Here is a 58,987-nt window from a genome sequence, read left to right as displayed (position 1 = left end):
TACTGATCTAACTGGGCTGTATCTTTTCACTCCTACACCCCGGCCAATTGACAGCTCTGTCATTAAGAGGAGAAAGGTGTTGGGGAGGGGAGGGTGGAAGAGAAGAATTGCTCACCTTCTAAATCCCCCCATCCCTGTGCACATTGAAAGACAAACCACTTCAGATTCCCCACCCCAACCTCTTTAGCTTCACAGCTGGATTATTTGGAAATGTTGTATTTCTGCATGGTTGAGTGTTTTTTAACAAATGGTTAAATATTTGCTGTGTTGAATAATGATATAAATATCTCTTTTCATCTGTAAAGAAAATACTTAAAAAAACAGCTTAAGGCGAAGGACATGAGAACTGAATGCATGCACTTCTAGATAGGAAATGGAGATCCCCCCCCAAAAAAACCTAGTGTTCCCCTTCCTAGCAATGGGTTATCAGCCAGAGTCTTTGGAATCGCATTCTGAGGCCATCATAAGAACATAAGAAAGGCCTGCCAGATCAGGCCACTTGTGACCCCTAGCAACTAGTATTCACCTTCATGAATGAAGCTAAAAATGCCTTTTGGTGCATCCTGTCTATGCAATTCTGAATGGGACAGAAATTGCTGGAGAAGCTGGTTATACTAAATCAAAAGTGTTTCCCCTGCCCCTAGCCAGCATATGTTGAAAGTTGAGGAATGCAGAAACTGGTTTTAAAAGCGTCACTGGGGTGGTGGTGGGATTGGCCTAAGAGGAACATGATGGATTCTTTGACTTGCATCTTACTGTTTGAAGCTTTCCAGCCGTCTTACAGCGAGTATTTTTTTTCCACCCTACAAGACATAAAAGTACTCTTCCCACATCCCCCTCCTGCAACACCCTACCCCCAAATCCCTGGTTACAACTGGCGACGGTTTTAATTTGCAACTTTTTCTGTTGGAATTTGGTGGTGGCAGCGGTGGTGGTGACTGTGGTGAGAGACAATGAAATGTTGCAAGGTTTTGCCTTCCTATCTTTGTTGTTGTGGTTATTATCTTTGTTTTGTTTTATGTATGAGATCTAAAAGTTCCATGGAGATGCACACTTAACAGCTACACCAAGCTGGGCCTCTGCTACAAATATTTGTGTAACATATGGTGCATGAACTTGTATAATGTATGGCTGGGAACACTCTGTCTCTCTAGCGATTCATCCAAATCTAGGGGGAAAGTGTGTGCATTGGGGGGGGGAGAAGGTTTGAGGGATGGGCTTCATGGGTTGGTAGTTGACATTATTCAGAAGACATAACTCACAGAAAAGGATGGAGGTACGTTCCCCGCTACCCTACCCCCAGACAAGTTCTTTGAAATAACCAGGATCCTAGCAGAAATAGTTTCTTATAGCACATACTAGCATTTTTGCGGGATTTCTCCTTAATTTTTTCAGAATTTGCTCTTCTGGAACATTACAGATTTATCGAGTGGCTCTTAGGCCAAGATCCTAAATTCCAAATTTTGCATGGATTTTAAGTGTTTGGATTTTAAGTGTTTTAAGTGAATTTGCTTCTCCCCCCTTTTTATAGAGGGGGACGTTCCCCTACCACAGGGGCAGAGAACATTTGGCCGTCCAGATGTTGCTGAACTACAACTCCCGTCAGCCCCAGCAAGCATTGCCAATGGGCAGGATAGTGGGAGATGAAGTTTGGCAATATCTGGAGGTCCAAAGGTTCCACATCTGCCCTGACACTTGCATGTTGATTCCTCGATGATGCCACACTGCGGTGACTTGCATGTGTGAAAGTGCCATGACACATCGCACACCACAGAGAGGACTTCTGCCTCCTTCACATTGTTTCAGATGATGCTGTTTGATGGAGTCAGTCAGTTCAAGCACCCAGCTTAGAGTTCTCAAGTGCTGGTGGGACAATTAAGTATTGGGGGGGGGAAGGATGTGTGAAAGGGCCAAACGTATTTGGGTGATTTTTGTGGGAACCCAGAAGACAAAGCCTGCCTGTACACAGCTTTTCAATATCAGGCTTCCACCCTGGGCCATTTATTTGAAGTTGAAATGCGGGGGGAAAGTGTGTCTCAGTGCATGTGCAGAGGGCCTTTTTGTTCCCAGCCATCTCCCCATGCATATTGGAGAGGAGCAATAAAGGTTTCCAGATTATGGCTTCCAGGTAGCCTCCCCCACCTCCCATCCCCCACCCCCAGCCAAAGAAAGTACATACTGTGAACCAGGCTGGTCTGTGACTGAAATAAATTTATTCATTCATTCATTCTGCAAACCAGGGCATCTTCTTCCAACTGTCCCTGAATTTTAATGTACGGCAATTTGTTTTTTCTTTATTTCATAGGGTCCTTAAGCACCAAGGACCCTTTTGCCTCTCTTTATGCTGACAGTGTGGCCATTCCGGAAATGTGAAAAGCACGTGAAAAGGAAGATCTCATGCTCACCAATTGCCCCAGTTTCTGTTCTTAGCTGAAAGGTTGGCTGATATATTTGCATCTCCCGCTGTGCTAGGCCCTAAGTGTCTCTTCTTGTGTAACAGGCACCCCTTATTCCCGCTGCTGGCCCTGGTCTTTGAAAAATGTGAGTTGGCAACCTGCTCTCCCAGGGACACTTCTGGCTCTTATCCGGGAGGAGATGTCTGCTCGTCGGATTCTTTCAATGAAGACATTGCTGTCTTTGCCAAACAGGTTGGTTTCTGGAGAATGGGAGGCGTGGAAGGGAGGGGGAAAGCTGCCCCAGTACTGCCCTAGCAGAGGGCGATGCTAGGCAGGAGGAATGAATAGGCTAGCCTTGCAAAATAAATCTTCTCTAAGTTACTGCTCCTTAAGTATGCTCCTTAAGAGTTGGCTTCTAGAAAATTTCCTGACCTGGTTGCCTGGAGGCAGTTCTTAACTCACCAGAGGTGACTAGGTGACTAGCTGTTTACAAGTCTGCATTTCAGCTGTGATCTCTTGATAAAATCCAGGGAAATTATGAGATAACAGTCAGATAAATCTCTGTGGAAATTATGACATAATAATCAGATAAATCTTTGTACCGTTAAGAGGAGTTCTTGCACAATCATTTGTTCCTGAGGCCTTGCTGATTCAGCCAGTTGCAGGCAATGCAATGGAGAGTCCTGTGGCATCTTAAAAATGACTTCTTTATTGTAGCAGAAGTGCAAGAGTTCATGCATCTGACAAACTGGACTCTGGGCCATGAAAGCTTAGGCCACAATAATGCTTTTAGCCTTTACCTATTTTTATTTTATTTAGCAAGATTTATATACTGCTTATGCAAAATGAAAATCTCTAAGCAGTTTCCATAAAATAGTATAAAATATTCATTTAAAATATAGTGATTAAAAACAGTCTTTACAAGCAGTAGACATGAAAAAATTAATAAAATATAAATAAACAGTTTTAAAAGCAAATATACATAATAAAATCACATGTCTGGGTAGGCTTGCCTCAACACAAAAGATTTTAGCTGGCATAGAAAACAATGAAGATCATATTTTAAGATTGCCACAGGAATCTTTGTTATTTCAGTAGCAGGGATGCATGTTAAAATGATATCCTCTGAAGGTCTAAGTCTCCTGTCAAACCTTTGGGTAAGGGAAGGAAAACAGACCAGCTACCCAGGAGCAATGGTATTAAAGAAGTCCCTGGTCCAGTGAAGCCTGACTGACATTTCTAGGTTCAAATGGAATGCAGCCATTGTGAGAGCCAGACAATGCCAGGCCGTTGAGACCATACACCAGGCCCCCCAGATGTTGTTGGACTGCAACTCCCCTCAGCCCCAGCCAGCATGGCCAATGGTCAGGGATGAAACCAAGTGGCACAGTTATAAGATAGGGGATACTTGGCTCATCAATCCTACATGTGAGAAGGATCTTGGGACTGTTGTTGATCACAAGCTGAACATGAGCCAACAGTGTGCTGTGGCTGCAAAAAAGGCAAATGCTATTATAGGCTGCATTAACAGAAGTATAGTTTCCAAATTGTGTGAAGTACTAGTTCCCCTCTATTCAGCACTGGTTAGGTCGCATCTTGAGTACTGCATCCAGTTCTGGACACTGCACGTTAAGCAGGATGCAGACAAACTGGGACAAGTTCAGAGGAGGGCAACAAGGATGATCAGGGGACTGGAAACAAAGCCCTGTGAGGAGAGACTGAAAGAACTGGGCATGTTTAGCCTGGAGAAGAGAAGACTGAGGGGAGATATGATAGCACTCTTCAAGTACATGAAAGGTTGCCACACAGAGGAGGGCCGGGATCTCTTCTCGATCGTCCCAGAGTGCAGGACATGGAATAACGGGCTCGAGTTACAGGAAGCCAGATTTTGGCTGAACGTCAGGAAAAACTTCCTGTTAGAGCAGTATGACAATGGAACCCATGATGACCTAGAGAGGTGGTGGGCTCTCCAACACTGGAGGCATTCAAGAGGCAGCTGGACAGCCTCCTGTCGGGGATGCTGCCTCTTGGATTCCTGCATTGAGCAAGGGGTTGGTCTTGATGGCCTTACAGGCTCCTTTCAACTCTACAATTTTCTGATTCTATGATGGGAGTTGTAGCCGAACAACATCTGGAGGACCAAATGTTCCTTTCCCCTTCCTTAAAACCCCCACAGCTAAATATGATTAACCTCCAGAGACTTGCCCTCAAAGGGTGCTGGGTAACCTGGTCTCTTGGCTACAAGAGCACCATGCGGCTCACAGACCAGGAATGGAGGACATCTGTGGCCCTCCAGATTTTGTTGGACTCCAGTTCATATCAGCCCCAGCCAGCATGGCCCGTAGTCAGGGATGATGGGAGTTGGAGTCCAGCAACATCTGGAAGGGGATCAGCTTGAGAAAGGCTGGCTTACACCACTGAGAGGCAGAGGTTGAGCACTTCCCCCTCTCCCCGAATGCAGATTTTCCTGTCAGTGCTGGGAGTAATGGCAGCCCTTTTCTTGGTTCCACAGCAGTTGCAGGACAGTGTGGTTGTTACGGAGGAATGAGGGTGGCGTTGCCCTTTGTGGTCACTGCTGAATGGCCAAAGCAGCGGCGTTGTAGAGAACTGCAGCACGAATCTTTATAACGGAATGTAAACTAGGAACATAAAAAGCGGCTTTATACTGAGTCGGCCCGTTGGCCCATCTAGCTTAGTGTTGTCGACACGGACTGGCAGCAGCTCTCCAGGTTTCAGAAAGGAGTCATTCCCAGCCTGACCTGGAGATGCTGCCAGAGATTGAACCCGGGACCTTCTGCATGCAAAGCAGGTGCTCTGTCACTGAGCTTTCCTTTCCCCGACTCTGGTGGCCTCCTTTGAAGGGATGTTGGGAATTACATTTTGGGCAAGGCGGAGCTTGTGTTTCCGAGAGAAGATCATTAGCTTGCTCCCGGGGCTCCCATTCTTAGGCTTCCGTAGTGGAACCTGAGAGTCAATTTTGGTGTGGAGTCGGGTGTTTTTCTAGTGGAAAATGTGGGTTACCACATTAGAACTGTTAGAATGTAATGTCATATGCCCTGAATGACTGTTTTTACAGGGGGAGTGTCTTTTTCCCCATGTGTGTGCGAAATCTGTGTTGCCTGTGGGGGAGATTTGGAGAATGCTTTTTTCCTCTTTGAAACTTGATGTGCCCGACCTTTCCAGGGTCAAAATGTTCAAAAGGAGAAGGTTCGATGTTGAAAAATGAAATAAATAAAACAATACTTCGATGGTTCAGAATCCAATGCAAGGCAAAACCCTTCAGCAGCGTGCAGCTGGGGTTGGAGATGGAGGGCTGTTATAAGTACAAAGCATGTCCCTACTCCCAGCTGTGGAATGTAGGAGGAGATGTCACAATGATCTCCCTGCTGTGGGGGTGGGGGAATCAGCCACAGATTTTGGCAGATCGGGTGTTTATTATTTATTTACTTCTTTTCAAGTATACCCTGCTGTTCGCCATCTGGGTCCCAAAGCGGCTTACAAAATTTTAAAACAGTACAACATGCAACATTTAAAACATAAATAAAACATCAGAGACAAAAACATCAGAGCAGTATTTCTGGTGCAAAGGCCTCCCAGAATACAACAAGTGTTAACCAGGTGCCTGAAGCTTAGTAGGGAGGGTGCCTGCCTGGCTTTTATTGGGAAGAAGTTCCACAGTGTTGGGCACATTACACTGAAGGCACAACTTCTTGTCGACATGAGTCGTGCTTCTGGTTACTGTTAAAGGCCCAGGAGCAGGGCAGACTTATTGTTTGGGTTGACGCTGCATCCAGTGTCGATGCTTTCTTCTTTTGCAATGTCTATAAAGGGCCATCTGAGAGCCAGTGTGGTGTAGTGGTTAAGGTGTTGGACTATGACCTGGGAGACCAGGGTTTGAATCCCCACATAGCCATGAATCTCACTGGGTGAGCTTGGGCCAGTCACTGCCTCTCAGCCTCATGGAAAACCTATTCATAGAGTCGCCATAAGTCGGAAATGACTTGAAGGCAGTACATTTACATTTTATAAAGGGCCATGCAATGCAAACACTTTTTTTCATGATAGATTCAAACACAGAGTGTCCTGGTCTATATAAATGTAAACAAAGAAGTCTTGGAGAAACAATGATTGGGGTTATAGAACTTATTAAATATTTTTCTAGATAAGCAAACTAGATCTATCAAGTCAGTCAAGTGGTAAGACCAAGTACAGGAGTATTAAAACACGGGGCATTTTGAGAATATTGACTGAAGAAACATTTTTTCCTAAACAATTCAGGTTTGGGGGTTTGGGTTTTTTTGCCTTTTTTTTTGGTGGTGAGGATATCATAACCACCTTGAATGCTATGTGATATACAACATCTCCAAATTCTGCCACCTCAAGATATGCGCACAGAGTCTTCCTCCGGAAAATCACCAAAAAGGTGTTGATAAAACACTAAGTGGTTTTGAGCATGTGCAGATTGCCTCTCTCCTCTGCCAGGAAACAGCTTTTGAAATAAATGAATCTACGGATGGAGCGCTTCTAAGCATCTATTCTGAAATGGGAGCTTCCCTCTCAAGCCAAAAAGCAGTTTAGAGGGAGAGGTGATTTTCATCATGGCCCTGATGAAGAAGGAAAGAGTTAACTTCCCCCCACCAATGTACAGTCCTGAGTCTGGTTGGGGGGGTGGGCTTCCTTACCTGCTGTTATCTAGATGAAAAACAATCACTCAACTTCAAGTGACATATTTAGCACCATACATGTAGTTTGGCCTTGAAGTTGATAATCTCTTTCTGTTTCTCTCACTTCTTTTAATTCTAATTCTAATTAATTATAACCTATAAATTATAATAAGAAATTAGATAAATAAATATACTCTTAATCCCACTTCCCCCCCCTTCTATATATCCATTCGGACTGGGCAAGCGGATGAAATTCTGACAGAGCTAGTGCTGTAGATCATTTTGAGCAACGTAGACACATTTTGAGATGGGAAACTCTTTCATTAAAAGCTCGCAGTTTGAATCTTTGATCAGTTGACTGATATGATGACAATGCTTCAGAGGCAGTGTCTTCCTCACCTTGGGGAGAGGGAGCAGAAAACATGAGCCAAAACGGATCACATGGATTGCCCAGGATGAAATGGAAAGAGCGGTGCATGGGTCAAGCCAGATGCATTGTACAGCGTAAAGGCTGTGATGGGGATACCGAACTTTTTTAAAAAAACTGCCTCAGTATCATAACATACAGAGTGGAGAAAGGAGGGAGGGGTGGCTTAACCCTTTCCCTCCCTGCCATTACTCTGCTCCAAATCCCCCCTCCTAAGCAACTCCTGTTCTCTGGTTCCAAACACTCACCTGCTACCCTGTTTATTGATCATTCATCCCAACATGTTTGCAGGGAGGTTAGATGACATTATTTATCAAGCATTCGTGCAGATTTGGGACGTTGTATGATGTTGCGTCAACCATATGTTATCCCACCCTTTGCAGAGCACTCCCCCACCGCTTTTCTGATCGCAAAGGGTGCTTCCATAGTGTCGCTATTTTCACATGGGATTTAGTCACATGCTGGCAAATTCAGGTTGCGCAATTAAAGCTGTTTTGGAGTGCAACAAATCAATTCCACACACCCCAAAAAACCCACATACTTTTTGCAATATGGAAAGTGATGGGGGAAATGCCTTGGAAAGGGTGGGATAACATTTGCTTGGTGCAACATTGTTTAACGTCCCTGCAAACAAACTGGAATAAATGCTCAATAAACAGGACATCTGGATACTCTCAAAAAGACTGATATGGGGGGAGGGAGAGTGGGTTTCTTTTGCAAGAGATCCAAATCAACATTGATTGCACACTTGGAATTTTTCAGTGTTAAGCAGCATAGAAACTGTTGAAATAAATAAAAAAAGTGCAACCTGAATTTGCCACAATGTGATTGAATCCCAGCCAGAAATAGCGACAGTCTGGAAGTGCCCCCTATGGAGAGAAAAGCTGGGGGGTGGAGAAGGCATGCTGATGCAGAGGAAGGGTTAAGCAACTGTCCCGTCTCCATTCTAAACCCCCCATTCCTTTAAAATAATAAAAATAATGTGTTAGTAATGTGCTGTTTGTCCTTGAGACAGAGCTGGGAATTAGAAAAATTCCTTTTACTGGGATTTAGCTTTTTCCCTCCCCTTGTTCCTTTTGGGCCAATTGCCAGAAAAATAAAAGGGGAAATGGCTGGACCACCTCCCTCCTTAGCAGATTAAAAAAAAAGTTTTACTTTTTAGGTCAGCCTTTGCCAACCTGGTGCCCTCCAGATGTTGTAGACTACTGCTCCCATTAGCCCCAGCCAGGCTGACAAACATAAATAGCATTTGCCCTGAGCTCCACCCTCAGATCTGCCAAAGCTGGGCTTCACCCTCTCCTCTCCCACTCACTCTGCAGCTCCACCCAAAGGCCTTGCCCAGGTACCGGAATTTTGGATCCTCTGAGCCGGGAAACCCAATCCCAGAACAGAGAGAGAACAGAGATGCCTGGGTCTGTTTAGTGCGTTGAAATGATTTAGGGCCGGGATTTTGTCTCTTAAAGGAGACATATGGTGGGGAAATGAAACTTTGCATTTTGATAGAGGGAGGAGGAATGTTGAGGAACTTAAAAAGCACAGGGGGGGGGACTATTGGGGAGGGGGAGGTTGCAAACTCTTGAAAACAAAATATATGTTCTACTGCCAGCAGGGCCTCTCTTGGGACAAGAGTAGCTTTTTTTTTTCTTTACAGTTTCTGGGAAATGAGAGAAACAGATTTTTCAGTGATGCGCATCGATTCCTTATATTTTCCTCCATCGTGTTTCCCCCTTGCTAATGCGCCTTCTCTTTTCTTCTGTTTCTCCCTTCCCCCATCCCAAAATGTCTATTTTTAGGTTAGGACAGAAAAACCTTTATTTTCTTCCAATCCTGAGCTGGATAACTTGGTAAGGATGCTTCTTCTGTCTTCCTTGTGCTAAAAGTGTTTAAACTGCATTTTCCTAGTCAGTCTGCCATCCTTGTCTATTGCACACGGGACTCCAGGGCTATCTCCCTCCCACACACTTTTGGTAAATATCCCTCCATTCATATCTGAATGCATTTGGCATTCATCTTAAACCAGGGATGGCCAAGATGCGGCCCTCTAGTTGTCCGTAAACGACAGCTCCCATCAGCCTCTGCCATCAGAGCTGTCATCTTGAGGACAGCACCTTGGCTTACCCCGCCTTAGACACACACCAACATTACTTCACTGCTTTGCACCAGGGATTGGCAACTGGCAGCTAATGAGGCCACATCTGGATGCTGAAAGGCTGCCATGAGGCCTGCCAGTGAATCTGCATCCCCAGTGCCTCCTAGCTGACTGGATAGCTTGGGTCTTTCCCTGTGGAGGTGATGCAAGGGCCAATTGCTTAGCTAAAGCGAGCCGCAAAATTCCTGGTTCAGTGCTAGGAAGCCTTAGGCAAGCCACTTCCGCTCAGTCGTAACAAGGGTGGTCATGTGCCCTAATTTATAAAGGACAGTCCTCTATGTGAGTTTAAAGATAAAGACGGGCCTGAAATTGCCCATCCACAGGGAATACCTGGACAGCAAACTGAGCAAGCAACAAGATCATAGCCTTCCCAACAATTATGAGATGTACTGCATTTCTACTTAAATTAGAGTAATTATTTCTAAATTTGTATCTGTACCTACAAATCAGCACATGCAAACTTTGTGCAAATTTGTGTCCCTTTAGTTCCTCTCCCTTTTAAAAATAACAATGAAGGGCAGTATACAAATGCAAGCAAGCAAGTTCCTCATTCTTTGGCCACCCTAGCCTTAATCTCCTTCCTCTGCAATCTGGAGATAATAGCAACCTACAATACTGGGCTGTTGTGCAGGCATTCTCCCTATCACCAATTTGGAATGGGGCCAATTAAAATAATTTATTTGGAGGATGCATGCTGCCTTGAGTATGTCTGTTAAATTAGTGTATGGCAATGTCCAGGGACACACATACACACCTCATCCCTAATTCCCTAAAATGCATAGTTGGTGTTTTTGCAGTTTTCCTACTTTCTGTATGAGAACTTCAGTCCTGATTCAAGCAAAGCAGGCTTATTTTGGTGCAGTGGATTATGTGAAGCTTCCAAGAGGATTTCCAGAATTTCTTGGACCATAGATGTCATTGTGGGAGGACAGGAATGCTCAGAGAACAATCCTAACTGTTGAGACCCTGGCTCCAAGACCTTTGATCTGAGGCGTCAAAACATGATCCTTCACATCAGAGCCAGACATTACAGTTGCTCTGGGAAACAGTGGTGTTTCCTGCACATATATTCTTAAGCATCCATGTACACGTATCGGAGAAACCTAATTGGTAGGGTGGCCGTGTGTCCTACTTTACAGAGGGCAGTCCTCCATTTCAAGGGCATTTTCAGTCCAAGTCTGGAAGCTGGGAATATCTTTTTCCAGCTCTATCTGGTCTGCCAGCTATGGCCTTTTTGGACAGAGATGACTTGGCCACAGTGCTCCATGCTGTGGTAACTTCCAAATTGGATTATTGCAATGTGCTCTACGTGGGGCTGCCCTTGAAGACAACTTGGAAACTCTGATCCAAAGTACAGTGGCTGGATTCAAGGTTCCATTGAGATCTCACATAACCCCTGTTTTAAAACAGTTGCACCGGTTACCAATTTGTTTCCAGGCCCAATTTAAGGTGCTCACATTAGTGTTTCAATGTCCTAAATGCAGAGCTTGGAAAAGTTACTTTTTTGAACTACAACTCCCATCAGCCCCAGCCAGCATGGCCACTGTATTGGGCTGATGGGAGTTGTAGTTCAAAAAAGTAACTTTTCCAAGCTCTGCCTAAATGACATAAGCCCCCAAATATCTGAGAGACCACCTTCTTCCCTACAGACCCTCTCAGATGTTAAGATCAGCTGAGGGGGCCTTCTTGATAGTTCCATCCCCCTCAGAAGTTTGGGCAGAGCTTGGAAAAGTTACTTTTTTGAACTACAACTCCCATCAGCCCAATCCAGTGGCCATGCTGGCTGGGGCTGATGGGAGTTGTAGTTCAAAAAAGTAACTTTTCCAAGCTCTGAGTTTGGGGTTGTGGTGGCCCGGGAGAGGGCATTCTCTGTAGCAGCCCCTAAATTGTGGAACTGCCTCCCCCCACAGAGATACATCAGGCAACCTCACTGTACAATTTTTGGCAAATACTGAAGATGCATCTATTTACCCTAACCTTTGACAACACTTCAAATGTATATGGTTAGGACCCACCTTATTTTTGTAATGTTTGTGATTTTAATTGTTTTTAACAAGGTATTTAAACTGTTGTAACCCACCCTGGGACCTGAAGGTGAAGGATGGGTAATTAATAACAATAATAATAATCCTTAAAAAGGGAGAGCAGCAGGCATCTTTCAGCTGTCCATCAGCAGTTAGGAACACCCGGAGTGCAGACTGGACAGGCACACAGGTCACCTGGTCATAGCTTACATCACTATAATGAGTTATTTTGAATTTGTCTATATACATTACAATAATTATTTCTACAATTATGCTGTCGTATAAATGAACATGTGCCATTTATTTCTGTGTCCTCTTGTTTTGTGGTGCATTTCCTCTTTTTTGGCAGTGTGAAAATGGCCACCCTACTGATTGGGCCTGGGAGATGTATTCAGGTAACTTTTACTCAGAGTAGACCCATTGAAATTATTGGTCATGACTAAGTTAGGTTCATTAATTACAATGGGTTTACTCTGAGTAAAACTTACTTGAATACAACCCCAGGTTCCCAGATGAATGTGTATAACATCCAGATATCACATTTTACACCAGAGATGATATACTAAACAGAATGTGTTACACTGACCTAGGATTACTTCTGCCATCATGACTTTACTTGGGTTAAGTTTGAATATGGATTTAAGGTGCCAGCTGCCTCACCTGTTTAATTATCTGTGCCAGAGGCGGCTGGAGGCTGCATGTCAGTGGGGCAGCAGAATCCACTCTGGGTTTTTGTCTGAACTGTCAAGGTGCTTCAGCTTGGACAGCTCCTTGAAAATTTGGACTAAAACCTGGAGTGGATTCCACTGCCCCATTGACATGGAGCCACCAGCCGCCACTGATCTGAGCCTATGCCTGTTTGTTCAAAGGTAAGCCATTATCTTCAGGCTTACTCTTTCCAGTAAACATGCATAAGATCACAGAAAAGTAATACAGTCTCCAAGCTATTCATTGCATTTTAGCAACAACCTGTTTTTTGTTCCTTTTATAATTACAGATGATTCAAGCTATTCAAGTTCTGAGATTCCACCTTCTGGAATTAGAAAAGGTATAGAAGTTTGTTTTTGAGGGTTTTTTTAATTAAAAAAAACCCCTTACCCAACCACTAACCCTCAAAAGAATAAAATTAGTGATTTTGCAAACTAGGCAGTAAGACAGGAGGCGATTCCTGCTTTATTAGAGACATCCTTGATGCAAAGAGATGCAGTTTCCTACAGTAACTGCTGAAACCAAGCTTTGAGCCAAATCAAGTTTGCTGAGAAGCCAAGCCATGGTGGGCATGTATTCCACACCAGAGAAACATAGGAACCTGCCTGATACAGAGTCAGACCATTGGCCCATCTAGCTCAGTACTGTCTGAGCTGACGGGCAGCAGTTCTTCAGGGTTCAGGCAGAAGTCTCTCCCAGTCCTACTTGGAGATGCTGGGGGGGTTGAACCCGGGACCTTCTGCATGCAAGGCAGACGCTCTGCTACTGAGCTACAGCCCAACTTCCCCAACAAGTTTAAAGTCCTGCACCAAAGTTGGACTTTGCAGCCTGCATAAATTATGTAGATTGAACTTTCCCCCCCACATACGTTCCCTTATCTCTATATCAATTATTCTGTCATGTTTACTATTTTACACCCTCTCTTCTAGTTTTGCTTACCCTGGGAAGGAGCAGTGAGTTATAAAGGCACTGAAGTCCTGGCCCAACCCCTAAAAATCTTATTTAGGCCCACATCCTAAATACCTGAGAGTTCAGTCATTGCCTACACATTTCTAAGCTCGTCTTCACAACCATGAGGGAAAGAAACTTGTCCTTACAAAAGAAAAGGTGTGTGTGTGTGTGAGAGAGCTCAGGTTCTCCACAGCTGGAATTCTCAGCCCAACAATGCCACATCCCATACATTTTTCTGTGCTTCTGCAGGACTGCAGTTTTTACACAGCCCTAAGTAGAGCCTGAAGTGGTGCTTGGGGAAAAAAGCATCAGAGGCTCATCCAAGGGAAAATCCAACTATCTCAAAGTATAATTTTTAAAAAAACAAAACCAAAGCAAAGCTGTCCTCAAGCAAGAAAGTTTGCAAATAATTCCCCTTCTCACTAACAGCGGCAACAGCTGGCTCCAATTTTGAAGCATTTCCTCATGTAGGAGCAGGGGGAGATGTTTTAAAAGGAGACGGCGTCCACTTCTCCATTATGTTCTGTATACTTTACCAGGCCTGTTCAGATAATGCTGATTCAGGGATGCCCCCTGCCACTGACCCGGAGAGAAACACAGAAATCTGCACACTTACATTTTGTAGGTTCCATGGCTCCATCCACAAATCCCCTGGCCACTGCCGTGCTCTGGTTGCCCCCCCCCCGTCACCCTCTTCTGACCGAGGCATCGCCATCAAGGACAGTTTGTGAGAATTTAGATCTGAGCTATTGAGCCACTTTAAACGTAGCAAAGCCGCAGTGTGGTCTTGTCAACAGAAGCAGTTTAGTGGCTCATGTTCAGCAAAGCTTGTTGTAAGGCCCCAGTGCTAGAGCTGAGCTGAGCAGAGTTGGCTGGCTAGGCCATGCAGCTCAGCTCCTCTGCAGACCCCTTAAGCTCTCCTTTCTGCTTTGATCGAGGGGTGTCAAGCTTTACATTGACGGTTTCAATTGTTCTAGGGATGTATAGCTGAAGGTGAAACTGGAGAAAGGTATCCAAGGAGGAGATCAGATTTCGAAGCTGAGGGGAAGGAGGGTTGCAGTTACAGCCTCCTGTCCTGCTACTGCCACCCTTTGGCTAGGCCTAAAAGCAGCCTTCACCATCCTGGTGCCCTTGAAATGTTTTGGACTATCAGCCCCAGCCAGCGTAAAAGGACAGGCTGGTTCACATTCTGGTGTGTGAAGCCAGATAGAATGTCATCCTTTGGGCCAGCGGCAAGAACAGGAGCATATAACAGGAGGAAAATTGCACACAGGCAATTGCTCCACTGCAGGGGTGGAGAAATTGTTTCAGCCTGAGGGCTGCATTCCCTTCCGGGCAATGTTCCGAGGGCCGCATGCCTGTGGTGGGTGGAGCCAGATATAAAAAGGGGCAGAGCAACAAAAGTACTTTTTACCTTTGTACGGTAGACTGCCTATCTCTGTCCTGCATCCGGACAAGCAAAAGGCATTCTCAGAATTCAAGGACACACTTCAGCCAGGCAAAACTTCTTAGGGTGTGAAGAGCGATATGGCCTGGGGAGAGTTCTGAGGGCCACATTCGGCCCCAGGGCCTGAGGTTCTTCATCCATGCTCTACAGGATCAGACCGAAGTTCCATCTAAACCAGCATTATACTTCCAAACGTCACTGACCTGATGCTCCCAACAAGCAGATATAAAGACACCGGCCTTCCCTTGTTATTAGTCCCCAGGGTTAAGTATGTTGTTTCTTAACAGAGAGGACCCACCTAAGTGCCGGAGTGTGAGGGACTCTGCACTCTGCATGAGTTCAGTGTTTGTAGGTCTAGTTTTCAAACAAGCAAACAAAAACAATTGCCCTCATGCAACAGGCATCCTGTACAACTTCAGAGGCACTTATCATTAGGTGCCAGAATTTTTGAAAGCAGCAGACCTTCACAGACTTAAGTCTAGTTCCCACTGATGTGGCAAACTGATATCTAGGCATGTTGCTTCGAGCTGAAGTTGTGGACCCACATGATGTCCTTCCTCTATCCTTATGAAATAAAATAAAATAAAATAAATGCCCACACGTAGTTCACAGAAAACCACAGTAATCTGTGAATGCACTTATCTGGGTTCTTTGGCTCCTTTCTGCTAGAAACAAACCACAATCACTGGTTTAGTGTCAGACCATAGTTTGCTGGAAGTGAAACAAGCCACCAACTGTGGTTTGGATGTAACACTAAACCAGGGATCATGGTTTGTTTCTCTCCAGGACTAGCAGGAGCAGAGCAAACACAGTCAACTTATGCATGATAAGCTCCCCATGATGCGCAAATATGGCAACAGAAAGCTAGCATCTCAGGGAGCAGACAAGGCTATAACCATTCTCCTTGACACGCTAAATTTCTTTTTTTAAAAAAGCTCAGAGAACACCACTATATCATTTTATAATTCAAATAGTTCAGCAGTATCTCATCATTGTTGTTTTTTTAAAAAAACGCCTATATAGTAAACTCAAAACTAAATAGTAGGGAAAAGACAGAAAATTGTTAGGCAAGCTAATTAACCTACTATCATAATCCATTAATCAAAATATTGATTAATATCAGAATTATATTTTCTAACAGAGGAAGAAACAATATAAAATAGAAAAAGAAAATAATAACATGCTAGATTTCTATGTGAAAGGAACATTTGTTTCCTTGTTAGTTTGTTAAGATGAAGGTTCAGCCATGGACACCCCCACCAAAGTGGCATATTGCAGTTACAGACCGCTAACCCCTATGAGGGATATGGTGGGCCCTGGGAAAGAGTGGGTGGTTGAGCGAAGGGTTATTTCAAGACATCTCCCCCTCCGAAATTAAGCAGCCCAATTGCCAAGCCCACATCCTCAGATCCCACTGTCCGCCTCTGCAGGTGGGGTGTGCGGAGATGGGGGAAAGAACAGCATCCTTTTTGCCAGGGCAATGAGCTCATTAGCCACACAATAACACCCTATGTTTGTAACCTGGTAAATCCCTTGTTAAATGCAATTAACCCTTGGAGTCACACAGTGAACACCTACTGGGCAGCAGCAGAGTCTAGAAGTTGGGGTTTAATCCTTTGTCCTAGGGAAGGAAGAAAAGGGTGTTGCGTTCAGAAGAGGGAGGCAGTGTGTGTGTGTGCTTTGCTGGTTCAGACAGAGGTGAGGCTGTAGGGAGATGAAAAGGCCCCGTTTGAAGAGGAATGGGCAGCCCCATTCAGGCACCAGTGATTGAAGCCGCTCAGATCTTCTACATGCGTACATGATGGGGCATTCCCAACACACACACACTTGCTAGAAGCTAAAGTAGTATTTTACTTCTTAATTTATTTATTTAGACCACATCTATATTTATTTTATTTATTTATAAATATGTTTGCATACCTCCATTTCAGTTTTTTACAAGCATCAAAGCAGTTACAACAATTTTTTAAAAAAACCCTACAGTAAAGAACATTCAAAAATACAGTAAAAACAAAAGGTCATCTACACCACTTAATATATTGAATTATCTCAGCAGCATGCAGACAACTTAAAGAACTACAGGCAACTGGAACAGCAACAAAAGTTACAAAAATACACAAGCTTATATAGACAGATGTTACATTCATGCAATTACTAATAAATATTGACCAATATCAATACCTTCTCCTTCTGACACAGCTCCCTTCTCAATCTCCTGGCTGTGCGGCCACCTTGGCTCTCACCAAGGGCCCAAATTCACAGTTGGGGAGTGGACAAGGTAAATCCTCACGCAGCATATCTATATACAGTGCCAGCTGCTGGCTCCATGTCAGTGAGACAGTGCAATCCACTCCGGATTGTAATCCACACTTTTAGGGAGCTGTCCAAGGTACTGAGAAAAGTTCGGACTAACTTCCAGAGTGGATTCCACTGCTCCGCTGACCTGGAGTCATCACCCTCCACTGAACAATAGTGTTTTTAGTGTATGGGAGTGGGGTGCTTTTGGGAGTCTTTGCTGTCTTAGGCACTGCACTATCTTGACCCAACTCTGCTCCTAAGTCAGGGGTTCTCCAGCTGTGGTGCCAGTGGCCCATGAGTTTCATTCAAGTGGTCCGTGGTGTGTCGGCGGATTTGTGGTTGGAGATGGGAGAGAGCACATCCATCACATTGAATATTATATTGGTTTTTAATTGTATTTTATTGCTTCTTTTGTTTCTTATATTTTGTTGCATTATATTACAATTTGAATTTGATCGAATTGAATTTTGACAAGGAGAAAAATTATTAAGTGCTCCGCCAAGAGCTCTGGAGAGAAAAAGTTTGGGAACTGCTGTTCTAAGTAACACTGGGGACACAAAGGTCACATCCACACCGTACGTGTAAAGCACCTGGCTTCCCTGAAAGAATTTTAGGAAGTGTAGTTTACCCCTCACAGAGCTACAGTTCCTGGGAATCTTTGGGAGAAGTCATGTGCTTTACATGTATGGTGTGGATGTGTCTAAAATTTATGACCCCTTTGATTTTAAATTTGGTAAGCCTGCTTGTGCGGCTAGATAAAATTGAGAACGCAGAGGCATAAGCAGAGTTCTGCTGCTGGATCAGGTCATCTGCTCCAACATCCTGTGTCTCATTATGGCCAGCCAGAGGCCTCTGGGATGCCCACAGGCTGACCATGAAGGCAGCAGTCTCCCCTACCATTGCACCCCCAGCATTTGATGTTCTGAGGTACACTACCTGTGAACATGGAGGCTCTGCTTAGTTAGCTTGCCTAATAGATGTTAAGACACCTCCCATGAACTTGCCTAATTACTTTTTTAAATTCTCTGTAAAAGTCTCTTAGCAGAATTGCCAACTTGTGGTTTAAAAAACTGTGGAGTAAGTAGGGCTAGGTATCATGGGCCCTATTGAGTTTTGGCAGTTCAGGAGCAATGCCCAGTGGATCAGGGCGTGGGATCAATAGGAAAAATGTGTATGAGCACTCCCCAGCTCAACATGCATGGTTTATTCAACAAATATCAAAGTAGGAGCAGTTCCAAATGTGCAGGCAAGATACTTACCAGCTGTAAATTCTAGCTATGAAACCAGCCACCAGCCATTTTTAACTTCTTCTTTCTTTAAATGATGATAGGTGCATGACCTCTGTGACAATTTCTGCCACCGCTACATCACCTGCCTGAAGGGGAAAATGCCGATAGACTTGGTTATCGATGACAGAGATGGGGGCTCCAAATCCGACCTTGAAGATTTTGGCGGATCTTGCGCCAGCCTCTCTGATCAGGTAAGGACACTTGGCAGCAGGATCTTTGAGCAACAAGCTTTTGATGACTACAACTGGACTGTTTGCCTGCTACAATCAACATTTGATTTTTTTTTTTTGAGATTGGTGTTCAGAGAATTTGCTGTCAACATGGAAATTTGCAAATGTCTATTGTGTAGATTTCCAGGTTTGTGTCGGAATGTTAGGACGATGACAAGTGGCTTCAGATCTCAACGCTAGCTATATTTCAAAATGTGTTCTATGAGAGGTGGAGTAGTCTATCTGAGTGCTATTTCCATGCATAGTTCTGCCTTGACAAAAAGCATCAGTGCATGTTTGGGACACGTATCTGCAATAGGGGAAAGGCTAAAGTAGCTGCTTTGCGTGCAGAAGTTTCAATCCCCTCCCTGGCATCTCCAGGTAGGACTGGGAGTATTAGTGCAGTGGCAAATCCAGAAGTGCCTGGTCCCTTCATGTTAGCCATGCCACGCACCCCACAGCCACACCCCTCACGTGCTTGCTTGCTATCTGCCATCATCTCCACATACCTCAGTCCTTCCCTCACATGCCTTCTCCCACAACAACAGACATCCCGAGGAGTCCGTCAGCATGAAAAGGGGAGTGTGTTAACTACTGAAAAGAGTCTTCTCGGTGTCTCACTCACCTCCTTGCACTCTGATGGCTTCAATCAGCAGGAAAGGACAAGGAAGCATGTTAGAAGGTTCTTCTCAGCGGCTAACATACTGCCCTTTCATGCTGATTGGCTTGCAGGACACTGGAGACATAGGGACTCTGCTCCCTAAAAACTGTTTCAGACACACACACACACCCAAGACCCTGGTCCACTGCACCCCTGGCTTGGAGAGACCCTTGCCTGAAATCCTGGAGAACTGGTTCTAGTCAGTGTAGGCAATACTGAGCTAGATGAACCAATAGTCTGACTCAGTAAAGGGCAGCTCCTGTGTTCTTAACAGCTGACGGCAGGATTCTCTGAAATGTTATTTCATATTTTAGTTTTGAATTCTAGCACTGTTATACCAGTTAAAGGGGACAGTGATCAGGCTTTATGGTATTCCACCCCCCCCTTTTTTTTAACAGTGGTACACATTCTGTTTTCCTCTTGTGGAAAGAATATTTTCAATTAGCTTGCTATTTATTACCATTGTGGTTTTATGATGAACTTTCAGTCTGTGCCAGCTTTTACCTGCTCTTAACATGCTGAGATTTTGTTGTTTTCATCACATGGCAAACCCTAGTCCTGGGGTCATTTGATGAAGGGTGGGCTAATCTTCATCAATAAGAAATAATATTATCCTGCATTTTCTTACTGTTTCTGACTGGCCAGCTTGGTCAGCTTTCTTTATGCTCGTCAGTATTCCAAAGCCCAACATCTCGTCTGGCATAACCTGATAACTTTTCAGAACCCATTTGCTATATCCGGGGCTTAATATTTGCTGCTCTAATTAGGTTATTGCCCACGCTTTTCTGTTTGGGAAATGATAACCACAATTATTTATTTATTGATGGCATTTCTATACTGCTTAATTATAGAACCAGAATAAAACTGCTGTGTACATAGGCTCCCCCTCACCATTTAATCTCTCTCTGGGGGCTAAAAGCTGTCAGAGGCATTTTGATTTTAAGAATTCTGAAATGAAGCCAAGCGTGGGACTAGGATTTGGGACACCAATATACTTGAAGCTCTCTTTTCACTTACCCAATCAGCATGAAAGAGGAGGCATGTGTTAGATACTGAGAAGAGTCTTCTCAGTGACTGACTCACCTCCTTTGGCTCTGATTGGTTGCAGTCAGCACAAAAGGACAAGGAAGCATCATGTTAACCAAGTCAGAAGATTCTTCTCAGTGGCTAACAAATTGCCCCTTCATGCTGATTGGCTAATACATTGGGACCCTGTTCCCCCCCCAAAAATAAGGGTTCTATGATACCCCCTGCAACCCTAGATGACTACATCCCCTCTGAAAACACACTGATAACTTTTGTAAAGGCAGAACTATGTGTGGAAATGACGAATATTCCCAGACTACTCCACCTCTTATATAACGTATTTTGAAATAGAAGTGGCTTTGGGATCCATTTGTTTCAAAACCCTTTTTGACTGGAAGCAACCGTGGGAGAAAAGGAATGTATGTCTAAATCATACAAAGGGACGCTTCTCTTTCAAGCCACTTTCAACTCTCTTTTTTTAAATTTGGGGGGAAAGTGATAAATAATGGTGTACAATAAATATATAGAATCCTTTCTCTCCTAGCTTTCCCTGACACCACCTCCCCGGACAGCCTGGCACAACCACTCTCATACCCTTCCCTTTAAGGGGGAAACAATCCCTCTTATCTTTGCAACATTCATGAGGTTGAAAGAAAAGTGCCGGACATTTGGGAAATAATCGCCCTTGACAGTTAGCTGGTAATGAAGGAGACGTGGTCGTCTCTTGTGCTGCTCCTCATCTTCCTACCCCCCCAACTTTTTCATTTTCCCCAAGCGCTGCTAATGCAGTCAACACGTTCATTTGCCTATAGCAACTTCCTTGCATTTTTAATGTGCCCCTGGGCTATCGGGCTGGAAGCTGTGCAGAGTGGCGTTTCTGGGGTGGGGCTGGAAGAGGGGGAGGAGGCGAATTCTAGCCACAGCTACAACATCACATCTAAGGATGCCTTTTGGAGTCTCCCCTTCTGTGCACTGAACATAAAACAGCCCACGCTGGGTGAAGATCACCCCTCCCATCTTCTCCAGTGACAGCCAGCCAGGTGCCTATGGAAGCCTGAAAGTAAGGCACGGAGGCAGTGGATGGTTCCTGTTATTCCCCCACCATGCCTTTATCACAGGTACACTGCATCTCTACATGGAAGATGTGTTCAGTTGTTGCAGTTGAGGGCTTTCACTGCAACCCCCTTTTTTAAAAAAAGCCACCAGAAGTAGCCTTCTTTATTATGGCCCTGCCGGCAGGCCTTTAGAGTTGCTTGATTTTTATTTTTATTTTTGATTAGTCACCTTAATGATTATCTGTTTTTTTTTTAAAAAAAACATGTTTTATGTTTTAACATTGTACGCTGCCTTGACATTTTATGATATGGTGGTATAGAAATACTTTTAGAAATGTAAAACAAATATTTTAGGACCTACCTTGTTCTTCTGATAGTAAATTGTCATTGTAAATTTATCTGCAGTTTTCACTAATATACACATTTTTGCGTGTGATTTTGACTAATACGATGCATTTTTGAATGCTGCGTTCACTAATGTATGTATTTTTATGCATGTGTTGTCCTAATATATGCATTATTTATTTATAAATATTTGTTGTTATATGCCTTCAAGTCAATTATGACTTATGGTAACCCTATGAATCTTTTGGGGATATATTTGTACGGTTTTCATGGTAAGAGGTGTTCAGAGGTGGTTTACCATTGCCTTCCTCTGAGCTTATGGCACCCGATATCCCAGGTGGTCTCCCATCCAAGTATTAACCAGGCCTGACTACGCTTAGCTTCTGAGATCAGATGCGATCGGGCGTGTTCAGGGTAGTATGGCTGTAGATTGCATCTTTACATTGATGTAATCTGCCCTGGGACCTTGTGGTGAAGGGTAGGTAAGAAGTTTTATTACTGTTATCAGCAGCAGCAGCTGGCTTTCGCTGTATCTTCACAGGAGCGCAGGAAGCTGGTTTATACTGAGTCAAACAGACAGTCCAACTAGCCCAGTATTGTCCACTCCAGGGGTTCCTTAACTTCCCCCGCCCCATGGCTGAGGGTCTTGGCAGATTGCTTAGTGACTTTTTCCTGCCACTTTGTCGCAGCAGCCGTGATGCGCTGTATGATTTTCAGTTGTATTTTCATTGCTTTTTTTACTTCTTATATACTGCATTTCATTGCATTCCAGAGAATTCAAACTGTAATACATTAAAATTCAGTGTGAGATATAAGAAAATGGAAATGGGCTGCCTTCAAGTCGATCCCGACTTATGGCGACCCTATGAATAGGGTTTTCATGGTAAGCGGTATTCAGAGGGGGTTTACCATTGCCTTCCTCTGAGGCTGAGAGGCAGTGACTGGCCCAAGGTCACCCAGTGAGCTTCATGGCTGTGTGGGGATTCCAACCCTGGTCTCCCAGGTCGTAGTCCAACACTCTAACTACTACACCATGCTGGCTCTCGTGATATAGCAGGAGCAACAAAAACAATTCAAAATGAGTACAAATATGTAATGTGGGCCTACCGCGGACCACTGGAATGAAGCTTGCGGATGGTCTGTGAACCACAGTCTGGGAACTCCCGATCTATTCTGTCCGTGGGCCCCCAGGGTTTCCAGCTGGAGTCCTTCCCCAGCCCCTACCTGGAGACGCCAGGACTTGAACCTGGGACCTTCTGCAGGCAAGGCAGATGCTCTGCCACTGAGCTTCCCCTCAGTTCCCTAGTGGGGGAAACCATGAGTATTCCAAGTCCCTCTTAATGTGTTTATTTGTTTATGTCTATACGTTGCCGTCCTTTGGATGGCAAGCCAAATCTCAGCCCCAGACTTGACTCTGAAGCTGCTCTCAATAAAGGCACTTTGGGCAGAAGCTGCAGCGTCTGCTCTTAATTAACAGCTAGTGTTGCTACCTTCGCTTCCTAGAGCTTGGAACAGCGACCCCCTGACCCCCTCCCCTCCCCGTTTATTGTGGGCTACAAGTGTTAGGTTCTCTCTGGAAATCCGCAGCTCCTTAACCCTTTGAACCCCCTAGGCCTCTTGCTTGTGGGGCTCCTGTGATCAGCTCTGCCAGGTTAATCAGGCAGGGCGTGCGAGGGCAGGGCGCGGGGGAGGGGGGCTTTGTTTTAGTTCCCCGGCAAGTCGGGGGGCTGCAATCTGAGTCCCTTCGGTAGCTGTGCGTTTCCTCCTGAGGGCAACGGGCGAGAGGCCCCGGCGTGTCCCTCTTTGAACTCTGTTCAATTGGGCAAGGGGGGGTTCAAAATAATTACAGCCCCAGCGGAGGTGTTGTGGAAATCTCTGCTAAATCCTGGCCTCCTCCTTAAAGGGTTTATTGGGAGAGGCATAGAGGCTTGGCCAGGAGAGGAAATTTTGAGTGCTGTGGGTAGAGGAGTAGCCACCGTTTCCCTGGCAGATTTCTGAGGCTTTTGCAGCCTCACAACAGGCAGAAGTTGAACCAGAGAAGCTGTCACTATTGTTGGATCCTCATGCTAGCAAAACAAATTCATTTGCTGAGTTTCGGCCTGTCAGTGCAGGGCCAGGAGCCCATTGCTGGTTTGGAGGTGGGCTAGGGAGGGATTCACCTACAAAGGGCCGTAGTTTAGAAACAATATGGAAATAATAATAACAATACTGCCCTACCTTGCAGGGCTTTTTAAGGACTGCAGAGAGAATGTAGATTGGGGTAGGCAAAATGGTGCCCTCCAGATGTTGTTGGACTACAGATGCCATCTTCCCTGACCATTGACCATGCTAACTGGGGCTGATGGGAGCTGGAGTTCAATATCATCTGAAGGGCACTGCCTTGGCTATCCCTGATTAGAGATGATCTAATCTGTCAGCTGCGGTTCTCTCAGTTTCTCATTTTTCTAGTCCTCAGTTCTCCACATTTCTGTAACAATTTGCCATTTTTTATGTTAAAAAAATCCTTGTGAAAATTCTTCAGCATTTCAGTGTGAATTTCTCCTAACACACACATTTTTGTATGCAGTTTTGACTAACATACACATTTTTGCAATTTATGCTTACATAATGCATTTGTTTATGTTGTTTTCACTAATATATTTGTTTGTATGCATGCTTTCTCCTAATACGTGCATTTCTGTAAACATTGTTTGGTGGGAGAACTGCATTGCAGAATTAGGAGAAGTGTGACTTTCGTAGGATGGCTATGTTTCAGCTCTCATTTTTTTGGAAAGCGCGGATTTGATATATTCTGCTTTAAATGTGAAATGAATCAAATTTCTCCTCCAACTTATCCCTGACGTAGGTGAAGCACCTTGACAACTCGTAAAGCATTGATTGAGCACTCTCCCCTTATTTTTTATTGTTATCATTATAGTTGTATCCTTTGATTTGGGATGGGGTCGTGGGAGAGCATTTTGCTTGGCTTCAGACTTTAAAGAGTTATTGCTGGGACAATATCTGGTTTTGTGCAAGAAGTGCCTTGTGTCAGTTTCTGGTGATGTCCACTTATTGCTCTGTTGCAATGCTGTTGTTGATGGAAAGTGGGAAAGAGATTCTGGGCTGTTGACGTTGGTTTTGGACTAGCACTTCCTGTTTTTGTGCTTGCTTCATTGCCCCAAATGCCTTGAACTCCTGCACAGCCTGTATGTTTCAAACTAGGCCTGGCACAAGTGGTTGGCCAAGCTGGGTGCTGGCCAACAGCCCCAGGGGCTTGGAAGGGCCTCTATTCCAGCTGTACCACCATTCCCCACCCTCCCCATCAGGGCCTGTGGTACTTTCAGCAGCAGGCAGAAAAAGCATAGCATGGCAGGTGGGGGGCACTGTAGGCATTGTGCCATAGTCCCTCTGAAATCTAGTGGTGATGAGTATTCGGGGAAGTGGACTGATGGAGACAAGCACCTCTCCTATAATGCTTGTGACCACAAGCCTGCTTGCAGCCTGTTGGGCGCGGGGCTGTGCTCAGCCCAATCCTGGAAGCCATTGTCATTGCCTCCACATTGCCCTCCCAAAATCCAAGTAATTTACCTTGGGGCAGGGGGAAGCAGACCAGGGGGCTGGCACTCCCAGAATCCAGCTGGGACTAGGACTACAACTCTCAGAATCCCCAGCAATAAATTTGCACTGGGGGTTGGTGGCTCCGTAACAGCGGGCAGCACCCTGGACAGCTCCTTGAGGGTTCAGACTAAAGCCTGGAGCGAATTCCACTGCCCTGTTAATATGGAGCCACCACCTGCCACTGCTGATCCCTAAATATTGTTTATTATAGACATGCTTTGTGATTCCAGTACTCTAAAGGAAATGTGCTTCAAGGGTTCCTCTGGATGTACCAGCACCAAGGTAAGGGGGAGGTGGACTTCCATGAACGCAGTGTCAGAGGAGCACCACTGAGGCGGGAGCTGTACATTTGTTTATTTTATTTGGACAATTTCTGTGCTGCTTATACTTAAGCAAAACTTTAAGCAGTTTGCCACATAAATTAAAACATCTTAAATAAACAGCAAATCCAAAACAAAACAAAAAATACGAACGAGTTTCTACAGTTTATAAAATACAATTAACAACTAAACAGAACATCCTCTTTGGTATCAAACTAAACATTAAACATACAAATCAACTACAAAAATGCAAGAAAAATTCCTAAGAAACATAATAAACTGAACAAAATACCCTCTAGACATCAGGAAACAAAATTAATTAAAAAATCAAGTTAAAAATAAAAATGAAACCTTTTAAAAGACAAAGAAAATCAGCTCACGTTATCTCAGCAATCACAGGGTCCCAAACATGTGAGTGGGATGGTGGGAAGGGCACTTGCAACAGAGAGCTGGTGGGTAGCTGGGGGAAGGGAGAGGAACTTCATCCATTGCACACCCACTGAGTTTCCTCTGCAAATCCCATCCCGCTGCCCACAAGACTGTTTTGCCCTAGCTTCTAGTTTTGGAGCAGGACCGCTGGAAAAATGATGAAAAGCCACTCTGGAATAGGGATGGAAAGATGTGTCAGCCTCAGCTTCTCATTTTTCCAATCTTAAATTCAGTTCTCCACGTTTCTGCCGCAGTTTGCAAATAAAAAAAAATCCCCTTGAAAATTCTACAGCATTTTAGTGCGAATTTCTCCTAATAAACACATTTTTGTAGGCAGCTTTGACTCATGTTCACATCTTTGCTGGCAATGTCTTGTCAATGAAATCATTTTGTGTGTGTTATTTTCACTCACAATGAGTCCTTTTTATGCACACTTTCCCTTAATGTGCATTTTTGTGAACATTGGTTGGTGAACTCCATTGTAAATTCAAACAAGTGTGACTTTTGAAGGGTGGCTGTGGTTCGGTTCAGGTCCTCATGCTGTTTCAGAAAGTGCGAATTTGATGCGAACTGAATTGAAGTACTTGCCCATCCCTGCCTTGGAGAGGGGTGATCTTTGCAGGGGAGAATTGTAGGTAGGGGGATGCTTAAGCACCTCTCTCCAATTGGCTCTCCCTCCAACCTACCCATTAGCATGAGGAAGGATGCACAGTGTGTGAGTCTTCTGTGTTTCCAATGTAATATGGTGGTAGGTACAGCCTCCCTTAAGGACAGCCATCCTGTTCCATGGGCAGATCTGCATGTCTTGAATTTCAGGGATCAGGCTCTTTTTAAAGTCATGTTAATCCCAACAGTCTGGCAGTAGTGTAGTGGCAAATTCAGAAGTGCTGGGTCTCTTGATATTAGTCACAGCCATGCCCCCTTCCCTCCGCTTTTTGTTGCTGGGTTGAGAATGAGGTCCTTGTTACTGCCTTCTCCCAATATCAACAGATGCCCCTAGGAACCAATAAACATGAAAGGGGAGACTGTTAACTACTGAGAAAAATCGTCTCAGTGGCTGGCTCATCTCCTTTTACTCTGATTGGCTTGAGGGATGCTGGAGACATAGGGACCCTGCTGGGACCCTGTTCCCCAAAAAGTAAGGGGTTTAAATACCCCCTGACGACTATAATCCTGCAGTCTGGACTTTGGTGTAAGCAGAGCTTGGAAAAGTTACTTTTTTTGAACTACAACTCCCATCAACCCAATCCAGTGGCCATGCTGGCTGGGGCTGATGGGAGTTGTAGTTTAAAAAAGTAACTTTTCCAAGCTCTGGGTGTAAGTGTAGCTCCAGCTCATGGAATGGGAACATGAAGAGCCATTAGCTTCCCGCGCTGAGTACCCAAACTTTTCTAGAAAACTGCGATACTCTTCCACATCATCTGCTATGGCTGGGCTTCCCAAACTGTGGTCTGTGGAGAGCTTCAGTCAGGTTGTCCACAGTGTGCCTATGGATTTGTGGCTGAATATTCATATTGATTGTTAATTGTATTTATACTGCTTCTTTTATTTATTATATTGCCTTTTATTATATTACAGTTTGAATTTTATGGAATTACAGTTCTTACAAGTATGCAGAAAAAGAATTTAGTGGCCCCCCAAGAACCCCAGCAATCTCCATGGGGAAAAAACTTTGCGAACCACTGCGCTATGGGATGGGGGATGTTTCAAGATACAAAATCAGTCATGGAGCATTCTCATTGGTTTGCAGAATGTGCATGAGCCATATAAATTTAACACCAGTTACATTGCATCACAACTGGAACAGCTGAGCTCATGCAAGGATCCCCTTTGCATCTCAGTGCCTGCAAAGCTTATCTGCCTAGCCACTCATGGCGTTTAGGAAACACCAAGGGATAAGAATTGGATTTGACTAAAGGTCCTCTATCTAATCCACCTGCCTTTTGACAACTGTTCTTCCTGGGTTGGGGATAAAATGAAAACATGGAGCCTGGTGCCTATTCGCAGCTAAATGCATCACATGTGTTCTCTTGGCATGTAGAACAACTCCTGGATCCGGGACCATGATGAGACGGGATCCACACACTCTGGAACGCCAGGGCCTTCCAGTGGTGGGATTGCATCCCAAAGTGGCGATAACTCTAGTGAACAAGGTAAGTATATTGGATGCTGCAGAGGAGAAAGACTCTGCTTACATGGACCTGAATTTTCTGTGTGGGAGAGAGTTCAAGATGAGAAGAGCCTTGCAGAGACTGCAAAAGATTTTGTGTAGAATTAATTGTCTAAAGAAGGCGTGAAAGACAATAGCTTTAACCCAAAGAGTTAATGCAGCAAAGAGAGAATTTAAGGGGGAAATTGTGTGTGTGTTTTAAAAAAACCTCAACTAAAATATTGAATAGAGATTTAAAAATATGGAAACTAAGGAAAAATAACTATCAATGGTCCACGTATAACTAATGTCAACAATAAACCAGGTGATCTAACGATAAAATATTGTTTTATGGCAATAAAGCCTAAGAAACGGAGTCTAAAAAGCCCGAACACGTTTTGACCAAATGACTCTTTGTTAATATAACTTTGCAGACTTTTTATTGTCTGTGTTAGAATTGCTCTAGTCATAACAGTAGTTCTTAGCATTTAAATACTGCAGCCTTATTTAGTCTGGTACCTCTCCAGAGGTTTTGGACTACAACTCCCATCACTCTCAGCTGGCATGGTCAATGGTCAGGGCGGATGGGAGTTGTAGTCTAACAACACCCCTGAGCTCCTACTGGGAGGAAGGGTGGGATAGAAATCTAATAAATAAATAAATAAAACATATGGAGGGCAGCAGGTTCAGAAAGGCTGATGTGTAGTGCTTTCAAGTAAAGCTATGCTGAATGTTTGCCCATGAGTGTTTTCATGATGGACAGAATACTTTCCGGAGAAGGTGATGCCCCTTGTCCTCCCTCTTCGGGGAATAAGCCTGTGGCCAACAGGTACAATTGGCTGGTGACAATGGTGCCATTTTTTTCTTAACTTGGTTGTCTGTGTTTTGGGAATAGTGAAATCATTATGCAGCCAAATGGATTTGGCAATAAGATGACTTAACTGAGCACAAATAAAGCCAGATTGGAGTGAGGGCAATGCTTCCTGAATCACATTGCCCTTGCGCTGAATGGCAGAGGGGTTGTTGCTCCCAGCTGAATGAATGCTGGGGAGGGGAGTTCAGCCACCTTTTGAATACTCCTTTTCTCTTTTGAGCCCTCCTTTCCACAGTCTATGAAGTCCGCAATGCTTTTTGCAGCAGACTTGTTTCTGAAAAGCACTCTACTCCCTAACTTCTACTTTTGAGTGATCAAAGTGCATCTAATACATTAACTCAGTAATCTGTACAACAGCCCTGTCAGGTAGGCCAATTTTTATGCTAATCATCTTGCAAAGTGGGGGAAGGGGGCTGAGACAAAGAAAACAGAGGCTCAGCTAAGGCTACCTAGTAAGCTTATAGTTGAGGCCAGATTTGAACTGGGAACATGCAGATGGCTGGCTTTGATAGGAAAGTCCCTCTGAAAAATCACGGATCCTTAACACAAGGGTAATGATGCTTTAGAGTATTTTGTACATTACAAGTGCTAGATTCTGAATAGCCTTTTATCCAGCAATGAGATGCTTCTGGGATTGAGCTGCTAAGATGCCAGTTATGATAGTCGGGAGAGACAATAGAGTATGAAATTAGGGGACCTGCTTATGTTGTTGTTTTTATACAGTGTCATCAATGTACTTGGCTGTTTACAGAATAATAGCAAAAAAAGGGGGCCAACACCCCCGGGCCCCTGCCTTACAGACCTTACAATCTAAATTTAATCAAAGGGTTATATTCAACTAAGTCCTACACAGAGTAGACCCACTGACCTAAGTCACTACGTCTATTAGCTTTGCTAGGTCTACTCTGAGTAGGACTAACATTGAATGCCATCCAGTCTGTTATGTGGGAAAGTCAATGAAGAATGGAGATGGGAAGAGAGGGATGGTTGAGCAAAGAAGGAAACTGAGCACCCAGGAAGTTACATGGGCTTCTTCTGGCTTTTTCTGTTGTGGGATCAAAGTGGGGACCAGGAGGCTCTCAGAAAATGGGGTGGGGGTGCTACAGGGAGACTTGGGAACGCTAGGCTTTACGCCAAGGAACAAGGTGGGGGGATGCAACTTTTGATTCCTAACATCCCCTCCTCCCCCTCCATGCACACACACATGACTTAAATTGAACCAAAGCCACAAAGCTTAGCACAGAATTTATCAGTGGTGCTTCAGGAATTGGTGTTCTGTGAATTTACAAAGCAAACTGATCTGATGTTTAATATACGGATCAGAGTGTGATTCTTTTTCAGAATCTGCATTTTAAAATGCATAATTTAGGATAAAATTCATTGAGAAATGTGTGCCTTGAGATAAAATAGGTTTATAAATGCTTAATTTGTGATAAAATAAATAAGTAAATAAGTAAATAAAATAAGCATTTAAATACAAAGTTTCATGCAGATTAAACAAAAATCCACGGACTAATGAGAAAGAGGGATAGAATGGGTTTCTGAATGAACACCTGTGAAATTGACATGGGCTGGAAATATCCTGATCCATCCATCCTTAGAATTTATGTTCGATATGGTCAAAGACGTGCATGAACCACACCTCTGTGCTAAGGAGTTTTTTGGGAAAAGCTGGCTCAGGATAAACTTTCTACGCCCTTCCTTATCTGAAGATCTTACAGACACACACACACATCCAAGCTTAATTTTAAAACATCCCCAGCAGGCCTTGTTGCCAGGATCTACCCTCTGGAGTCATCCCCATGCAGCCTAAGATGCATTCATGCCTCCATGTGTGTGCAACATCCCTACACATGTGCAGAGAGTGTGCACATGCACAGAACATCTGTGGGCATGTGCCTCTCAGATCTGGGGATTACACACACGCACACATACACACACACGGAGGCCTCTGCATTCCAGCACTCGCCATCTGTTGAGTAAATACCCAGAGAATGGAGGCATCCAACTGAAGAAAGGAAAAGAAAAGGCAAGAGGAAAGGGGGGAACAGCTAGTAGCCCTCAAAGCTGGGGGTCACTGTGGGGGTCACTTCTGCTGAGCGCCAAGCCACCCTGTGGCACCTCATCAGGCTTGTCATACCTTGCAAAGCGCAGAAGTCAGCCTCCAATAGGGTGTGTGGGGCCCAGGGTGGGGGGAGAGAAGAGGAGGACCAGAGTTGCTGGAGGAGGGGTAGATTCGCCTGGGAAAACCGAGAAACGGCATCAAGATTTTAGAGGTGCTGGGATAGGTGGACCTCTTGGCGAAAGGAGGAAAATGTTGCCTGCTGCCTTCCCCCCTCCCTGGCTCTGTCCCAGACCCACTGGGCCCGATCCTCTCACATATTGCTGCCCTGGGCTCCTTGTGGGAGGAAGGGGGGATATAAATCAAATGAATGAATGAATGAATGTTGGGTGTAAAAGGATGCACGGAGATCTTGGCTTCCTCAAATCACTTGGAGAGCTTGGAGGGGGGAGGCTATGATGCCTAGCGAGGAGCTGATGAGTGTGTTAATCTCTGTCCTCTGCTTCTGTAGGACAAGCCTGCTCCTTCAACTGCTCCAGGAGGAGTAGGAGAGGAGAGGAGAGCAGCAGCGAGCCAGAAGCTCCCGGAGTCGGGGCTAGGGGTTGGAGTGTGTGTGTCTGTGTGAGAGATGGCAAGGGATCTGCTCCCCTTCCCTTACTTATCAGCAAGACCCTTTCATAAACATCTCCACTCTGTAGCAGCGCATCTCCATTGTCCTCAGTTATTTTTGCTCTCTCTCTCTTACCTCCCTGCACACAACCCCTGCTCTCTTTTCGTGAATCCCTTAGATGTCTAATGCAGGTCATAATATCTCCATCTGGACAGGGAGTGTCTCATTTCTGTGCACCCTGTGCATGGCCCACCGCTCACTCTCTGCCCAGAGCTAGCTTTGAGACTGGGAGGTTTGCATGCTGCCTCTTGACCATAAGAGACTCTTCTTTTTGGGCAGGAAATGGAACACAGAGTCCTGGGCTTGAGGCCCTCCTCCACTCCCTCCTGATGCTCTAATGCAGGGGTAAGAGCAGGTCTCTCAGCCCAAGGGCCACATTCCCTTCTGGACAACCTTCTGAGGGCCATATGCCAATGCCAGCCCCAGATAGAGGCAAAATGTACATTTTACCTTTGCACTGTAGGCTAGTTTCTACATATGCTCACACGCTCCTCTCTGTTCTATGGGTAAGGGCTGTAGCTCAGTGGAAGAGCATCTGCTTTGCAAACAGAAGGTCCCAGGTTCAATCCTTGGCATCTCCAGATAGGTCTGGAAGAGGCTCCCTGCCTGAAACCCCAGAGAGATGCTGCCAGTCAGTGTAGACAGTATTGAGCCATGGGCCAGTGATCTGACTCAATGCCAGGCAGCTCCCTGTATTCCTATCCTCCATCCTCAAGAGCAGGAGGCATCATCAGATTTCAAAAATACATGCCAGGCAGGGGCCCATGAGGGCTGTGGCCTGGGAAGAGTTCTGAGGGCCAAACAGAGAGGATTAGAGGGCCACATTTGGTCCCTGGGCCTGAGGCTTCCCACCTCTGCTGCAATGGTGAAGAGCGCACACCGCTGTGCAGGCCCTGACAATCAACTGTTCAGCAGCATCTGCAAAACCCCTGTTGGTCCAGCTCCCACACCTGAGGCTGGCTGCTGGTTCTCCACTGCCGCTCTAACCACTAAACCACATTCTCTTTCTCAGACTGGAAAATCAATAAACTTGTCCCTAGGCTTGCAACATCAGGCATCCTGGACCTGGGTACTGATGGTAGTAACAGAAAGAAGCCGGGTCCATCCATCCATCCATCCGTCCGTCCGTCCGTCCGTCCATCCATCCATCCATCCCTCTGTGTGTGTCCTCTCCTCTCATTCCAAGCTGAATGGCAAAGTTCCAGGGGTCAAGGGGTCGGGGCCTGAATGAGAAGGGGAGGGGCAGCTGTCTTTTTGCAAAGCAGAATGCAAGGGGGGGTGGAAGGAGGGTCCTGCTGCCCATCAAGAGCTTGATATAAGCCTACATTTTTGCTCAGCATTCATTTTTTCTCCTGGGGTATGTCTGCCTCTCTGATAGTCTTGGGAGGGAGAGAAAGAATGGAGGTTGTAGGGAACAGAAGTATAAAGCAAACTGCCTCCCCCCCTCAAATGGCAGTGGTTAGGCAGACACTTAGTACATGAAAGTGCCTGTGCATTGAAGCAAGTCTTTACTGACAGCTAAGCTTGAAGCTGCCTTGGAGGGCACGTAGTCCTGCACGGTTGCTGAGGTCATGGTGAATGTGGGGAGGGGGGCTACGCAGGTAAGAACTGGCAGGTGGGCAGGCAGGGTGCTTAAACTCTCTTGCACTTGTTGATTCTCCCATTCAAATGCCCTGCAAGGCTACCTCCCCCCCACACACACACACACCAGGGATGGAAAGATCTGCCAATTTTGTTTCTCTGTTTCTCATTTCCCAGTCTTCAATTCTCCACATTTTTGCAGCAATCTGCAATTAAAAAAAAAAAAAAAACCCTCATGAAAATTCTTCAGCATTTTAGTGTGAGTTTCTCCTAATAAGCACACTTTGTATGCAGTTTTGACTAATGTACACATTTTTGCAAACAATTTCTCCTAACAGAATGTATTTTTGTTATGTTATTTTCACTTACATTCATTTTTATGCATAGTTTCCCCTAATCTGGTGGGAGAAATGCATTGCAAGTCCGGATGAGTGCGAATTTCGGAGAATGGTGTGTTTCGGCTCTCATATTGTTTAGGAAAGTGCAAATTTGATAGATTCAGCTTTAAATGTGAACTGAATCAAATTTCTTACCCATCCCTTCTCCCCACCCCAAGCTTGGAAAAGTTACTTTTTTGAACTACAACTCCCATCAGCCCAATCCAGTGGCCATGATGGCTGGGACTGATGGGGGTTGTAGCCCCACCCCACAAGCTGCGCTACTGGTTTCAAAGCCTGAAACTGTAGCATAATGGGGGGGTAGGCATTTGCAGGTGAAGGGCTAAGATTCCATCCATTTATTTTTCCCTGCAAATGCCCATGAACATGGCATGATCAGCACTGCCTAAGAATTTCAAGCACCTCTTGCAAAGGCCAGGGATGTGTGGAACTTCCTGTCCACTCCCCTGAGAAATCTCTTTTGAGAACTTTTTTTTTTTACTTACATGAAAATCCCTCCAATATTTCCACTGAAAGAGGAGGGCCCTCCCAATTTGCTTTGAATTTCTCTTTAGGAGATGATTTTCTGTGCCGCCTCTTGGTGTGAATGTTGTGGGCGCCTCCCGGATTGTGCTTGTGATATATGGTTAGGTGTGGAATTATTATTATTTCGATTTATTACCCACCCTTCACCATAACATGGCCTGCGTTTGTGGCCTGTGCACATGAGAATGCTTATGTCATTCTTTACCTGGAAGGAATGAAATTGACAGGACCAGAATAAACTCAAAATGTGGTCTGGTCAACCACTCCCCTGATAGTGTAAGGGGTTAGCATCTTGGCCAACAATAACTAGCTTTCCGGAAGGGCCACTGTGAGAAAGAGAGTGCGGGCTGGCGGGCCAGTGCTTCAGCTCCCCTTGCCCTTTAAAAGGCCTGCATGCAATGCCTCTTAATGCAGACACAAACCCCTCCAACACCACTTTTGCCTCCAGGTGGACAGTTGGCATTGTGGGTTCAGGTAGCATCCCTTGGCAGGATGGGTTTGGTGCCATGGCTCCCAGTTGCTGACTATTAGAAGAGTAGGGGAAGTGGCTGTTATTAGGGCTGGAGAGAGAAGTTAACAGACTTTCTCCCCTGAGATCAGGCTCTTCCATCCCATTATGTTTGTCCATTTAGCAGAGCTAGACTGGTACCAGTGCCACTGTATCAGTGCAGCAGAATTTGCTGCCGGGAAATAATCACTTGTTTTCTACTTTAGAGTGTAGTGGATAAGCAGACTCAGACAATTGGGGAAAAGCTTAGGCTAAAGTCCTACTTTATCCCATTTCAGATTCCACTTCTAAGTTTTCATGGTGTAGCTTTGGGAAACTCACCATTTGTTTCTAAGCCTCTGTTTTCCTATCTGTAAAATGGTGGGGATGAATGAGAGAGGTGCAGTTTTTATCTCAGGGCTGCTGCACAACTGAGGACTCCAATGCAACAGTTGCAGTAGCAGAAACTTTTTGTGCAACAGATTGCATAATCTCTTGCACAACAAAGTTACTAGTGGCTTGCATTATGCATTCTCTTGCGGAACAATGTTCTGCTGGTGCAAAATATTTTGCCAGTGGAACAAGTGACTTTCACTTAGTGCTATGTTGGATACAACCCTAGATCTTGCTTTTCTTGTTCCAGAGGTTGGGTTTCTGGTTTTAGGAAGAGTGTGTACTGCCTGCACTGTGGCAGAACACAGAGAGTGCTGCTTACTTAAAGCATCCCAGTTTTTCTCTCTGTTCCACCTGGTAGAGTCACAAACCATAGACTATAGGGCTATGCAATAGGAAGCCTAGAATGATGTATGTGAATAGTGTCTGACCTTCTCTCCTCAGAGCCCCATATCCTGTGAGCTGAATAAAAATTATGGCAATGCTCACTTCATCTGAATAGATTTTGGTGAGGGTCTGCTGGCATTGCTCGCACTTCATTACAGCCACGTCTCTGATGCTCTGACCTTCTGAATGTATTTTTATGTTGCCTTCCGCTTTTGTGCTTGGGCAAAGTGCTGTTGCAGCATTGCACAGAACTGTCCACATGCGCAACCCTACGCAAGCAGAGTTCTGGAAGAGGAGGGCAATGGGTGCACTTTTGCATTTTGGGGAGGGAGGGGAAGAAAAGAAGGGTGGGGCTGGTGATAAAGTGGGGGCACGGGTGATGGCTGCTGGAAGCCCCCTGACAGTGGCACTGTCTCTGATGCATAATTTACGTCCCCCTCCGGGCAGGGCTTTAAAGCTGCCTTTTAGCCGGAGGATATGAAAGCACAGCAGCTGTTCTGTTGGGGTAGGATTGCTGGAAGCAGGGGGAGAGAGAGAGGAAAAGAGTCAGGATTTTGTATTTGTTAGGCAAGACTCGTGTGCAAAGGGAGGAGGGGGAGCATGAGGTACCAGGGACTACGCACTTAAAGGAGGTTGGATGAAAATGGAATTCAATGATGTCTTTGCAAATGAAAGGATACTTCAGAGCGGGACAGAAGCATCAATTATTTCATTCATTAGATTTTTTAATCCCACTTTTCCTCCAAAGAGCTCCAGATGACGGTTCTGAGAGCAAGTCACCTCCTGAGCATTGGGATTTCAACCTGTGCTGAGGAGGGATTTCACCCTGGTTCTTTCCTGCCCCGATCTAACTCTCTTAATTGCTTGCACAAAAGTGGCTCAGCCTCAAAAAAATTTGTAGTTATGGGGCACATTTCAAATGCACGTAGCGCTTCATATTCTTTCTCAGTGACCCCTGCAACAGCCCTGTAAGGTAGGATAGTACTGCAATCACAGAGAGAGACTGAGATTGCCTTGCCTAAACTCACTCACTCACTCAAAAGGTGAGTGAGGTGAGAGTGAACTGGGTGGGACTTCCCAGCCTGCAACTTCTTTTTCTTAAGAACATAAGGGCCCTGCAGCTAGATCAGGCCAGTGGCGAATATAGTCCAGCATCCTGTTCTCACAGTAGCCAGCCAGAGGCCCATGGGAAGCCCACAAGCAGGGCTTTCAACACAAGGGCACTCTTCTGCAGTTTCCAGCAGTTGGTATTCAGAAGCATGCTGTCTGCAGCCATGGAGGGCACAGCATCGTCATCATGGCTAGTAGCCATTGATAGCCTGATCCTCTATGAACAACTAATACATACTACTATTTCTACTAGAAGTAGTAACACAAAAAGGTCTCCGAGTGACTAACAATGTATTTGAAAACATAAGCGTAATCCATGACAATATAAACGCATTCACACAAAAACACACACAGTTTATATAAAAAATACCCAGAGCAAGCCCCTGTCCTCATGATAGCATCTTTGCCACTCTTCCGGGGGGTGGGGAAACTGTGATCCCCTCCAGATATTTGTTTATTATTTATTTATTTTGGTAACTGGTAACGCACTCTTTGCTAAAATCAATCCCTGAGCCGGGTACAGCATAAAAAACATATAATCCATCTGTGATACATTTTGGAAAGTTGTGGGTCTGTTTGCTATGCATTTAGACACCTCTCAAGACAGCGTAACCAAATTTTGCATGATGGTTCCTGAGATGGAGGAACAGGTTTTCATCTGTGTTTGGATACAATGGAACATTATTTTGAATCAAGATGGCGGATTGAGCCTTTCACAACTGCACTGATTTTGTGATCACCGATTTCAGTTTCGAAATTCCAAACACCAGTTTCAAAACTGCACTGTCTTTTTGGCTTCTTCTCATATTAGGCTGCTGGTAATAAAATGAGACTACCTTGAAAAAAAGCAAACCACAATAAAGATAAATCAAATGTACATCACAGCACCCTGACAGTGGTGTGGTTGGCTTCTGGCTCACAGCAGCTCCAGCCACCATGGCCAATGTTAAGGTGTGGTGAAGATGGAGTTCAGCACCATCCACAAGGCCACAGGTTAGCCACTCCTGGAGTAGGTTAATTATGCGGTACCTGGAGTAGGTAGTAGCCAAGGGGTGGCTAACCTGTGGCCTTCCAGATGGTGCTAGACTCCATCTTTCACCACCTCTGACCATTGCTAACCTGGGCTGAAGGGAGTTGGAGTTCAACAACATCTGGAAGGCCATAGTTTCTATAGTATTTGCGAGCAAAGGAGGAGATTTGAGTGGCTCTTTTCTTTCTTTTGGGATGATGCAGTGGATGTGTTAATGGCACTGACTGACCACCCTATCAGAGCCAGCTGTGCCTCCAGGACATAGAAAGCCTGCCTTATATTGATGGATCACCCCTCTGTTGTTTGCGCCGACTGATGGGAGTTCTCCAGATCATTGCTGAGATTCTTCTAGAGATGCCACAAATTGAAGTAGAGACTTCGTGCATGCAGCCATGTTCTCTGTCACTGAGCTCTGGTCCCTGCCTAATGGACAGACCAGGTAGTCATCTGTGGTGGTAGGATCTAGGGTAGCCTTTCCCAACTAGTGGGCCACCAGGTGTTGTTGGACCACAACTCCCATCAGCCTCAGCCAGCATTGCCAATGGTCAGGAAAGATGGGAATTGTGGTCCAACAACATCTGGTGGCCCACTAGTTGGGAAACGCTGACCTAGGGGATAGCTATCTGCTATACTGGGAACAGGTACCCCTTGAACAGACAGACAAAATAAAGTACGTCTTCACACAGCACATAGGTAACCTATGGAATTCACTCCCGCAAGAGGCAGTGATGGCCACCAGCTGAAGATGGCTTTAAAAGAGGATTAGATAAATTCAATTACTCCAACAATTCATGAATGGATGATCAAAGTATGGGATATAGTCAATCCTGTAAAACTCACTAGAACAAGGGAAGGAAGATAATCACAAGACTCTTTTATATGGAAATGGAGTACATTTGTAATGTACTGGAACAATATGGCTCATGTATTAGTAACCCTTATAAGATCTTGGGAGCTCTTTGAATAGATGTTACAAATCTTATATTCTATTTTTTCTTGTTTTAACCCATAAAGTATTTGTTAAACAAATGTGTAAATGGTACCTACTAGAGATTTGAAATATTCTTTATATTATATAATGGAACATATATTTTATATTTTTTTTTCTTTTTCTCTCGTAAAACCTTTGTCAGCCATGATCGTTTTGTTGATCTGTTGTCACTTTTATATTTTTGTCTAATTTTTTTTTTTAAAAAGAGGATTCGACAAATACTTGCAGGATAAAGGCTGCCAATGGCTACTACTCATGATGGCTATGTTCCACCTCGACTGTTGGAGGCAGGATGCCTTTGAATGCCAGTTGCTGGAAACCGGCAGAAGGGGAGAGTGCTCTTGCCAGGGGGCTGAAAGACAATCACCCAATGCTATTCTCTGAAAGTCCTACTGGGAGAAAGGGCAGGATATAAATCTAATAAATAAAAAAATAAAAATGACCCTGGAGGTAGGATTGGGACCATTGTAAAACAGTGCCTCCGTGCCCATCTCTCATTTAGTGCTACTGATCCAGACACTGCTGATCCTTTCTCTGATCATTCTATTCAAGAGGTTTCCTCTTTCCATTTCTGCTTTTTTCCCATACAGGGGACTGTCTAGATAACAGTGTGGCCTCCCCCAGCACGGGAGATGACGATGACTTAGACCGAGACAAAAAGCGGAACAAGAAACGAGGGATCTTCCCCAAAGTCGCCACAAACATTATGCGTGCGTGGCTATTCCAACACTTGTCGGTAAGAACCTGAATCTTTGTGCAGAAAAAGGGGGAGAGAAGGGGAGGTGCCAGGATCATAGAAAGCTTCCTTATACCACATCAGGCCATTGGGCAATCTAGCTCAGTATTGCTCACATGGACTAGCAGCGGCTCTCCAGCATTTCAGGCAGGGGACATTCCTAGTTCTTCCTAGAGATGCTAGGGATGGAATCTGGGACCTTCTGCATGCAAAGCAGGTGATCCACCACTGAGCTGTGGCCCTTTCCATCCTTGAGTTATCTAGGGAGGTATGGGGGACTGGATGTTGAGAGCAAGGGCCGATGAGAGTCAGGACTCTGTCTTATGTGGCCGTTATGATCTGAAGCATCCGGTACTGTGTTACAGAAAAGAGCAGATATTCTCCAGCAGTGCATCCCATTTCCTAAACTGGGGCTAGGAAACATCTGTGTCCCTCCATATGTTGTTGGACTCCAACTCCCATCAGCCCCAGCCAGCATAGCCAATGGTCACAGATGGTAGGAGCAGAACTTGGAAAAGCTATTTTTTTGAACTACAGCTCCCATCAGCCCAATCCAGTGGCCATGCTGGCTGAGGCTGATGGGAGTTGTAGTTCAAAAAAGTAAATTTTCCCAGCTCTGGATAGGAGTTGTAATCCAACAATATCTGGAGTGCCACAGGTTCCCCCACCCTTGGCCTAAATCCTACATTACATCAATTACATTACATCAATGAAGTTTTGCTTCAAACCATTCCATTGGCTCAAGGAACCATGGAACTTTTAACAGAGAACTTTCAGCACAAGGCTACAGCTTGTGCAACACCCCTCCACCCGATCACCTGTCCCACTGCCTTCTGGTGAGCAGCAGAAAGAGGAATGATCTTTGAACAGGCATTTGGACTGGAGAAGCTGAAGCTATGGGTCGTCGCTACCTCTGTACCATCTTTTGTTTTTAGCCTTTTCTTTCTTTCGGTTGAATTTTAAATGGTTTTATTATGCTAGCGTTATCTATTTATTTCACTTATTTATATCCTGCCTCTCAGGACACAAATCTTTCCAAGTTGGTTTACGCAAGTAAGGTCACATTAAACTGTCACATACACACCACAAAGAACAACATGAACATATAAAATGTTGCCAGAATCCTTCCTGCAGGGCAGTTGATGGTAGAATGGCCCAGTGGAGGGTGAAGGGGATTGTCCAGCTGAGGCAAGTCTTGTTGTCTCTACCTGGGTCCCTATCGATCTTAATGGTCTCCCACTAGAAATGGTTTAGCAACAACAATAAATAAATAATAACAATTTGCAGGATTCTTTGGGGAAATTCATCATTGGATGCTGGTCCATTAGGTGAATGAGACACTCCCCCCTCACAACCTCAGTCAGCCCCCACCTGCCTCCCCCGGGCACCTGGTTGGCCACTGTGAGAACAGGATGCTGGACTAGATGGGCCACTGGCCTGATCCAGCAGGCTCTTCTTATGTCCTTATGCCTGCCTTCTTACTTACAACTAATGTCCTTTTCCTTAGTCTCAATGTTGCACTCACCAAACTCAGCAAGGAGGAAGATGTGGGCTAACCTAGAATTAGTTGACTCTGCCTGTCATTGGCTGTGGTCGTGCCTATCATTACCTCTGGGTCCACCTAGTGTTAGCCTCCTGCCTTACACCCTGCCAGTCCCAATGGACACCACCCCACCTGGAAGCCACGCCAGTTACATCAGTTTGAAATTGGCTCCAAACTAATTTCAGATTTGTTGCGTGGATGTGTCTGGTAGACTCTTGTGTCGCATCCTTTAATGCCAAGAGAAACTGAGTGTCTGTGGTGGGGGTGGGGGGCAGCTAGGAATGGAAGCATCGGTCAGTTTTGGTTCTCTCCATTCTCATTTTTCCAATCCTAAATCCAGTTTGTCACATTTCTGCAGCAATTTGTGAATTCTTGTTTTAAAAAATCCCCCGAAAGTTCTTCAGCATTTTAGCGTGCCCTTCTCCTCACACACACATTTCTCGGGGCGCACTAGGCCACCATCAAGTGGGTTACTATCCACCAATTGCTTGAAGAGGCAGAACTCCAGGTAACTTCTGGGAAACTCCCCCCCCCGGAGCCTTTGTTTTTCTGCCCCACTTAAACCAGTAGAAAGTTTTGCTGAAGCTCTTCCGGCCTTTTGAATCTTTGGAAGGTTGTGAGGGAGTCCCAAATAAAGTGTGGGAGTGTGACTGCATGGTCATTGGGGTAAAGGGTGTGCGTTTCTGCACGGTGTTGCTCTGAGTATTTTTTACTGTTGTTTTTCCTTGTACCACCCCTTATCTCTGCTGGAGTTTCTGCGGTGTGATTTTTTGTAGGCTATTTTAACTCACATTTCTGCGAGCAGTTTCCCCTAACATAATGCATTTTTGTATGTCGTTTTCACGAATATATTCATTTTTATGCATACTTTCCGCTAATATATGAATTTCTCAAACCTTGTTGGGTTGGGGAACTGCATCGCAAAATTCAGATAAGTGCGAATTTTGAAGTGTGGCTGTGTTTCAGTTCTCATATTGTTTTGGAAAGTGCAAATTTGATAGATTCAGCTTTAAAAGCAAACTTGAATTTCTCCCCATTCCGAGCAGGGCGGGGGGCCTTTTCCAACCTGAGGGCCGCAATTCCTCATGGGTAACCTTTGGTGGGTGGGGGCACATACCTGTGGTGGGCTGGGCCAGAGGCAGGAAGTGGCCTCAAAAAGTGGGTTACAATGGATGTAACTGTTGCCTTTGTACAGTGGGCTATATTCTAGCAACGATGCAGAAGTCAGAGGCTTCTCCACCCTCACACCCATCTCTCTACCCAGGCAAGCCAGAGGCATGATCTCAGTGCAAGGCCACAGACCAGCCAAGCTAAAAGACATGGGGAGGGTGCAGAGCAGGCCAGTGAGGGGTGTGACCTGAGTCCTAAGGGCCAGACAGTGAAGCTTGGAGGGCCATATTTGGCCACCAGGCCTGAGGTTCCCCACTCTTGGTCTGTGGTCATCCAATGAAGCTGAATGTTGGAAGATTCAGGACAGACAAAAGGAAGCCGTTCTTCACGCAGCACATAGACCATGGGATTCGCGCCCACAAGAGGCAGCGATGGCCGCCAACTTGAATGGCTTTAAAAGAGGACCAGACCAATTCATGGAGGAGAAGGCTATCAATGGCTACTGGCCATAATGGCTATGCTCTACTTCAGGGGTTCCCAAAGTGTCATTCACGAACCACCAGTGGTCAACGGAGTTCGTTCAGGTGGTCCGCAGCAGGTCTGTGAGGAGCAGTGGGTGCAGCCGCTGTGAACAGCAGGCACAGCAGCTGCTCTGTCATTCTTAGAGCCCAGAGGTCCACCTGAAAGGTGAGCGGGGCGGTCTGGAAATGACGGGGGAAAGAGGTGCTTGGAAGGAGTGGAGAGGATTAGCAGCAACGTTAAAGGCAGGCTAGAATTAAGAAGTTTTAAACTTGAATCAACAAAATTCATACAGCACCTGGCACAGTGCATTACAATTGCTACAGCAGGCCAGAAAAGCATTAAGGGGCCTGCCGACACCCTCAGCGATTTTCAAGTGGGCCATGGGGGGGGGGGAATGGGAGCAAATGTTCCACCTCCACAGTCAGAAGCAGTGTGCTTCTGAATACCAGCTGCTGGAAACTGCAGGAGGAGAGAGTGCTGTAGTCCTCAGATCCTGCTTATGGGGTCCCCATGGGCCTCTGGTTGGCCACTGTGAGAGCAGGATGCTGGACTAGATGGGCCACTGGCCTGATCCAGTAGCCAGGCTCTTCTTAGATTCTTATCTTTTAAAATCCAGCCATGGATGTTGTGAATTTTCAAGAAAAGGGGGCTGGAAATATGAGCTGCCCCCTCTTGAATAGAGTAGCTCCAATTAAAGTCAGGCAACCCCTCCTCCTTTGCGCTTGCCTAAATTCGGGCTTGCACTCTGCAACGCCTAGCCGGCATGAAAAGGATGGTTCCTGCAGAGGCATTATTTCTCCTGGAGTTAAGAGGACGAGGAGCATATTGGAACATTTACACAACAAATGGCAAACTAGTTTGCATCTGGGGATCGCGGAAGCATGCGAGTCCCCCAAACCTCTAGCTACAATTAAAGGGGAGGCTCCCACGTGCCACCTGTTACTCCTCTCCCCTTCCTGACGACCTAGGGGTAAAGGTGAGGGGCTGGTAACATGGAGGTGGTTAAATCTAGCCGCTTCAAACATTCCACTGAAAACTAAGACAAAACAAAACACAAAACCCTCCTTGAGTTTGAGAACCCTGGAACAGCTGTATTAATTCTGAGGCCAACCCTGCAGTGCGAACCCATCCCTCATGCTTGAATGAGGGATTTGCATAAATGATAAGGCACGTGGACCATACATTGTTAAAATGAGAGAAGGCTAGGAAGGGCTCACAATCAAATTGGCCTTAATAATGGTCGATGTTTCAGGGCTGCTGTCTAGGGTCTGATGTTGCTGATTCCTATCCCTGCCGCCATTTTCTGCTGCTGCGGGCTAAGTTAGGGCACCCCAGGCTCCCTACTTGCAGCCGCTCTTGAATTGACAAGTGGGCGGCTTTCTAGCACTGGGCATCTTTCCATGCCCCCCAACCAGGCCCTCTCCCTTTCCCCTCCTTGGCTTGCCATCACCGCACTACCAGGCAATTAGGCAGGGCATCTCCCTGGTTAGTTAAACAAAGGCGAGTTAATGAGCGCTGGCCAATTAGTGGCTAATTGAAGGAGCTATAAAGCTATTAGAGGCTGGTGAAGGGTAATCAATTCTAGCCAATTACCCTGAACGCATTGGCAGGGAGTGAGGTGGGAGGGGAGGGGAGGGGGCTTCCAGAGCTAAGCAGCTACGGCTACGTTTATGCCTTGCCCGGCTCAAATGGGCTGGTGAGCGGGGGCCGAGGGGCGGAAGTTGAAATGTGGAAATCTGAGTCTTTGCCACTTCAGGCTTTGGACTGCCCCATGTGATATCTAATGTGGTGGTGGTGAAGCGCTTTGCGGATACCATGGACCGCGAAAAAGACAAATAATTGGGTGTTAGAACAAATTAAACCAGAACTATCACTAGAAGCTAAAGAGATGAAGCTGAGGCTATCATACTTTGGACACATAATGAGAAGACCTGATTCACTAGAAGAGACAATAATGCTGGGAAAAACAGAAGGGAGTAGAAAAAGAGGAAGGACAAACAAGAGATGGATTGATTCCATAAAGGAAGCCACAGACCTGAATTTACAAGATCTGAACAGGATGTCGTAACTGACTTGAAGGCATATAACAACAACAACAATTGCTTCTTACATTTTAATGCCATCCTTCCACCAAGGAGTGGCACATATGTGATTCTCTCTCTCTCTCTCTCTCTCTCTCTCTCTCTCTCTCTCTCTCTCTCCTTAGTCCTTAGAACAAATATGTGAGGTAGGTTCAGCTGAGAGATAGTGTCTGGCCCAAGGTCATCCAATGAACCAAGTCAGGCCTTCCCAGTCCTAATTTGATGCTTTAACCACTACACCACAGTTGGGGAGACTGTTTCAGCCTGAAGGCCGCATTCTCTCTTGGATAACCTTCCAGGGGTCACACACAAGGCTGGAACTAGGAACAGAAGGATGTGTCAATTTTGGTTCTCTCAGTGTCTCATTTTTCCAATCTTAAATTCAGTTCTGCAGCAATTTGCAATTTTTTTAAAAAAAGCAAAATCCTTGAGAAAATCCTTCAGTGTGTAGTACAAATTTCTCCTAACACACACATTTTTGCATGCAGTTTTGACTGATGTACACAAGCGATTTCTCCTTATATAATGCATTTTGGTATGCTATTTTTTTTTACTAATTTTATGCACACTTTCCCCCTAATATATGCATTATTAAAAACCATTCTTTGATTAGAGAACTACGTCACAAAATTCAGATAAGTGTACATTTCAAAGGATGGCTGCATCCTCCGGAAAGTGCAAATTTGATAGATTTGCCTTTAAATGCAAACTGAATCGAATCTCTTCCCCCATTCCTAACTGGAACCAAACTGGAGTGGGTCCAGATGCAAAGTGGGTGCGGTCTGTTGCAAAAGAGGGAGGAGCAATGGATGTGACTCACACCTGTGTACAGTAGACTGCATTCTAGAAGCACAAAACTCAGAGGTTTCTATGACCTTTTTGCATTTGGCCCACAGGCTTGAAGGTTCCCCAGCCCTGAACTACACCAGACTTGGATGCGTGTTTGAGCAAGAGAGACATATATTGTCTGCACTCAGACACATGATGCACCCCTTTTTTAGAGCCCAACCATCCAGCGGCTGAAGGCGGGTGTTTGGGCCTCCGCACGCTGCATTTCCCCTTATTTATTTATTAATCACTCAAGGCAGCAAACAGAGTCCCCAGGAAGTCTCTCATCCAGGCAGTGACCAGACCTCACCCCTGCTTAACTTCACTATTGGTTGCTGCATCCTGTGCATTTAGCCACAAGTCTTTTTATTCATTCCTGAGATTTATGCGCCACATTTCAGGGCAAACCCTCCTAAGATATGTCCTCTCTGAACAGCTGATCATCCAAAATCAATAACACTACAATACAGAACTAAAAACATTTTTAAAAAGAATAATAAACATTTACAGCATTAAAATGGAAGCAGTTAAACAACAATACTGGGTGCCATGTTTTAAACACGAGCTTGAAATAAATAAATATAACATTTCTGCAGGGATGGGCAAGTGGAGGCCCTTCAAGATGATCTTGGGCTACAATTCCCATCACCCCCTGGCCATTGGCTGTTTTTCCTCTCCAAAAAAATTAATTTTATTGCTCAAAAAGAAAAATAACGCAATGCCATTGTTTATCTCAATGCAATACAGCCAACATAAGAATCTTAATAAAATCATTAACACAAATAGCAGATGGTGTATGTTACTGGGGCTGATGAGAGTTGCAGTCCGACAGCATCTGGACAGCACCATGTTGGCTAACCCAACAGTTTCCCTTAGCCCTGGTTTTCAGGGTCTATTTGAAAATCAGCAAAATAGGGGCCATGCCCAGGGAGAGAGTGCCACAGATGTGGGGTCATCAGCACCGAAAAGGCCCTGTCTACATGGGAAGATACAAAGTAGATTCATTTGGGTTGGGAGCTAAGCCTACTCTCTCCCTCCTCGCAGTCACAGGTGCTGAAAATCAAGCCTGCCCCTCTCCGGCTTCTGTTTCCTGATTGCGCGGGACTGCGATGGAATGCAGGGAAATCCAAAAACAGCAATGCTATCGGTTATAGAAGCCTTTGCCAACGTGGTGTCCTCTAGCTGTTTTGGCCGACTCCCATCAGCCCCAGCCACTATGGCCATTGGGCCAAGGATGTTGGGGGTTGTAGTCCACAACTTTGGAAAGACACTCTGTTGGCTATCCCTGATGTAGATTATATTGGCTCGGCAGCACCCCCGCAAAGGACGTATGACAATGGAAGCAGGAGCACCGTAATTAATACAGAGTGAATGGGAATGATGGTGGCCTCATTCTCCTCATCAAAGGCAAATGCCTTTATGTATTGCCATGTGAGTTATTCAGGAAAGCATATCATCCACATTTACTACACTGCGGGCTTAAACTGGTTTAATAATCATTTCCTCTTGACAGGGAACACTGGGAACTATAGTTGTGTAAAGGGGAGGCATGGGAAACTTCTAACACCTACACTTCCCAGTCTCCTTTGTTTGGGAGAAACCATGCCAGTTAAAACAGATGAAAAACTATGTACATTTTTAAAGCTGAGGTTTTATTTTCTTTTACATGCAAGAATCCCCCACAAAGATGATAAGTTTTAATTGTTTGTCAGGATATTCCAAAGCATGTGCAAAACAGGAACAGAGGTGTACCAGTTCAATAGGGAAGAAGGACGCATGTGTGAAAGATACTGATCTCCATGGCGCTGGCTCCAAAAGGAAGCCCCCAAGTGGGTCAGAAGCTCAAGGCAGGTGGTGACCTTGTTTTCAAAACCTGTGAGAGGCTCCACCAGGGTTTCAGATTTGCCTCGTGGCAATTGCCCTGCTCCCCGTGACCTGGGAGGCCGAGCGGGACCTTTGCTCATCTGTCACCGAGCTGTCAGAGTGGGGGCCCTGTGGAGGTCCCGCTGTGACTTGTGGGCAAGGACCCAGCTCATCCATCATTTGGACTGGCATCTAAAAGGCGAGACCAGGTGGGTGAGGGGACAGTTGTCAAGACCCCACCCAATGTGGGGAAAGGGGAGCTTTGTCAATTGGAACATCTGCTTGGGAAAAGAAAGGGATATTGTGTTGCGACAGGCATGGAAAAGGTAGGTGACCCCCAAAGCGAGGGATTTGGACTCCTCCTGCGATCTGTTCCTATATCTAGTGGGAACAGAAGAGGAAGAGAAGTTGGCAAAAAGAAGGAGTCTGAGATGAAAGCAAAAGGCGGTGATGTCCAGTTTATACTGTTGGCAGAATCAAATGGAAAAGCTTTTTTTCTGGGCTGCTTGAAGATGTTGTTGCTGATGATTGCATGTCTAAATACTCAATGGGGTAGGGAAATGGAACCTAACTCCCTGCATGTAGAATACTAGCACTTCAAGGAGAAGGGCTCAGCCTAACATTCCCCAACTTACTTTTTTCCATTTTTTTTTACTCTGCAGGCAGGGCTGGTGTTAGCACCTGGCATCCTTGGGCATTTGCTAGGTCCCCAGTGTGCTGGCAGTACCCACTACTGATGCCTGCTGTGGGCCCCTTTTTTAAAAAAAAATCCGATTGGGGAAGTCTGGGTCTATTTTAATTTTCCACAAAACCCTTCCAATGCAGCACTGTTCCAGGGCATTGAATTCAAATAGTAGCTAGGGTAGCTTTCCCCAACCTGATGCCCTGAGTTGGAGTCCAATAATATACAGAGGGCACCAGGTTGGGGAAGGCTGGGATAGATCCATCTCCCTGGCAATGCTCAGCATGCCAGTGCTGCTATCATTACTGATGCCCACTGCTATGCACTGCCACCAGGTAAACCTCCCAGGGCCCACTGAAAGAGAAGAGGGCACACAAGAGTGGACTGGCCCTGTGTGCTGGGAGTTTTTCCTGTGGTGCAGTATTCAAATATTTAACACCACCCTTAGCTCTGCAACCCCAGGTGGTATGATCCATGAAAAAGCTTTGCCACTAGTTTCTCCTAATCATGTAAGCTGGGCCTTGGACAGGCAGTGAGGGAAATGTTAAAGTGGCAAGGAGCCACAGAGGCGATGATTGCTGAAGTCTGCCTGTTGATGTAAAATAACCAGCAGAATCTTTGGCCGCCAGACTCTAGACAAGATTCTCAAGGGGTGGGGAATTGCAAAGTGTGATGAATCTTTAGCCGCAAGACTCTAATCCACATAAAGGTTCTCAAGGTCTGGAGAATTACAAAACCCGTTGAATCTTTGGCCCCAAGAAGCTAGTCCACATCAAGATTCTCAAGGGAAAAGGAAGTGCAAAGCTTCTGGAATCTTTGGCCACAAGACTCTAGCCTTCAGCAAGATTCTCAAGTGGTGGGGAATTGCAAAGGTTATTCATAAGAAACATTCAGCAATCTCTAGATTCTCATGTAATGTTGTGATTTAAGCATCGTGTGGATTCCTGATTTCTGGAAGGTGCTTGGATATAGGACCAGCATCTTCCAGGGTCTCGGGCATCTTACACCCCTTACTTTTTGGGAAGCCATGTCCCAGCAGAGTCCCTGTGTCTCCAGCATCCTGTGAGCCAATCAGCATGGAAAAGGTGTTAGCCCCGAGAAGCGTCTTCTAAAGCAGTGTTCAAGCCTGGCCAGATTACTCTAGAATCTTAAACGGTTGTATAACCTAAAAAGGGGTGTAGCTGTGACTATTATGAAGGGACCCTGCACTTCTGAAAGTGGATGCTGCACTCCTGGTGTCAAAGGGTCAGCATAGTCAGGCATTTGCCAAAGGCCCACACCCAACTGGCAAGAGTCCCTTTGGGCCTGCTGAAGTGAGAAGGTAAATGCACAGAGTGAAGAGGAGGCATGGTGTCTTGTTGTCCGAGAGCCCCCCAAAACCTGGAGCTGCCACTGGCAGGAAGGACGGCCCTGCTGTCCCCACAGGTCTCTGTCCCCCGACCCCCACCTTGCGCACACAGATGTTGTTCCACTGGCTCTCTCCCCCCCCCAACCTGGCCAAAGTTTCCCCTCCTGTGCCGGAGGTAGCGCGGCAGATCTAAGAAGAAGCTGTACTGTTGACAGGGAGGAGAGGGCAGAAAGAATTCTTCAAGCCAGATGTTCTTGTCCAGAGAAGCCATAAGTGGCCAAAATGGTTCCCAGAAGCAGCTGTGCCGAGAGGTCGCTGTGGATTGACCTGCAGCAGAGAGGGTGGGGGGAGAATCAGAGCAAGTCTGCAGAGGCTTCCTGCCTGAAACGAAAAATCACAGCTACCGTCAGGGATCTGCAAACATTCCCGTAGTCTGAAGCTTTGTGTAGTTAGGTCCACTGGCTGGGTGAATGTGTCAACTATGGGACAGGCAGGAACTCAACAGGGGAAGCAGAGCATTGCAGTGATAGTGGAAGCTTTGCCTGTTGAGTTTATGCTTGTCACGGAGCTTTAAGAGGACAGGAGCTTTGCCTGAAAGAGAGCCAAAGTAGTGCAGGAGGAGGGCTGTTGTGCTTAGACTGGTGAGATCTGGATTCATATCCCGATTCAGCTATGAAGCACCCTGGGTGGTTCAGGGGGCCAGGATCTGTGCCACCCCACACACTTACTGTAATGCTCCCTTCATGTTTGGAAGATTGGGGGGCATCATTAGGGCCCCCTACTCCCTCCCCCACCCACACACCCAGACTTCAAACACTGGAGTGACCTTTCTCTCAGCCTAACCTACCTTGCAGGGTTGTTGTGATGATAATATGAGATAACCCTTATGTCCTGATGAGTTCACTGCAAGAAGGGCGGTGGCTTCAATTACAGTTTAAGAAAACGGTTCAGGAAATCAAGCAGGCTCAGGTCGGCTTTGCTGTCACATCCCCCAATCTCTCTTCTCTTTCCCTGTGCAGCACCCGTATCCCTCCGAGGAACAGAAGAAACAATTAGCTCAGGATACAGGACTGACGATCTTACAAGTGAATAACTGGTAAGGATCTCAACGCCCAGCCCTGAGGATATCCATGTTGTTGAGGGTGTACATTATGTTGACTTTTTAGTTTTAGGTTTTGTTTTTTTTAAATGACTGGACACACACACCCAGGCACACACATCATAGAGGTTTTAATTAATTAATATGTTGTTAAGTTGTTTTAAGAACATAGGAAGAGCGCTGCTGGATCAAACCATCTAAACCAGGGGCAACCGGATGCCTAGATAGGAAGCCCACAAACAGGGCTTGAGTGCAGCTGCCCTCTCCCCACTTGTGATTCCCAGCAACAGTGGACGTAGAGCACAGGCATATTGCCTAGTTTTTTATATAGGCTGGTAGAAATCTGGGATAAAACACCCCTAAAAAGTGAGTAAACTGACAAAGGAAACAAAAAAGGATATAAAGAGAGCACATCGAGTCCCCACCTCATTACATTCGAACCTGGGCTCACCAAATGACATTGATCAGCATGGCATAATTCAACACATGGAAGTTTCTGCCACAAAATGAGGAGTCAGCCACTAGCTTAGATTTTTCATCGTAAGTTAGAGATATCCATGGAGATTATACTCTATCAAGTTGAATCTCAGGTGCTGGGGCCAAATCATAGGGGAGAGGACTGTCATTCCATTCCTTGCATGTGGACTTCCCAGAGTCTTCTGGTGGACCAGAACATTGGTCAAGATGGATCTTTGGCCAGGGAGGAAGACAGTCTTGCATCCATGCTTGGTCTCCTGGGAAACTATTTGTCAGCTAGCTTTTAAATCATTCTGTGTGTGATGGGCATTAAAAACAATCAACATTTTGCTTCAAGGCAACCTCAATTTGTTTGAGAAAAGTGATCTTCTGGAGCAGGGTTAGCCAACGTGGTGCCCTTCGGGTGCTGTTGGACTCCAGATTCCATCTAGATCATCATTTGGCTAAATAGAATATGCACAGCGCTGGGGGTTGCCATCCCCTCCATGCCTTGCTGATGAGTGACCAAAGTTCTCCAACTGGCCCCTGTTGGCAGCAGAATGCTAGTGTTACCAGTTGCTTTCCGAGACCAATTCAAGGTGTTGGTTTTGACCTTTAAAACCCTGTACGGATTCAGCCCAGTCTATCTGAAAGAGCGCCTCCAGCATCATCAATGTTGCCACCCAACAAGATCAGCCTCAAAAGACCTTCATCCCACCAGTTAAAACAGCTAGACTGGTGAGAACTAGGGTGAGGGCTTTTTCAATCGTGGCACCCACTCTGTGGAACTCCCTCCCAAATGACATCCGCCATGCCCCCTCCATGATGAGCTTCCGCCGGACCCTGAAAACCTGGCTCTTCAGGCAGGCCTTTGGGGTGGGTTAATGTTATTGTTGGAATTTTAAGGTTCTAATGTGAATTGTATGTTTTTATGTTGTGCATCACCCAGAGTGGCTGGACAACCAGCCAGATGGGCGAGTAATAAATTTAATAAATAAATAAATAAAATAAAAATAGTGTGGGCTGTGCAAGGGCTGCAGCATAATAGTAGAGCATGAGTTTTTTTATGCCAAAAGACCCAGGTTCAATTCCCAACATCTCCAGGTGGCTGGTGCCAATTGGGACTGGTGGGGCGGAAGTCAGAGAGCCCATCTTCAGGAGGAGGCAGAGCCAATTAATTCTGGTTTTGCCTCCCCCTCCTCCCTGCAAGGTCAACACTGAGACTCAGGAGGAGGAGGGAGCTGCCAGCCTGGGACACCCCCTAGACTTAATGTCAGCAAGGAGATAGGCCGGTGGGGGCTGGCTGAGGGCAGACTGAGCATGGTGGGAGGAAAAGACCCCAGTCCCAAATCCTGGAGGGCCACGGCCAGTTGGTGTTGACTGGGGGTGGAAGGATCCGTCCATTTTGGTTTTCTCTTTCTCATTTTTCCAGTCTTAAAGTCAGTTCTCCAAGTTTCTGCAGGAATTTGCCATTTTTGTTTTTAAAACGTCCCCATGAAAATTCTTCAGCATTTTAGCACGAACTACTCCTGCTAAACACATTTTTGTACTAATCTACACATTTTTGCAAGTAATTTCTCATAATCCATGTTAATATGCTATTATCACTAATATATGCATTTTTATGCAGTCCTATATGCGTTTTTATGCACAGTTTCCCCAAATATAGGCATTTTTGTTAACGTTCTTTGGTTGAAGAACTGCAACGCAAAATTCGGATAAGCACAAATTTTGAAGGATTGCTGTGTTTTGGTTCTCATATTGTTAGAAAGTGCAGATTTGATAAATTTCCCTCTAAATGCAAAGTTAATTTTATCTCTCTCCCATCCCTAGTGTTGACCAGCCTTCCCCAACCTGGTGCCTTCCAGAAGATGTTGGACTACAGTTCTCATTATCTTCACCCATTGGCCATGCTGCCTGGGGCTGATGGGAGTTGTAGTTCAAAACAGCTGGAGGGCACCAAGTTGAGTCAGGCCGTTCTAGACTATAGTGAGCCAGATGGACTCATGGCCTGACTCTGTGCACAAGGCTGGGAGTAAAGAAATTGTATTTCTGAGGCTGAGAGGGGAAGGTATAATCTAAAAACCACACTCTGGTCCTCTTTAACAGGTTGCGTTTGACTCACCCATCTCTTCTCCTGTCTCCTGTAGGTTTATTAATGCCAGGCGGCGCATAGTTCAACCTATGATCGACCAATCAAATCGCACAGGTACGGGGCTCTGCCCTAGAGAGAGGACACATTCCTTTGGTTGGGTTGGGGGCCGGTGGGCGAGTGGCCCACGCAGGCTGGGACCACAAAGATGTGGCAGCTACAGTTTCTTCACTCAGCCTCCCCCAACCTGGTTGCCACTAGATGCTTTGGGCTACAACAGATGGCTGGGGCTGATGGGAGTTGTGGTCCAAAATATCTGGATGCAACCAGGTTGGGGAAGGCTGTTCTTACTGGAAAGGGGGAAAGAGAAGGCAGCCCCATGAACAAAGATAAGGAAAGGAAGAGGTGGAGCCTCCTAAATAAATCTTTATCAATCTGATCTTCTATACATCTTTGGACCTACCCTAAAATTCGCCAACAGTGGAACAATATTATGACACTGAATCAAAAGATTAACAGGATGCCAGCTACCTAGAGACCCTGTTATTATTATTTTATTATTTATTTATTAAATTTATTAGTCGCCCATCTGGCTGGTTTACCAGCCACTCTGGGTGACGTACAACATAAAAACATATAATTCACATTAAAACCTTAAAATTCCAACAATAACACTAAAACCTAACCCGCCCCAAAGGCCTGCCTGAAGAGCCAGGTTTTCAAGGTCCGGCGGAAGCTCATCATGGAGGGGGCATGGCGGATGTCATTTGGGAGGGAGAGAGTGGGTGCCATGATTGAAAAAGCCCTCTCCCTAGCTTTCACCAGTCTAGCTGTTTTAACTGGTGGGACAGAGAGAAGGAACCTTAAAGGAACCTTGTTATATTACCTAAAACTGGGCTTCCCAAACTGTGGTCCATGGGCCATGAATAGTCCACAAGCTTCCTTCAGGTGGTCCACAGCAGAGCTTGGAAAAGTTACTTTTTTGGACTACAACTCCCATCAGCCCACTCCAGTGGCCATGCTGGCAGGGGCTGATGGGAGTTGTAGTTTAAAAAAGTAACTTTTCCAAGCTCTGGTCCACAGTGTGTCTTTGGATTTGTGGTTGAAGGTGGGAGACCCATTGCATTGAATGTTCATCTTCACATTGATTTTTAGTTGCATTTTTAGTGCTTCTTTTATTTCTTAAACTGTATTTTATTGCATTGCAATTTGAATTCTACAGAATTACAATTTTGCTACACCAGGCAGCAAAATCACTAAGTGATTCTCAGCAATTTTCAAGTGGTCCGGGGGGGGGGGAGTTTCGAACCATTGACCTAAAAGATGAACTAGAGAGGACTTTGCATTAAATATTATTAATTGTATCTAGAATGTACAATGCCTTGTACTGAAAGGTTCGGAATATATATGAGGGCTGCTTTTTTAAAAAAAGAAAGAAAATCTTGAGGTTTCTTTTAAAATGGGTCATGAAAGTAGGGGGAGTTTTTGATATAATGTTCCTTTCTTTCGAGCAGGTCAGGGGGCACCATACAGCCCTGATGGGCAGCCAATGGGAGGCTACGTCATGGATGGGCAACAGCACATGACGATCCGCCCCCCAGGTAAATGGAGATGAAAGCCAAGGGAGTCGCAACAGAGGGACGATGAAAAGGCACAATGGGATTGCATGACCATAGGGATGAACAAATCCGTCCATTTTGGTTCCTCACTGTAGTGCTCAGTTTCTCAGCACGAAAATGCTGGCAAGTTTTCAAGAGGGTTTTTTTCATTTAAAAAAATAATCACAAGCTCATACAGAAGTGTGGAGAACTGAACTGAAATCTGGAGACAGGGAGAGAAACCAAAATTGACAGATCCATCCGTCCGTAGCCCTGAGACCAGGTCAGTCTACAGCTGGGGGGCCCCATCAGAGCACACTTTGTTGAGGGCCCTTTTCAAACCAAGAGGGCCCCTGAACTCCCAGTGACTCAGTTCAGTTCAGATTTCAATGTGAACCTATGAAACTCATCCTTTCCAAAACAGCATGCAAATCAAAACAAAGCTACCCTTCAAAATTTGCTCTTGTCTGAATTTGGTGGTGCAGGCCTTCTACCAGATAATGTATACACAAATGTGTATATTAGGGGAAAGTGTGCATAAAAATTCATCCATTAGATTAAATAACATATAAAATATATAGTTTTGAAAAATGTGTATTCCAGGCAATATTGCACACAAACATGTGTATATTAGGAGAAATTGGCACTAAAACTAAAACACTGATGAATTTAGGTGAGTACTTTGTAATTTTTTTAAAAAAAACCTGATATAGAAATGTGGAGAACTGAATCTAAGACTGGAAAAATGGGAAACGGAGAGGAACCCAAACGGGCAGCTTTGTCCATCCCTAGCCCTCACGTATGTGAGGTGGAAATGGGCCAGGCTTCCTCTGTCACAGGAAGACTTTTACAAATGCTGCTTCTCTCCTCTGCTTCCAGGTCCAATGGGGATGGCGATGGGGATGGAAGGGCAGTGGCACTATATGTAAAGCCCTGAATGTGCTGGACAACACGAGATGGGGAAGTGAGTCTCACAGGAGCTTGGGATGGGGGTTCGTGTGGGCTCTTCCTCCGGGAGACACGGGTAGAATGAAGGGCACATGCCGAAGCCAAGTGTGGCATTGCTGAATGGCACCTTTGGGCATGCTGGGGTGCGGGTGGGGGCTGGCTCTTTGAACCCCCATTGGAAATTTCCCATGATGCCCTAGGTCTGTACTGGGACATGGTTCATTGCTACCATCAAGTGTGCTGGGGGGAGGGGGAACCCTCGATCCTGAGATGCCCCTAAAGGAACAGGCTGATCCATTCATAGATCCCTTCAGCCAGTAGCACTGAGCTGATATTTCTCGGAAGACATTTTTCTGAGATACTTCTTTGTCTCACCCCTCTAAAATGGGTGGGGGATCTCAGGCCTGGTGCAGCCCTCCAGGTCCCTCTGCCTGGCCCTCAGGACTTATTTATTTATTATTTGATTTATATCCTGCCCTTCCTCCCAGCAGGAGCCCAGGGCGGCCTTTTTCCAGGCCAAACCCCCTTCCTAGCTGCATCCTCATTGAGTGTTTTTCCCCCCTGGCTAGGATGTGCCCTTGGCCTCTGATCATGCCTCTGAAGGATAGAGAAGGTTAGATGTGTGTAAGGACTGGCCACTTTTGCCTCTGGCCAGCCCACCAGTGGCACGTGGCACCCCAGAAGGGCTGGAAAAAGGTTCCCCCACCCAATTTTCTCCAAATATTCTCCACCATGTTTGTTTGTTTGGTCGGGGATGCTCTTCCTCCCCCCCACCTCAACGGGGCACTGTGAAGGATGCAAAATGGCACTCAGACGGCCAACATAGCTGCTGTAAAGCAAAAGCAAGCAAGCAAAACATTTTAGGGGAAACAAACCAAGCTGGGCTGCTACGGCCAGAGCTTGGAAAAGTTACTTTTTTGAACTACAACGCCCATCAGCCCAATCCAGTGGTCATGCTGGCTGGGGCTGATGGGAGTTGTAGTTCAAAAAAGTAACTTTTCCAAGCTCTGGCTACGGCCACTGCTAAAGATGAATCATCCCCCCTGAGAAACTGTCAGAGGAACTCTCTTCTTCCTGGAGAAATTTGGTGAAATGGTTTCCCCAGTTTCTCTGCCTGCAAATGGTGAAGGATTCCAAGAAGACCTTTTGTGCGCAACTCTAATTCTCCAGGCAGCAACTGGGTCACTCAGTCAGTGTGGTGCAGTGGTTACAGTTTCAGACTAGGACCTGGGAGACCAAGGTTCAAATCCCCCACTTGGCCATGAAGCTCACTCTGGGTGGCCTCGGGCCAGTCATTGTCTCTCAGCCTAACCTACCTCACAGGATAGTTGTGCAAAGAAAATATGGGGTTGGGGGAGAGCTGTGTTTAATATCCTTGAACTCCTTGGAGGAGAGGTGGGATATAAATGCAGTAAGAAATACAACCAATCAAGATCTGAAGTGCAGATGGATGGAGGAAAGCATGAGTAACACTCACTGTCCGCCTCTCCTTTGGCTCTCACAGGTTTCCAGACTAGGCTAAGCGTGCTGGCCAAGACAAACCGTACCAGGTTTCACGGGCAGGAGACTCCCGGCGCATCAGGGCCTGCCTGTGCCCGTGTCCCGACTTCCCAAAACGTGCCACAGACTGTTCTCCCTCTCCCTTCCAGCCACACTGAACGGCCACCATCCGCACTGCCACGCCCGACCAGAGGAAGCGAAACCCACTCACTCCACCCCCACCCCTGGGAAAGGACCAAGCACGGGCGCCATGCCTTCCGATTCTTCTTTGCGTCCCTTCTCTCTCTCACTCCTTTTTGCCAAAAAGAAAAAAAAAGGACCATCCCGACAACACGTAGCCAAAATGTCAATTCAAAATCTCCATTGAGTCGCATCACGTCTGCCAAGATTTAAGGCCCAGTCAATGGATCACAATAAGCAAGCCGGACTTTGATGGAAACGGATCCCCCCTCCAGCATTTAAAAAAGAGGGAGGGGCAGCGAGCAGCACCATTCATCTTTAAGCAAAGATGTGGAGAGAAGGGGTATTAACTTTTGGGGGGTTGGGGGGTTCTGTCCTGTCATTTTCTTCCCCACACGCAGACCGCACGCATGCCTGTCTGCTCCCCGCCACTTTTAAGGGAGGCCAAAGTTAGCTTCAGACGCAGTTGTCTCTTCACAGACTTCTTTTCCAAACGAGAGAATGTTCCAAGCAGGGTTGTGGGGGCTTTGCTGTTGTTGTTTTTTTAACCCTCTTCCCCTCCCTCCCTCCCTTCTGGATGTTTTAATTATTAATTAATTATTGATGTCAATGCTCAGAACGGGGGAAGTAAATTAAAATGTACATTTTGTTTTCATTTTTTTCGGGGTTCTTGTTTTTATGTGCTTTTTTGTTTTTTAAACGGAGAAATAATTCAAGAAAAAGGGGGGGAAACCCCAAAATGAACTAACTTTGAGGTCTGGCGTCATTTGTTCTTTTTGAGTGGTTGTTGTCCAGAGTTATTGAGGCAAAATGTTATTTACCTTCTCCTTGCAATATCAGAAATGCCGGTGGGAGGAGAGGAGGAATAAGCCTCAAAGCAACGGGTTCCACAATTGAAGAACAAGTTGGCGGGGGGGGGCAGCTACTCAAGGATCTTGGAAGCGCTAATGGTGTGCCCTCACTAGGGATGGGTAGAATACCCGCTAAATCAGACTTAGTACCGGATTTCGACTGAATTCGTCAGTCTGTTATCATTTTAGACCGGCACAGATTTCTTGCAGTGAGCCATGTCTATAATCGGCATGGATATTTTTTTTTAAATTCCCCCCCCCAGTTTTACGTAATTATCTTTGTAATTTCATCTAAGCTGATGCATTCATAACAGTGTGTAGGTGTGATAAACAGGAAAAAATAAATCACTGTGATCATTTACATAGGCATTTACATTCAAAATTATGCCATTTTTTTTCGCAACCCCCAAACCCCCCCCCCCAGCAGATTGAATCGGCAAGCACCAAAGCAAGTGCATCAGGATGGAATGGTGGACTATCAGAATACAAGCAGTTCAGAACTAGGCAGCAAATCCCACCCCTAGTCTACATTACACATTTTAGCCTGGTTAGGATGAGTTAGTACTTATCCTCCTCGAAAAACCGAGGATTATGGCACTCTGAAAGGACGAGGAGAGTTTCTGGCATCTCCACACTGCAAACCTAGACCAATTCTGTACCAATATAACTGTCATGGCTTCCCCCAATGGAACCTGGGAGTTATAGTTTGCCATGGATGCAAGAGTTCACTAAAATGACAATTTCCAGAATTCCCTGGGGAGAGAAAATGACTGGGCAATGAGTTTAAATAAGCCTATGGGCAGCCTTCCCCAACGTGGTACCCTCCAGTTGTTTTTGCACTACAGCCCTGAACAACTTGGGTCCAGGATATCTTAAGGACCGCCTGAGCCCTTCTATC

General features: G+C 45.6%; 1 protein-coding gene across 1 annotated transcript; it reads left to right on the top strand.

The window, feature by feature from the left end:
- Nucleotides 1-2,117: 2,117 nt before the first annotated feature.
- Nucleotides 2,118-57,986, top strand: MEIS3 (Meis homeobox 3). Its single transcript, XM_061597759.1, has 12 exons — nucleotides 2,118-2,128; nucleotides 2,501-2,648; nucleotides 9,281-9,331; nucleotides 12,658-12,708; nucleotides 18,395-18,544; nucleotides 28,037-28,148; nucleotides 39,243-39,388; nucleotides 50,385-50,461; nucleotides 53,071-53,129; nucleotides 54,527-54,613; nucleotides 55,490-55,574; nucleotides 57,063-57,986. The coding sequence occupies exons 1-11, from the start codon at nucleotides 2,118-2,120 to the stop codon at nucleotides 55,537-55,539; spliced, it is 942 nt and encodes a 313-aa protein (XP_061453743.1). The 3' UTR covers nucleotides 55,540-55,574; nucleotides 57,063-57,986.
- Nucleotides 57,987-58,987: the final 1,001 nt, after the last annotated feature.

Source organism: Rhineura floridana, chromosome 15 (genome assembly GCF_030035675.1).
Source record: "Rhineura floridana isolate rRhiFlo1 chromosome 15, rRhiFlo1.hap2, whole genome shotgun sequence".
NCBI classification, from domain to species: Eukaryota; Metazoa; Chordata; class Lepidosauria; order Squamata; family Rhineuridae; genus Rhineura; species Rhineura floridana.
Note: the sequence above shows the minus strand (reverse complement) of the source record. Positions and strands in the feature narration are given on the sequence as shown.

What these genes read in the sequence shown, in the direction of transcription:
- MEIS3 (XM_061597759.1), top strand. An exon ending in ACCTTCTGGAATTAGAAAAG is followed by an intron (nt 12,709 to 18,394) that starts GTATAGAAGTTT and finishes AAATGATGATAG; the next exon opens with GTGCATGACCTCTGTGACAA. An exon ending in CATGACGATCCGCCCCCCAG is followed by an intron (nt 54,614 to 55,489) that starts GTAAATGGAGAT and finishes CTCTGCTTCCAG; the next exon opens with GTCCAATGGGGATGGCGATG.